This window comes from Bufo gargarizans, chromosome 5 (assembly GCF_014858855.1).
Source record: "Bufo gargarizans isolate SCDJY-AF-19 chromosome 5, ASM1485885v1, whole genome shotgun sequence".
NCBI classification, from domain to species: Eukaryota; Metazoa; Chordata; class Amphibia; order Anura; family Bufonidae; genus Bufo; species Bufo gargarizans.
The window spans coordinates 147,765,542-147,837,630 of NC_058084.1; the positions used below are offsets into that span (position 1 = coordinate 147,765,542).

A 72,089-nucleotide genomic window follows, 5' to 3' on the forward strand; every position below is an offset into this window, starting at 1 on the left:
GCCTTTTGCTCCCAGTTGGGGATTCATCTCTCTTTCTCATCGGCCTACCACCCTCAGTCCAATGGGGCCGCAGAACGATCCAATCAGGCCTTGGAGCAATTCCTTCGTTGCTATGTCTCCGATCACCAAGACAATTGGGTTGACCTCCTGCCTTGGGCTGAGTTTGCCAGGAACACGGCGGTGAACTCTTCCTCTGGGACGTCTCCCTTCATGGCCAATTATGGGTTCCAACCTGCCGTGTTACCGGAGGTATTCTCTCCCCAGGATATTCCGGCTGTGGAGGATCACCTTTCCGTCCTACGTGCTTCTTGGGTACAGATCCAGAGGTCCCTTGAGGTCTCTGCGCAGCGCCAGAGACTCCAGGCTGATCGCAGACGAGCGCCCGCTCCTTCCTACCAGGTCGGAGACCGCGTATGGTTGTCCACCCGCAACCTCAACCTTCGAGTGCCCACTCCCAAGCTGGCGCCTCGCTTTGTTGGTCCCTTCCGAGTGCTTCGCAGGGTAAACCCGGTAGCCTATGCCCTTGCGCTTCCTTCTGGAATGCGGATCTCCAACGTGTTTCATGTCTCCCTCTTGAAGCCACTGGTGTGTAATCGTTTCACTTCCTCGATTCCTCGGCCTCGTCCGGTCCAAGTGGGCAATCGTGAGGAGTATGAGGTGAGCAATATCCTGGACTCACGCCTGGTCCGCGGCCGGGTGCAGTTTTTGGTCCATTGGCGTGGTTATGGTCCAGAGGAGCGTTCCTGGGTTCCCTCCGCAGATGTCCATGCTCCTGCCTTGCTCCGAGCCTTCCACGCACGCTTCCCTCAGAAACCGTTCCTTACTCCGCGGAGGAGGGGCCCTTGAGGGGGAGGTACTGTCATGGTCTTACCTCCTTGCTGTTCTCCTTCGTTTGACATGTGCTGGCGGCCATCTTGGTTTCTGGGTTTCTTGTAGCCTCCCACCCTGCGGCTCCTCCTTCCCACTGGGAGGAGCTGGATGCCTAGCTCATATATATAGGAGGTCTGTGGCTTCAGTTCCCTGCTTGGTCCTCCTGTGCTCACATGCTTCTAAGACTGCTGCTGCTTCTGGTTCGTGATCCTGGCTTCGTCTGACTACCCTGCTGATTCCTGATCCTGGCTTCGTCTGACTACCCTGTTGGTTCCTGATCCTGGCTTTATCTGACTACCCTTCTGGTTCCTGATCTCTGGTTTCGCAAGACCCTGCTTCGGTTTAGCCATCCGTTTGGACTTTTGCCTTACAGCTTTATTTTCAATAAAGCCTTCTTATTTCCACTCATCTCTTGTTGTACGTCTGGTTCATGGTTCCATGACACCTAGACACTATTGTGTAAAACCAAACGAGGAGGAGGACTAGGCCTACCAAAGCTAGAAGACTAGTTGGCGACACAAGTTAACCTCCTCTTCAGTGGTCAACGGGAGCCTCCTCTGTCCCATGGATTCAAATAGAGTCCTTCCTGGCTCGTTCGAAGCATTTTAGATCACTCTTAATCGACTGTCTGAATTCTTCCCCAACCGAGCTGCCCAACCTTCCTTACCTTTTAGAAGGAGCCTTATACCATTGGCGTATATTTCACAATAAAAGTGCTCATACAACCATCAATGTATCATCCATGCCCCCCCTGCAATTATTAGAGCTGAAGCTCCCTGATACAAGATTCACATCTTGGAAGTCCCATGGTCTTCTTTGGCTATCACAGCTGTACAGCGGAGGTCAGGTTAAATCCTTTACAAGGCTCCAACAAGAATTTGGTCTACCTCACACTGACTTTTTTTTATAAATATTTACAAATACACCACCTAGTACAATCTCACAACCCCTGTATAATAGAGGCCAATAGGCAATTGTTTGAGCTATGGGGATCCCTAACAGCACCCATAAAAAACTTGGGCCTCAGAACTTTATACTTGAGCCTGGGAGACAAACCCACCTTTCAAAAATCAACTCCCTTTTTGGCCTGGGACAGGGAACTTAATAGACCGGTTCCTCTATCAAGATGGATATCGGCCCTAAGATTTATTTCAACTACCTTCTTAAAACTACCCTGTATGAAGCGGCTATAAAAACATGCTTGAGGTGGTACTTAACTCCTGATAGATTAAGTGAGATATTCCCTGGAGCTTCCAACTTATGCTGGCGCCAATGTGGAGCCAAAGGTACACCTTTGCACATTTTATGGTCTTGTCCCAAGATAACCAATTTATCGACTAGTGTATTTGATCTGGCCTCCAAATTTAGTGGACTAAGCCTTGATCCCTCGCCCTACTGGGCCCTCATGTTCATGGATATGCATGTCATTCCTAAGTCTCACAGGATTCCAATAGCTCACCTATTCATTGCCACTAAGCTTAATATCACGAGATATTGGAAATCAACAGATACCCCGTCCTTGTCAGTGACTATTGTCCGGGTGCAACAAAATTGTATCTTTGAAAAAATGATGGCCTATAAGGACCATAATCCTGGAAGATTCAACTCCCAGTGGCAAGCATGGCTTGAATTCATGCCTGTTACATCCTCAACATGTATTGCACTAAACCAAAACACTCCACGTGACTAGTGGTAATGTTATGACTGTTGAATGTTATGTTTATTACCTTTTATTTAAATATCCATAATTCTTTATTGATAAGAATAATGTACACAGCTGCAATGCTCAGATACATTTCTCTTGCAATTCTAATGCATATGTCGATTATGACGCCATACACCCTTGTCTTCTTCCATTGCTGGATTGTTTGCAACTGTGTTCTGTACTTGTTTCTATGCATGATTTATTTGCATAATCTCAATAAAAATGATTGAAAATAAAAATTTCAATCAGACATCATACAGTACATGACATCTCTTTCTAACAAAGCTAGAACCAGCCCTGCACCTCACATGGATCCAGAGATCTCCCCATTCATTGCTCTGCTAGATTTATATCAAGCCGACAGCTCAGGGGGAGTGTCTTTTCTGCTGCAGCTCAGGGGGCGTGTCCATGCTCTGCCTATCACAGCTCAGGGGGCGTGTCTCAGCTCTGCCTATCACAGCTCAGGAGTCAGTTGAAGGATGAAACTGAGCATGTGCGGCCTTCTCAGTGAACAGGTCAAAGAAACAAGAAAAAAAAAAAACAGCAAGTGACGCTGTAGATACATTGTATTGAATAACTCAGTGGCTATGCTAAATATTTCATTACATGTAATTACAAAAGTATTCAGATCCAGGTGCTGGTTTGAACACTGTAGAATATTTTTTGTGGGACAACCCCTTTAACTGAAGCAGGTCCCACTATGTGGCTACAATTTCCTGCAAGGAACCTTAAAGGGTTTTTTTGGAATTACTTTGAATTTTAACAGATATGCTCCTGTAGTTTCTTACGTCATGTACATCTTCCACATTCTTCTTTTTTTTTATTTGGACTCTCCTGTCCCATTTTCCCCATGTAAACAAATCACTCTGGCTTGTTTCCATCCTGTATGTAGCACTTCATATTACTGTATCCAACCAAACCCATGATGCACTTCTCCTTTCTCTGCCACAGCTCCAGCACCACCTCTAACAACACCCAGCTAGTTTATAGCTCCTCCCACCCAGCTAGTTACATAGACTACCCTGTTGTTGTTTTGACATGCTCAAGGACATAACGTCACAGGAAGTAAGAAAGAGCTGCATGGACACGGTCATGTGACCACAGCCCAGAAAGAAAGACATTACAAAATTACAGCCAGCTTCATAAATGATTATTTTAAAGGACGTTGATGCAAACTGGAAAACCGCTTTAAGAAGGGTTATGTGACCTCTGAGATCAGATTAGGACTACAGATGGGAATCACCTCCATTGCTGTGCAATAAAAGAGTTGTCTGAGATTTTCATATTGATGGCCTATACTCAGTATAGGTCATCAATATCAGATCGGCGTGGAGGCTATACAACAACCGACACTCCTGCCGATCGGCTGTTTAAAGAGATCACGGTGCTCCGGTGACCTCTATCTAGGCCAGTGATGTCACATTCATCGTTCACCTGGCCTACATGTAGAAAATCCCCACCAGCACAGAGGCCAAGGCGAAGGAATTCAAACACCTCAGAGGGGCACTTAAAACTTGTGGGTATCCAGATTGGGCCTGTGTCAAAACAGAAGGAAGGAGAAGAAAGAGCACCAAGACTACCAGTGAGGGCGAGAAGCATGACAGGCGCAAGAATATGGTTATCCCATATGTAGCTGGGGTGTCTGAGAAACTCAAAAGGATTTTTAATAAACATCACATCTCTGTCTGCTTTAAACCCAGCAACACACTGAGGCAACAACTGGTTCACCCAAAAGACCCAACGCCTAAACACAAGATGGACAACATTGTGTACGCAGTCCAGTGAATGCTCAGAACTGTATATCGGCGAAACAAAACAACAACTACATCAGCGTATGGCTCAGCATAGAAGAGCCAAAACCTCTGGTCAAGATTCAGCCGTGTACTTACATCTAAAAGGAACAGGTCACACCTTTGAAGACAGTCAAGTAAGTGTTTTGGATAAGGAGGCCGATTGGTACAAACAAGGCGTGAAGGAGGCCATCTACGTAAAAATGGAGAAGCCAAGCTTGAATCGAGGCAGGGGAGTTAGACATCTATTGTCTGCCACATACAATGCTGTCCTGACACCTTTTTCTGGGAGGTCATTATCACCTACTGACTCCAATTAGGATAATGGAATCAATACCTTTGACCCCATGCTGGGTATAATGACCTTTGACCCCATGCTGGGTATAATTATCAGATGTTGATTCAGTTACATATTTATTCCCAGATAATTCTTGTACAGTCACTCAGAATTGAGAAAGCTTCTTGGAAAAACGAGTGAAACATTTTCAAGAAATCTACAGTACGTCCAGTTGCCTTGATTTATTCTTTACAGATATACATGTAGCTCAGTCCTATTCAAGTGATGGGGCCCGAGCTGCAATACCGGGCACAGCCACTATCCAATGGATGCCATTGTGCCGTGGCCTCCTCAATTAGCAGGGATGCTGGGTGTCGGACCCCTGTTGATGTTTTTGATGACCTGTCCTGAGTAAAGGGACGGTTCAAAGAAGGTAGCACAGCAGCATATCCAGTGTGACTTTTATTGGGGACCAGAGTGCACACACAAATACAATGTTTCGGCTACGCAGTAGCCTTTCTCAAGTACTTGAGAAAGTGCACTCTGGTCCCCAATAAAAGTCACACTGGATATGCTGCTGTGCTACCTTCTTTGAACCGTCTATGTCCATGGGACGGCGTTGGATTGGCTGTCCCTCCACAGCTGGTGCATTCCATACAGGCCAGAAGGTCCATTATTATGCTGCTTTACAACTACTTTTATTACTGTCCTGAGGAAAGGTCATCGATATTAAACACCCATAAAACCCTTTTAAAGTATGTCACATGCACATAAGAGGTATTTATGGGCCACGGTGAGTAATCACAAGCTTATGTAGGGGTACACATGCCCAAAGTGGGCATCAGAGGCAGGCTCACCTGCAGGATGAAGAGCTAGGGGCAAGTGGGGTACTGTAATTGTTGATGTCACAGCTTTTTTGCCATACTATAGTCCAGGGTTGCCAAACGTCCATAAATTTACGGACAGTCTGCAAAAAACGAGTGTTTTCTCTGTCCATAATTTTGCGCCCTGCCTTTCTGAAGACTGCACTGTGTTCGAGCACGCAGAGTAAGGAGATGGAAGCTGCTGCACTCATAGCTGGAGACGAGCAGTGAGGGTGCGACTTTCCTGCGCTGCCCTTGTGTAGGCCGGTCAGAGTATATACTTCCAGTCAGAGGTAGAACAGCGGCCGGTCAGGAGGAGGAGCAAATTGCGGATCCGCATAACACAGACACCGCCAGTGTGCGCTCTGTAATGGAACGGCCAGCGCCTAGTAGGACAGTCCTATCCTTGTCAGTAAAATGGACTAGAATAGGACATGCTCTATTTTTTTGCGGAACAGCCATGCGGACACGGAATGCACAGATGCTAACGCGAAACACGTGTTGGGGTGTCCTGTGGAGGCACCTTTTTCCGGGTCTGGATACTGTGCAATATTGGCTTAGTGTGGATGTACCACAGTGCGGTTTTATCTGTTTAGGTTTACCTCTTATATTGTGTGACCATGGTTCTGGATATCAACACCATATATATATATATATATATATATATATTTATTTTTTTTTTTTAACTATATGTTATTCAATAAAGACCCGTTTTCGTTATGAACTTTTGGAGCAGTGTGCCCATTTTTGGTTTATCAGTGTTTGCTATTTTGGCACTGCACCTGCGGTTATCTGTGTGTGTATTGGGCCCTACTATAATAGGTGTCTCTTGGTTGCAAGAGGTACAGTCCGCCCCTGTACAAATGAAATCCTTTATAAAGCCTGTACAGTCCCTCCTTTAAATTCTATTTCTACTCCAAACTTGGGTTAAAAAGGCAGCACAGAAGACTAAACAACCTGCCATAAAACTATTTACAAGTGGCCGCACAAGGACCTCTCTACTCCCTGTAGACACCAGCTCTGTGGATGGCGGCGCGCCAACCACAACATGGCAGCCCCTACAGCTACGAGTGATTACTTGACTGTGAGGCGCACGCTGTCACGGAAAAAAGCCCTTTCATAAACTAGAGGCCGAAATGTACCAGATTCATCTGTCTCTCCTCCTAATGCGTCGCTGAACGCAGACGAGCTGCTTCTACCTTGGGTTAGCTGGTCTCCCGAAAAATGGAGAAATCACCACCAAATAGAGACACATGTGAGAGCTGGGTTTTTACTCTATCGATATCCTGTTGGAAGAACTTTGCGCTACGCCGCTTCCTGCCGAGTACTGAGTCCAGGAGGAAGAGGAAGAAAGGCTCATAGTGACAGAGCGAGGCGGAGGGGGAGGACACAGGTGAGAGATGTGTACGCTAGGCAGCAGGATTACCTGGAGTTTATGTATCCATCCGCCAGTGCTGTATGTGTGAATACTGGCTGACAGAGTATGTATAATATAGCTGTTATATATTGTGTATTACATGGGGAGTCGTAGGCGAGGAGGTCCTATTATCAGCCTGAAAAATGTCACCAGCCTTATTGACCAGTGGCCCTTATACATGATGTGGGCTATGGACCTGGCCCTCTGTGGCAGGCAGCAGCTGTCACTTCTTTAGAGTTGGGCTGGGCAGAGCACAGGAGCCTTTTAGCCAATGTGCCTAATGTTTACCTGGATCTCACCCTGTATCCATGGCAGGTTGTCCACCCTGGAGTAGTTACCAGTAAATGCTGATGGAGGATCTGGGGATCTTTATCAGGCGGAGACCTTCTTCTTGAGAAATGGTTTGATGACTGTATTTGCGGTGTAGACTGTATCTCTGTAGTGGAAACCTTCAGTCCTGGATTATGTGTCGCTCATGTAAAAAGTATACAAAGGTTTCTTGCAGTTCATGCTCCTATGCTCTCCTTTGCCCTGCGCTGAATCGCGCAGGGTAAAGGCATTTTCAGGAGATCCAGTGACGTCACCGCCGGTGATGGGCCGGCTTTAGCGCTGCCCTAGCCTGTAAAACAGCTAGGGCAGCGCTAAAGATAGCCCATCAGAGCCAGTGACGTCACCGAACGCAGTGTTATTGTAAATAAAAAAAAAGCCCTTGCCCTGCCCGATCCTGCGCAGGGCAAGGGAGAGCGTCGCAGCATCAGCTCTTAACCCGGACAACCCCTTTAAGCCACAGCTGGATAAATCCCTGAGAAATGTGCTGCTGGTGCTTAACTTTTTTTTTTTTTTTCCATTACCATGAATGGTCCTATTGTCTAACCACTAAATAAAGGGTAAAATGTCGCTAGTGTAGTAATGTAAATCCTAAAGGCTTTATAATATATTCAGTACCTGGAATCTTGGCAAAAACTAGAGCTTGAATTTTTTTTTTACTCTATGGGGTCATTCAGAATCCCTAATCAGTAGAAACACAGAAAATAGGAGCTCATAATGCCAAAAGTATAATACATTTTATTAAAGCATGATTAAAATGACATAGATGGAAACAATCAAGGGGTATGATGCCATAGACATGATAAAACAGAAGCGGAGGACAAAAAAGCAGAAAGCGCCATCCAGGGAGGAAAACACATGGAACAAAAAATGGTATAAATATTGTATATGTACAGCATGGGAATAAAGTACAGGATAAAAAATCTAAACCCATGCAAAAATAGAATATAATATATGGGTCCCAGGTGAGGTTCCCGTCAGCACATGTACCTCCGATGGGCAATAAATGGTGTGCAAATAATAATAGTAGCAATGAAAATATATTGCAGACCAGTCAATAGTAGACCAAGTGGGTAAGTAACAAGGTCAAATGGCCCACGGAGGGTGGTGGGGAGCAGGAACTCACCGGAGATGAACTGTGTGTGAAGAGACCCAGGGTGGCACTACCCCAACGCGCGTACCTTCGGCGTACATTCGTCAGGGGGTCAAATCCCTAATCAGTTTTTACCTTTTGCTGTTTAATATATGTTTGGCAAATATGTTCATGTTTTGTCTTGAGAAGGTTATTTTCACACACAGCATGTCCACGACTGAAAAACCCGTTCCATACAGTGTACGGCAACCCTTTAAGCTAAAAGGAACGGTCCCAAAAATGTCTGCAACAAATCTTCCCCATTTGAATAGTGTCTACTAGACATCACTGAGCAGACTGGTGGCATGTGTACTTTTATTATTTCTGACTACTTGTAGGTTACAGTGGAAGCAGATTCATGAAAAACATAAAGAAGTGATGTCTGTGTTATCAGTCTGTAAATATAAAACCACATCTTACATCTTTTTTTTTTTTTTTTTTTTTTTTTTTTTGTAAATATTTTTTGCTAGATGTGCTGGAGAAAAAAAAAAAAAAAAAGCAACCAAAGATTTAAAGGGTTTTTCTAGGTTTTTAGAAATACAGTAAATAACTATATGTATTTGAAATGCTCCCCAGAGGATGCATCTACAGCTCTGAAGTAGTTATTTTTCATGTTCACTGTCCTGCCCATCTCTGTGATGCACCTTTGTTTTGTTGCTGCTGGGGCTTTCTCTTGGTGGTATTACATATGTGAAGAACTACAGTTTCCATGATTCCTCTCCCCTTGTACAAAGTTTGCCACTATTACAGCTTCTACATGCTTGTTCCTCTATAAAGCACATTCACGCTGCAGATTTTGGCGCTGTCTAAAATCTGCCGCACATACTGCCAGTTTATGCTGGGGTCGTTCCTTAAATACCACTGACCTTCTGACTGCTTAGCTCCATTGAATGGAGTTAAGCTGTATGTAGACAGCCACTGCGACTTTAAGCGGTGGCTGTCCACACACCGCCCCCAAGAATGGACGTGTCTGTTCTTGATGTTTTCACGGCTTTAAACTGCCGGCCCACGAACATCAGTGCTGCGTCCCATTGGAAACAATGGGAGGCAGACACTGCACCAAAATTTCTCTAAGGGAGTGCTGTAATTATTTCCTGTCTGCTCTGCTATACTACTTTGACAGACTGACTCTGTATTATTTGCTGCCCAGCACGTGAAACACAATCCCCCCAGAGACAAAAGAAGTGACGGCCAGCGAGCAGGGGCAATAAGAGGCATGTGATGTGTATATCAGGGATGGGGAGAAGGTAGATGGGAGATAACAGGTTCATTATAAAGGGCATCACACGGTTATATGACAGTATGTGAGATGGGCTTACATGTCAACTACAAGCAGTACATTAATAACCGACAGATCTTACCGCGTGTAAGTGCGTACATTTTAAAGGCCAAATCCTTTCATTGGTTAATATTTGAAAGGCTTTATTTTTAACTAGAGCTGTGATATAATCATATCGAGCAATCGGGTTTAGTAAGTCAAAAGAAACCAGGCAGGACTGCTTTTACATGACTGTTGCACAACAATTTGTCATCCATTTATGAAACCTATCATCTTTTGCTGTGACCCATGTGAAGGGGAAGCATGGCTGCTGTACAGAGAAAGGGCATTAGGGGTGAAAAGCAAATAGATATATTGTTGTTAATTTACAGCCTCCATTTTAGGCCAGAGAAGCGTTCATAATTCAGTTTCCCCAGCTAAAACTGGGACTGGATCCAATAAAAGAAGAGAAATACAAATCTGCTGTATACCTTTGTTCTGTTCCACACCTTACCTGCGTCATTGAAACCAAGGCCTAATAGCAGCTTAGCTTACCTGCTGTGGATGTGTTTGGCAGTTGGTGAATATATACTTTTAAGTGGTTGTCCAGGATTTGGATATTGATGGCCTGTTTTGCACCTCTCAGTGACCAGTTGAGCCCACCAGGCAATGGATGGTGCTTAGTGTTGCTACATCTGATGTCGCTTTGTTCAAAACTTCAGATTAATACTGTATGGAGAGCTGTCTGCGTACAGTATTAGAATGTGTGGGCTCCAATGAGCCGGGGTAAGTTATTTGCGAAGTCGTACGTGACTTGATTGAATAACTTCAATAGTTGATTTTTAAAGTGGAAAACCACTTTAAAACTTGAAACCTAACTTTTGAGTTCAGACTAGTACCTAGGAATTTGGTTTCAAGTTTTAAAGTGGTTTTCCACTTTAAAAATCAACTATCGAGGTTATTTAACAAAGTCACGCGTTACTTCGAGAATAACTTACTCTGGCTCATTGGAGCCCGTACATTCTAATACTGTACGCAGATGGCTATTGAACTTATTCAACGCACGACTTCACAAATAACTTTGGCTCATCAGAGCCCATCTGTTTTAATACTGTATAGAGTACTCTATACAGTATTAATCCGATGTTTTGAACGAAGCGAATTCAGATGTAGCTTATGAAGCGAGCTTCCCTCAACACTAAGCACCATCCACTGTCTAGTGGGCTGAACTGGTTACTGCAGTGTTGCTCCCATTTACTTTACTGGGAGCAGCGCCGCAGTTACAAGCTCTGTCCATCACATAATGTGCGCAACTGAGTAGTACAAATGCTGGAGCTACAAGGTAACAGCTAATCAGCGGGATTTCAAACTCTTGCTGATCTGTTATCAATGGCTTATCAATTTTAAAATCCAGGACAACCCCTTTAAGGCTACTTTCACACTAGCGTTTTTTGCGGATCCGTCATGGATCTGCAAAAACTCTACCGTTACAATAATACGACCTCATGCATCCGTCATGAACGGATCCGGTTGTATTATGTCATCTTTAACCATGACGGATCTGTCTTGAACACCATTGAAAGTCAATGGGGGACGGATCAGTTTTCTATTGTGTCAGTGAAAACGAGTCCGTCCCCATTGACTTGCATCGTGTGCCAGGGCGGATCCGTTTGGCTCCGCTTCGTCAGGCGGACAGCAAAACGCTGAAGGCAGCCTCCACAGCGGAATGGGGACTGATCGGAGGAAAACTGATGCATTCTGAGCGGATCCTTTTCCATTCAGAATGCATTAGGGCAAAACTGATCCCTTGTGGACCGCTTGTGAGAGCCCTACACGGATCTCACAAACGGAAAGCCAAAACGCCAGTGTGAAAGTAGCCTTAGGTGTACGGTCACATGTGGCTTATCTCCTGGAATTTGCCAGCAGCCAGGTCCTTAAATAGTGAGAATTTGGTTGTCACAGAAATGCTGTGGATTTGCATCAAATTTCACCTTCTGCACAAATCTGCAACATAAATTGGCATGTGATGGATTTAGAATATTTATAGCATCTCAAGTTACGCATGGATTTTATTTTTTCATAGTATGAATGTGATTTGTTAAAATGTCATCCACTTTGCTGTCCGAGTCCATAGCCAACTGACTTGAATTTCCGTAAAAATCTGGGACAGTCCTGGACTGAAATGCGTGATGCTAATTTAAACACCACCCATAGGTGGGCATTCCTGGGTGGGTTTGGGACATTCTCGGGGCTGGGGCTTAGACGCCCTGATTTTACAAATGAAAACGTTGGTAAGTATAGGACTCGCAGGGAGACTGTTTGAGGATATTCTCCCCTGTTGTTTCTAGGAGCGAATGCCTCTGTAATGCAACTTTTGATGGATCTTGCCGTCATTTTTTCTCCTGTGGGATTTGTACATATGAAATTGGAGGAACGCTGACATACATAGGCCCCATGTGGCTTTGTAAGTAGTAGAACTAGAATTAGTCTGCATGCTTCTTTGAGCGTAGCGGCATGACGTGAGCACATGGGTGTGCCGCGATGCCTCCCTCACCCTCCTCGCCGATGTTCACCTCACGCTCATCACTACCTATCTCTGCATGGGAGGAAGGCTTAGGAGTTTTAGACTGAACCCTCACTGGATTAGCCTTGGGAAACCATAGGTAATGAGATCAGAGTTTTGGCATTCCAATGTTGGTTCTACCCATATTCACTTTGTATGGGATGCCTTGAAAGCGTTCCTGAGGGGATTATATTTGGATAAAATTAAGAAAACTAAACACATCTTTGCTAAGCTTGAGGATTGGGTAAGGGCTCTGGAGGGTGAGCTGATCAAAAATAAAAACATAGTAACTCAACAGCGATTAGCACAAGCAAAGGAGGAATATAAACATTATTTAACCAATAAAGCTCAGAAAAGAGTCTTTTTTGCTGGTTAGAAATATTTCTGCGAGTCGGTAAAACTGGTAGATTACTCGCATCTATTATTCAGAATCAAAAGGGTAATAATAAAATAAACTGCATCAGATTGAGAAATGGCAATGTAATAGACGGACCTGAAGATATCAAGCAGGAGTTCGTAGACTATTTCTGATCCTTAGGGCTCATTTACACGACCGTATGCCCTCCGAGACATACGGTCCGTGAGCGGGCTATATGTCCCAGAGCGGCATACATCGTGCGTACAGCGCCATAGGTTACTATGATGCTGTGTACATCGGGCCACCCGCGAGGCTATTGTCCTGCACTCGTAAGATCATATGAGTGCAGGACAATAGCCCGTGGGCGGCCCGGTGCGCACAGCATCATAGTAACCTATGATGCTGTGCGCTCCCGTGCGCACGATGTATGCCGCTCCAGGACATATGGCCCGCTCACGGACCATATGTCTCGGAGGGCATACGGTCGTGTACATGAGCCCTTATATAAATCTGATTTAGGGAATGAGGATGACATCGACCAGTTCCTCAATAATACTGTAATTCCTGCACTTTCGGATGAAGAAAGTGCCTAATTGAATATTCCAATCCAATTGAGTGAGCTATATGAGGGGATGAGATCTACTCATGGGAATTCTGTCCCCGGTTCTGATGGACTCCCATTTGAGAGCTACAGATGTTATAGAGAGACATTGCTCCCCTACTTATTACAAGTTGTTAATGAATCTTGGGATTCAGGTTGCTTGCCGTTATCACTATCTGAAGCAGGTTAACTTTAGTGCTAAAAAAGGGGTAAGGACGGTAACGAGATTGGCTCCTACTGGCCAATATCACTGTTAAATACCGATTTTCAAGATCTGCGCTAAAGTTCTTTAAAACCGACTTAAGAAAGTGATAGATAAATTGATTCATCCTGACCAAACCGGGTTTATCCCCTAGAGGCATGCTCAAATGAACATCCGAAGAGCATTGGTTAATACTCAAGTGGGGGAGAGTGTGAACCACTCCATTTTGTCTTTAGATGCTTCTAAAGCATTTGACAGGGTGGAGTGGAACCATCTTTGGAAGATATTGATTAAAATGAACCTGGGACATAATTTTATTAAATGGGTACAGTTATTATACTTTCCGTTAGGTGATTATATAAGTATCGATGGGGCATAGTCGGACTCCTTTAAATTCTTTTTTTTCCTCTAGAACCTTTTAGCCTGCAAAATAAGATCGGATAAAAGTATAATACGGTTTGGAGGAGGGAGGCCCTATGATAAAATAAGTCTATGAATATGAGATCATCTGAGTATAAAAGATGGATGGACATGGACCGCAATCCCTCGTGTAATGAACGTTATAAATGTATTTGGCTCTATCTCGGGTTTTGAAGTCAATTGGGCTAAATCGGTACTACTCCCTCTGAATCGTCCAGTCCCCAGTAAGAGTGCAAATATCAGGATATTGAATCCTACAGATAAGGCCCCATGCACACGGCCGTTGTTCACAGCCGTGTGCGGGCCGTGGAACCGCGGCCTGGATACCTCCTGAGAGCAGGAGCGCACGGCGTCACTGGTTGCTATGATGCCGTGCGCCCCCTGCTGCCGGCACAGTACAGTAATACACTGGTATAGATCGTACCAGTGTATTACTGTACTGTGCCGGCAGCAGGGGGCGCACGGCATCATAGCAACCAGTGACGCCGTGCGCTCCTGCTCTCAGGAGGGATCCAGGCCGCGGTTCCACGGCCCGCACACGGCTGTGAACAACGGCCGTGTGCATGGGGCCTAAGTTTGAATATTTAGGGATCAAGATTGGTGGTAGGTTACAGGATTTCGATAGATTGAGTTTGTTTCCGCTGATCGACAAACTTAAAGGTAAAATAAGAGTATGGCAGAAGCTTACGCTAAGTCAATCTGAGAGAATCTCCCGCAAATTCTATATATCTTAACTGCATGCCCAATCTGAATTAAAGACATTTTCTTCAACCTTATGGAACATCTAATAAATGACTTAAAGGGGTTGTCCAGGTTCAGAGCTGAACCTGGACATACCTCCATTTTCACCCAGGCAGCCCCCCTGACATGAGCATCAGAGCAGTTCATGCTCCGATGCTCTCCTTTGCCCTATGCCCTGCGGTGACGTACCGGGGCTCTCTATGGGGCTGACAGGAACCCCGGTGACGTCAGCGGCACTGATGGGCGGGACTTGGCTCTGCCCTAGCCAGTAAAACGGCTAGGGCAGAGCTAAAGCCCGCCCCTCAGAGCCGGTGACGTCACCGAACACACTGCTGGGCGGAAGTTACCGCCCGGCAGTGTGTTATTAAAAACAAAAGAGCCCGTGCCCTGCGCGATCTAGCGCAGGGCACTGGAGCGCATCGGAGCATGAGATGCTCCGATGCTAGGCTCAGGGGGGCTGCCGGGGTGAAAATAAGGGTATGTCCGGGTTCAGCTCTGAACCCGGACAACCCCTTTAATCTGGGGAAGAAAGAGTTCGGATGAAACTAAAATTCCTTTGGTTAGCAGAAGAAGGAAGGGGGTTTGTCCCTTCTATATGCAGGGTTATTTTCTGGCTGCTCAAATTCAATAGGGCATGGGGTGGGTAGCTCTGCTCAATACTTTATAAGAGAGTTTAGGGGTTCTCAGTGTGATCTATTCAGTGTATTGGAATCTGGATATTTGGGTACCCGTGGTAAACAAAGTCCTATAAGTAAAATGTTGCAAATGGTATGGAATAAAAGTAAAATGGTTCTTGAAATCTCAATGTTTTTAAAGGGAACCTGTCACCGGGATTTTGTGTATAGAGCTGAGGATATGGGCTGCTAGATGGCCACTAGCAGATCCGCAATACCCAGTCCCCATAGCTCTGTGTGCTTTTATTGTGAAAAAAAATGATTTGATACATATTCAAATAAACCTGAGATGAGGCCAGCATCGCCCGCATCCTCAGAATCTGCTCCTTGCTCCCCGACGTCAGACAGCTAGAGCGCCGTAATCTCGCAATACCGGAATGCATGACGGATCCGTCCTTCCGGTCTGCGCATGCGCAGACTGGTAAAAATGTGAAAAGATACAAGACGGATCCGTCTGTCTGCATGACAAGCGGAGAGATGGATCCGTTCTTGCAATGCATTTGTAAGACGGATCCGCATCCGGATGTGTCTCTCAAATGCTTTCAGTCACACCAAGATCGGTGGATCCGGCGGGCAGTTCTGACGACGGAACTGCCCGCCGGATCACACTGCCGCAAGTGTCAAAATAGCCTAATTTTCATTACTGAAATAAATGGACTTTTGCACGATATTCAAATTTTTTGGAGTTTCACCTGTACAAAAGAATTAAGACGGGTTTAAGTTTGGTCACAAAATTTTGGAGTGAGAGTACATGGCAAGTAGAGATTGGGAATTCAATTTCACTTAATTGGGGGGCTATTTATAAGAATATAAAATGGGCATCAATATCCAGTAACCATAGGCTTATTCAATTCAACGTAGTTCATCGTTTATATTATACTCCCCAGGTAGCAGGACTTCCCTAAAATATACGTTAGGAATAGAACTAACAATATTGGGACATCTTCCCTCTGACAGCATAGGCAAGAAGATAAATATTCTTTGGCTAAAAGAATTGGGGATCGGACAAAAATCCTGAATTTGAATTTGAAAAGATAAAGAGCTATGAAAGGGTTCTATATTATGGAAAACAATCGACTTCATAATGTGAGCTGATATGGGCAAACTGGACATAGATATTCTTACGTAGGGGTGGCTTTGTACTCTGGTGGATCACCCGGATCAGATGGACACTTTATTTACGTGTCCACAGTTATGTAGGATGGCTTCTGAGCAGGGTGGATTCGATTTAAATCACTAGTCAGTAAGGCTTGATTTAAATCATAGTTTTCTACATAAAGACAAATTCTTGCTGGTATAACTTATAATATGCAAGTAGATAAGAAGATAACAACTTTTCATATTAGTTAGTTGATACTGCATTGTAGAACTTAGGATTATGGTATTTTTCTCAACTCTGTTCATGTTATAAAATTTTTGCTGTGAAGAGGCATGTGATCTCTGCTGAGTCAAATTCAGTTTTGAGAACTGCAAAAGTAAACCAAGCATCTGTGATAATATCTTGTAGGCAGAGAAACTGCCCAATAATCTTACAAAGAGCATGACATTGTGAATGGATTAATGGAATTTATTTACCAAAAAAATTACACATATAGAAACATAGAATGTGCCGGCAGATAAGAACCATTTGGCCCATCTAGTCTGCCCAATATACTAAATACTATGGATAGCCCCTGGCCCTATCTTATATGAAGGATGGCCTTATGCCTATCCCATGCATGCTTAAACTCCTTCACTGTATTTGCAGCTACCACTTCTGCAGGAAGGCTATTCCATGCATCCACTACTCTCTCAGTAAAGTAATACTTCCTGATATTGCATTTAAACCTATGTCCTCTTGTAGCAGTTTTTCTTCTTTTAAATATTCTCTCCTCTTTTACCTTGTTGATTCCCTTATGTATTTAAAAGTTTCTATCATATCCCCTCTGTCTCGTATTGCTTTCAAGCTATACATGTTAAGGTCCTTTAATCTTTCCTGGTAAGTTTTATCCTGCAATCCATGTACTAGTTTAGTAGCTCTTCTCTGAACTCTCTCTGAAGTATCAATATCCTTCTGGAGATATTGTCTCCAGTACTGAGCACAATACTCCAAATGAGGTCTCACTAGTGCTCTGTAGAGCGGCATGAGCACCTCCCTCTTTCTACTAGTAATGCCTCTCCCTATACACGCAAGCATTCTGCTAGCCTCTCCTGCTGCTCTGTGACATTGTCTGCCTACCTTTAAGTCTTCTGAAATAATGACCCCTAAATCCCTTTCCTCAGATACTGAGGTTAGGACTGTATCACTGATTTTATATTCTGCTCTTGGGTTTTTACGTCCCAGGTGCATTATCTTGCACTTGTCAACATTAAATTTTAGTTGCCAGATTTTTGACCATTCCTCTAGTTTTCCTAAATCCTTTTCCATTTGGTGTATCCCTCCAGGAACATCAACCCTGTAACAAATCTTTGTGTCATCAGCAAAAAGACACACCTTACTATCAAGGCCTTCTGCAATTTGGCTGATAAAGATAATAAACAATATGGGTCCCAGAACAGATCCCTGAGGTACCCCACCGGTAACAAGACCATGGCCTGAATATACTCCATTGACTACAACCCTCTGTTGTCTGTCCCTCAGCCACTGCCTAATCCATTCAACAATATGGGAGTCAACGTACAGCCTTATTCTACATAATTAAAAAAACTAATCTTTATTTCATGATGTAATAACCTTTGGATGGTAATATATTTTCCTCCAAAAAGCATTTTATATAAAAAAAAATCTCCTGAGGTAATGTGGGATGGATAGGGGAACATATATGCATTGATTATAATAATATGATAAATGTGTATTGTAGCCCGGCACATGTCTGTTTTTTAGACAAGCTATTTGCAGGGGATCATGCAGGGAATTTAGTCGACATGTGCTGGCCTACTTGATGTAGTGTTTTTTTCTTTTTCTTTAATATGTTTGTAATGAATAATTTATTGAATAAAAAAAAAAGTTATTAGTCTGCATGAGGTTTCTATATTCACAAAAATAAAGCCACAGCCATACTGGAGCCCCTTGCTCAAACCATCAAAACGAAATAGCTCACTTTTATGGTATCACAGTTGAGAGTTGTGATGGAAAATTTCTTCTGCACTTTCTGCATTATGGGAACATAAGGGAAACGTCAAAATATTGCGTGGAGTAATGATTATTTATGTCTTATCTGTCGCAACTCAAGCCAAAGAAAGTGCTGGCATCTTTGTAGAGCTTCAAAGTCTACCTTGTAGTCAGATAAGATCTCGGTGTGGATTAAAAAGCAAGAAAAACACCAGACGTTCCTTTCGTTGGAGATCGTTGCTTGTAAAAATTCCTGAATTAACTGTGGCCTTTCATAAAGCCGTGATGCAAAGTACCTGCATCATTCCAGTTACAACAAAGCTACACCACATGTATGTAACAAAAAAATGAAAAGATCCAAAATATGTAAGGGCGAGAAAAAGCAAAAACCTATAAAAACACACGCACAGCAGAAAAAAAGCATGTTTTTGAATAGAAAGCGGAAAACTTCCTGTGTTCTCGGAAGAGCTCTATTCTTGTACCAGTCTAGTGAGCATGTATCCTAACAGTACCACTGGTCAGTTCTTCTGATCTTCAGTCTAGTGATAGATGAGTAAAATTGATGTGATGACATGGGATACCAATGTCTGTTTTAGGTATATGATTTTTGTTCTTTAAAAAAAAAAAAAAGTTGGATGTTTGCTTACTTGTTACACTGGGCTGGTCATAGTATCCCAGTTAATACAGATTTTGGCTTTGTCAAATATTCATATTCGATGTATGTAGATGAAGCTTGGGAACAGCTGATAGAGGCCTACAGCACTGGTTTACAATGGGGAAAGAATACATTTGACAGAGAAGAACCCAACTTATCAGGTCTATTCTAAATCAAGACCTTGGGTGAACAGTCTGCCAGCCATTATACATATCAGGGATTCTCAGCCTTTTCATCTAGGTGGTACTCCATTATTTTTTTTTTACCCCAACGTAAAGAATTTCTGTGTAGAAGCAGGCCAAGCATTTCATAATTCTTTTAGAATTGGTCATCAGTAATCCACGTTACAGTAAGCACCACCGTGTAACAGTCATGTGACGTAGGAGGTGGTTTTTGTAACAGGGATTAATAAAGTATGGAACTGGGTTTTTCACGTGTAAATTGATGTGTTGACCCGTTCTTTTCTCCTATATGGGAACGTGACAAGACAGGCAATTTCCTTGTGAGGAAACTGGTCCCTGGTATGCACTCCTTGATGTAATGTGAAGCAGCTACTAGAGCTTATTTGTAGGGTCCTCTCATGGGTTATAAAACAAATAGCCTTCACTTGAATGAATAGGAATGTTGATTCTAAAGCTACAATGGATCACTTTTGTGTTAATATATATATATTGTGTTTTTGTTCCTCATCTAGGTAAAATGGACAGGTAACAGAAAACCGGGCTCAGTTCCTACCGTAAGTTGTCATCAGCAGAATGACTGAGTGCTTTCTGCCTCCCACCAGTAGCCCCAGTGAACATCGGAGGGCTGAGCATGGCGCGGGACTGGCTCGTACACCTAGCTCAGAAGAAATCAGCCCTACAAAATTCCCTGGACTGTACCGTACTGGAGAGCCATCCCCTCCGCATGACATACTCCACGAGCCTCCTGATGTAGTGTCTGATGACGAGAAAGACCATGGCAAGAAGAAAGGGAAGTTTAAGAAGAAGGAGAAAAGAAGTAAGTATGCAGGAGATGTACACGTCCTGGATCTGGTGGTTCTTGAATTACTTAAAAAGATCATTTAGGAGGGACATAAGAGAACCAGCATTCAGTGATTAGTTGCTGAGGACGTGATGCCATCACGCATTGTGCAATGAAGGTGGAGTGACACAGGACAGCAGAGTTTTTGTGTAACCCGCAAAATCTATTTAGTAGTATAAAGGCTAGTTTCACACTGGTGTTAGAGCTCTCCGGCAGGCTGTTCCGGGAGAGATCTCTGGATCCGCATAACTGGATGTTATCTTGTGTCCGCTGGTCCCCTTTGCCTATAAAGAGATCCAGCCTCTACCTGGCAAATATGCTTGGATCCAGCCGGACTAAAAATGCTCTACGCAGCTCCAGAGAACAGCCTGCCGGAGAACTCTGTAACACGCCTGAAAGAGGCCTAAGGTGTTAATTTCTATTTCGATATATGTACTACGTATAATTTCTTCTTTCTCTCATAACAGAGGTCATGCTGATGGGGGGGGGGGGGGGACACACCAGTCCACCTTTCCACCTTTCTTGTTATCGATTGTGGTCCTACTGAACTGATTCTCATAAGTTTAACATTTAATCTTGGTGATGGGTAATAAATGCTTTTGGCTGGAGTTTAAAGGGGTTGTCCAGCCGTTAGAATTGATGACCTATCGTCGGGGTAGGTTATCAATATCTGATCAGCAGTGGTCCATACGCGGCACCCCTGCCGATCAGCTGTTTGAAGAGGAGTCAGTGCTCCATGTAAGGCTGCTTCCTCATCATTACGCAGCACGTCGTCTCCCCCGTAGCTGTGGTGTAGTATAATCACTAGTACTAGTTCCATTCAAGTGAATGAAGCGAGTACTTGTACTACACTGCACTTCCGAGACGATGGGCGGTGTAATGAAGTGGAAGTAAAACTCACATGGAGCATCACATCCTCTTTAAACAGCTGAATGGCGGGAGTACCGGGTGTTGGACCCCTGCCGATCAGATATTGATGACCTGTCCTGAGGATCGGTCATCAGTAGTGTTGAGCGAAGCAAGTTTTAGATGCTTTATCTGAAGTCGCTTTGTTCAAAACTTCGGAATAATACTGTATGGATGATTGATAATGCTCTGTGCCTCTCTGTGACCTCTACTACGAAATCACAGTGAGATAAAGTTGTCACTGTGATTTCGTAGTAAAGAGGTCACAGAGAGGCACGGAGCATTATCAGTCATGTTAATGCTCCGTGCTTCTGCTGTCCGCATCGGGTCTTGGCTGTCATTTACGGAGCGGATGTCACGCACGGCATCCGCTCGTGTGAAACAGCGCTAATACTGTACAGAGACTAATCTCCGTACAATGTTGTTCCAAAGTTTTAAATGAAGCGACATCGGATGAAGCATCAACACTAGTCATCAGTAAATACCTGCACAGCCCCTTTAATCCTGCAGCGTATCCAGCTGTAGGTTTCCATTTTGTCTACAGATATATTCTTTACTACATGCACGGCCTCCAGACTGTAGTAAAGTAGAATTCTAGTTGATGCCGTATTAGCAGAGCAGCAGCCAGGGTGTAGTCCAGGTTTAGCGGCTACCTGCTACTCGCTGTGAATGAGTCATTTCTTTAAGGATGTTTTGCACATACCTGAAGCTTACTAATTACATATGGAGGAGGGTGATGTTTTCTGCCTGACTTTCTTGTCGGTGTTGACCAACTTGTTTGATGACCAGATGCAACAGAGTTGAATCTTTTGAAACTTTTTAATCTTAACAAGAGCAGTAAAGTTGTTTTCTACTGGCTAAGGCTAGTCTCACACTATTGCTAGACATTGGCAGGTTGTTGTATATTTGAAGTTTATTAATGCACCTCTCCTGTTCACTTCTATTTTAAAGAATTTTCCAGAAGTTTAGTGAAAGTTAGTGAAATAACCTTAGTAATTCATCTCTGCTCCCATACTGCCACTATATCTATCTTGGGGTTCAGATGAAGCGTCTGCCCCATAGAAATGAATTGGAGTGGTGGTGCGCTCCCATTCACTTCTATAGGGAGAGCGCTCGGTGGTGGCCAGATCCACGGAAACCTGGATGAATTTTTTCCAGGAAACATTTAGGACATAAACCTGTGGAATTTAGCTAACACTTTGAATATTGCAGAATTCCTCAACAAACTAAAGGAGAGTTATTCATGGTCGATGCCTTCATTCAACTCCAGGCCCAATCATCAATGAGACCCATCTCCTCGTCCATTTTTCTTTTAATTGAAGGTTCTCCATAAGTAGCTTTTGTCTAAAATGTATTTTCGACAGAGCCCACCCATATTATTTATCATTGGCAAAAAGTGGTCTAATTTCTTCTAGCAAAAGAAAAGGTGGTTTCCTTCCAATCCTTCCTTTATCAATGCAGATTTCAATGGTAAATACCTTTTATCCTCATATTAATAGGGCTCCATATTCCTTTTGCAGTTGGGAAAAAGATACCACCACCCCCTGATAATCATACAATTGTATAAGCCACGTAACCCCACAACTTTTCCACTGCACACTTTCTTGGATTTTATATTGGGGGGGATCTAAATAATATATAATTAGACTTTTCTCTTCCTAAATTCCATTTCATTCATTCCTTTGCTGGCTTGGTTAATTTTTCCATTACATTATACACTGCTCGTTTCAAGGGGTTACGGCCACTATTGAAGCGCAGATACAAGGTGGCCGGGGTGGGAGCTGCTGCGTATGCGTGCTTATGTGCATTCCCGCAGTCCCGGCCACCAGAGAGGCTGGTTCTTTTTCCTATATGTGCAGGCACGGCCACTGCTGATGGATTGCAGAGAGATCGTAACTAGTGTTGAGCGAAGCGAGCTTCGGATGCTTTATCCGTAGTAGCTTCATTCAAAACTTCGGAATAATACTGTATGGAGATCCGTAAGTTACTCGCGAAGTTGCGCGTGACTTCGTTGAATAACTTCGGTAGTTGAAAACCAAAGTGGAAAACCTAATTTATTTAACGAAGTCATGCGCGACTTCGTAAATGGCTTACTTCGGCTCATCGGAGCCCGTACATTCTAATAATGTACGGAGACGAATCTCCGTACAGCATTAATCCGAAGTTTTGAACGAAATGACTTCGGATGAAGCATCCGAAGCTTGCTTCGCTCAACACTAGTCGTCGTAACCCCTCCAAACATGATTAAAAAATGAGTCCGCAAATACATTAGTAGGTGCCTTGTATTAACTTTCTACATGATAAATGCCACTCGCTGGAGTGAGACAACCCCTTTACGTGAATGATTTGTCAGTTTCAGGTATGATCTGCACTCACGGCTGCGGCTCATGTCACTCTTAGGCCTCATGCACACGACCGTTGTTTCATTCTGTGTCCGTTGTTCAGTTTTTCGTGATTTTCTGTGGACCCATTGACTTTCAATGGGTCAGTTGAAAACTCTGTTAATGCTCCGTTTGTCATCTGTGATCTGTGGTTTCAGTCCGTCCAAAAAAGATAATCTGTCCTATTTATTAATTTTTTTCCTGGAAAACTGTTCGCGGACCAATTCAAGTCAATGGGACCGTGAAAAAACGCGGAGGCACAAAAGATTGTCGTCCGTGTCTGTCTGTTTTTTTCCTATCATTTGCATGGCAAACTTGACTTAGATTTTTTTTTTACCTTCCTTCATGTCTGGAGATCCTCCAAAAATAAAGGAAGTCACACGGAAACAAAAACGGACACTGATAACGGAACCCCATTTTGCGGACTGAGAAAAACAACTTTTTTTTCTGGTTAAATGTTAGACGCACTCCCTCAAAAATGTGTATTCCCTGACCTGTTAGAAAGGTACATGATGTAAAGTGTAGAAAGCACCTAATACATCCAATGTATGAAGCGTTAGATGGGGATCAAACCTTTCTTGTTTCCTCATTTGTACGGAATGTAACGCCCCCACAACGTATGCCACTGTGTACCATATGTCGCCTATAGGATCTTCTGCAGACTAAATGTTCACCCTTTCGTTGCGGGGTGCCTCTGCACAGGGTATTGTAGTAGACTACGCTTTTCAGGACAGTTTTTCTTTTACACATTTTTGATTCATGACGCTCAGTGTGTTTGGTCATGCATTGTATTCATAGCATATTCATTCATGGGGCATCCTGATCACCCACCACCACCGATGGAAACGTCTTACTGGTCAGTGTGACCTAATGCTTTAATTTATTACATGTACAGGGCTCAAACTTTTTTTGCAATCCAAATTTCAGCCATTTATTAATATAGCTTATCTGGTATATGTCATATAGGTGTTCTCAAAAATGGACATAGCGATCCCCAGGAAGGACCAGAGAGCCAGTATAGTAGGAACTCATGTCTAAAGATCACAGAATGTTCTAATTTTAATAAAACATCCAACTATAAAATAATAAAAGGTATAGTGACCAAATCTATACAAGGCTATAACTTCAAACTTTCTTCCCCAGCCGAAGGCTATGCTGCCTTCCAAGAGGACAGTTCCGGTGATGAAGCAGAGAGCCCGTCCAAGATGAAGAGGTCCAAGGGAATCCATGTATTCAAGAAGCCCAGTTTTTCTAAGAAGAAGGAGAAAGATTTTAAAATAAAGGAGAAACCTAAAGAAGAGAAGCACAAAGAAGACAAGCACAAAGACAAGAAGTCCAAGGATTTAACTGCTGCAGATGTAGTCAAGCAATGGAAAGAGAAAAAGAAAAAAAAGAAGCCCACCCCAGAGCCAGAGCCACCACCTGTAGATGTGCCCAGGCTGAGGCCAGTATTCGGGATCCCGCTGGCTGCAGCTGCAGAGAGAACCATGATGTGTGATGGGATCCGGCTGCCAGCAGTATTCCGGGAATGCATTGATTTCATTGAGCTGCATGGCATGAAATGTGAAGGCATCTACAGAGTGTCAGGTAAAACTGGTCGGATCACTAGGATTTCATTGCTGTTTGCTTTTAGCGATTTATAAGGATATGACTTTTATTGATTTGCCCAAATGCACTGGGATACATTCTGACAAGAAAAACAAGTTTCTCTATCGTAACTCTCAACACATTTCGTTACTAACAAAAATACTAGCAGAAAAATATAGAAAAATGTCTTGGTGTACATAAAAAATTGGAATTGGATTTTTTTTATGTATTCTGTGCTAAATCCATTAAAGAGGACCTTTCATCAGTTTTGACATAGGCTATTTATGGTATTACCTTTGTAGGGCGGCCCCCACTGATGCCATGGGTGTTTTCTTTAATTCAAAAGCAGCACCCCCCCCCACCCCCGATGATTTGGCATGCTGTATTATAATGAGCAGTAAACTCGCAATGGGAAGGAGAGGCAGTCTTCTGCTGTGGGCGTCTCCTTCTCACTGGCTGTGAGCGAGATCCAATCAGAGCGGACCGCTCACAGCCAGGGAGAAGGAGACTCCCACAGCAGAAGACTGCCTCTCCTTCCCATTGCGAGTTTACTGCTCATTATAATACAGCACGCCAAACGATCGGGGGGCCACAGCGGAATAAAAGGGGGGCTTTTGAAAAAAATACAAATAAAACACCCATGGCATCAGTGGGGGCTGCCCTACAAGGTAATACCCTAATTAGCCTATGTCAAAACTGATGAAAGGTCCTCTTTAAGGTAGCTGAGTGAGTGATTACATTTCCTGTTCTTCTCAGGGGTTTTCTGGGAGTCTGACTCCTGGCAACCCTGCAGATAAACTGTCTGAGGAGGTCCAGGCACTCTAGGAAGTGATGCTTCCTCTTCACTATTTACTTGCACGCCATCTAACTTGTAGCACTGCACCGCCACTCCAAGCTAGACGGCGTGCAGTAAACCGTGAAGGGGAAGCATCACACACAAGCAACTGGTACCAGGAGTCAGACCCCCACCAATCTGATATTGATGATCTATCCTGAGATTGGATCATCACTATACCAACACTGCACAGAGGTCACATAGCGTGTGAGGGCCACATGACTGACGCCATACTTAGTTTTATTCAGTTCTTTTATGGATTCATTTTTTTATAGGGCAAAAACGGAGGGTGATTATTGTGGCTCGATTTCTTGTCCACATCACACTGTCGTTGGCACTTTATGGGAGGCACATTCGTTTCCGAATTGTAACATTTCTTTGCCATCAATAATTTTTTTTTTCATCAGGAATCAAGTCAAAGGTGGATGAGCTGAAAGCAGCGTATGACCGTGAAGAGTCTCCAAACCTTGATGACTATGAGCCTTACACAGTTGCCAGCCTACTGAAGCAATACTTGCGTGAGCTACCTGAGAACGTCCTCACCAAAGAATTAATGCCTAAATTTGAAGATGCCTGTGGCAAGGGCACCGAGGCCGAGAGGCTGCAGGAATGTCAGCGTCTTTTAAAGGAGCTGCCAGACTGCAACCTTTACTTGATATCATGGCTGATTGTGCACATGGACCATGTCATAGAGAAAGAACTTGAAACTAAAATGAACATACAGAATATTTCGATCGTGCTGAGCCCAACCGTTCAGGTACATTTAACCGATTTACTAGAGGTTGACATTGTTTGGACAGAGGGATTACCGATTTTTCTCAAACGCCATTTCAGCTGGTACAGTTCATGATCAGGACACAGCTCCATAGTATTGATGAAACAGGTTAGACTTGTGTATCCTGCAGAAGTGGTAGCTGCAAATACAGTGAAGGAGTTTAAGCATGCATGGGATAGGCATAAGGCTATCCTTCATATAAGATAGGGCCAAGGGCTATTCATAGTATTCAGTATATTGGGCAGACTAGATGGGCCAAATGGTTATCTGCCGACACATTCTATGTTTCTATGTATCGAGGAAGTTGATGATAATCCTTGGGTCTCTTTTCAGTTCATCTAGTGTTCTGTTGTTGACTAGTTGCCCCGTGGCGCATTCTTCTGGCACAGGAAGACATGACCAGCCACACCTTTCCCTTGCAGTCACAATACCGGTGGATTGAGTCTGCCACAATAAGAGCTGCTCATACAATGCAACTCTTGGTTCTGGCCCATAAAGTAGAGTCCTGGGTGGGAGTAGATAAGATGCACTGAGTGGCTAGAGCCTGCCCTTGGTTTCTTTTAAATGCCTCAACAGATTAGGGGAAGAAAGGTACGGTTTTAATTAGCTAGAGCAGCCCTATCTGGTGTGATGGGGTTGATCCTGCTGACAGATGTTCTTTAACCCTTTCCCTGCCAAGGACATTTCACACGTCCCTGCAGGGTGGCAATTCGGTAGTCAAAGACGTTCCTTGTATGTCCTTGCTATTGATGGCTACATCTCAGGCTGTGTAACATCTCAGCTTTAAAACAAGACCAAGACCGAAGATCTAGCAGCGATAAATCACCGTTATAGCCCTTAAAAAAATGTCTCTGTGAAAATTGCGTATACCTGCAGCTTTCATTCCCAGCCCTAGCTGTTACACAGCCCAAGATATACCAGTAGAAAGCAGCCCACCCCTTCAGCCAGCCTGGAGGAGGAGAGGGAGGCCAGTGGGGGGACGTGCTTACAGCTGCACAGAGAAGATAGATTCTGTCTCTGTGACTGTACATGGCCCAGGGGGAAGATAACAACATAGATTTCTCTGTATGTTATTAACCCTCTTACCCTTGAATCAGAGAGCATATTTACTCTCGGATTGTCACATATGAGTTTTATTTTTTATTTTTTTTCGAACACTCTTGCTCATCTGACCACCCCTATGACTAAATAGGCCATTAATTGACACCATGGCCCTGACTATTATTGGTGTCTGGATCGCAGCGTCCAATAAGTTGCACCAAACACACAAACATAAATGACGTTAACATTTTACACTGTCCCTAACCTGTCCACACCCAATCTGTAGAGTAAAATATACAGACTGCTGCTCTAGCATTACCCGTTACACTCTGCAGTAGGACAGGACAGATGGAAAAAAAATTCATCAGTCAAAAAAAGATTTTCGTTCTTTGAATAAACAATAAAAAAAAATACTGTATCCAGCCGTTTGTCAGACAGATGTAATACAGGGGCTTGTTTGTGCCCATATTGTGGATACAACACCCAGACCTCCCATAGTTCATCAGAAAGGTATAGTACTCTAAAGTCCCTACTACACTGCATGATTTCAGGACAGTTATCGGGAATATGTACTCTCATTCCTGATGATCAGGGCTGTGTTGCCAATAATGAATGGAACACAATGAGGGAGGAACGACTTCGGTAGCAATCATTCCTCTAACATTCATCACATTGGTGATGGATCATGTGACGGACTATGAGATGAGCGCAGTGACGTCACCACAGGTCCTTTTCCCGTGCACAGCAAAGATGAAGACAGAAAAGAAGCCAGGCTGCGCGAACAAGTGAATTAAGGTGAGTTAAATTATTTATTTTTTTAACCCCTCCAGCCCTATTGTACTAAGCATTCTGTATTAGGAATGCTATTATTTTCCCTTTATAACCATGTTATAAGGGAAAATTAATGATCGGGTCCCCATCCCGATCGTCTCCTAGCAACCGTGTGTGAAAATTGCACCGCATCCGCACTTGCTTGCGGATGCTTGCAATTTTCACGCAGCCCCATTCACTTCTATGGGGCCTGCGTTGCGTGGAAAACGCACAAAGAGGAGCATGCTGCAATTTTCACGCAATGCACAAGTGATGCATGAAAATCACCGCTCATGTGCACAGCCCCATAGAAATGAACGGGTCCGGATTCAGTGCGGGTGCAATGCGTTTACGTCACGCTTTGCACCCGCGCGGAAATCTCGCCCGTGTGAAAGGGGCCTAAGAGTCTCTTATACAGTTACACTTTTTTAATCCAGCGTTCCTTGGACCTTGAAAGGCACATCTGCCTACCTATGGCACTATTCTGGAGCGAGAAAGTTTTATTTAGTTAGACTAAAGTGTTACCTAGCTTTCCTGGGACCCTGAATAACAAATATGTCTAGCTATGCTACATGATGGAGGATGTTATGGGGATTCCTACTCTGCTTTTTCAGTCTCCTGCCTAGCAACTGTCACTGTGTAACTGAGCAGGTTATGTATTCAGCTGTATATTATACTAGAGCTTGTACACTTCGCATCATGCCTGGCAGTTACCAAATCTATTTTGTACTATTAGTAACTAGGAGGTTCCTTCCAACAAAATAGTCACTCTTGGGGTCCATTTACATGACTGTATTTCTGGGTCCACATCCGTATTGCAATTTTGAGAAACAAGTGCGGACCCAGGGGTATAGGGAGAAGTGATAGTTGCAGCCTGAGAGAACAGTGCACTGCTTTTTTTATTGTATTTTTCATGGTCTGGAATTGTTATATCTAACGAAATGAGCAAATAACAAAGGTTGTTCTTTTTTGTGTGTGTTTTTGGATTCTGGCATTAGTGACCCTTTAACAAGCTGGGAATTGAGACAGGCCTTGAGAACACTGTGCAATAGCCGGAAGCATTAGAATTGTGGTAGTGCTTACTTTATGTAATTATAAGCTGACTAAATACAAATCTGGACCCAAATAAACTGTTCTACGGTACTGCTTGGCATTGCATTGCTTAACCTTTTTATGAGAGCTGGTTCTAATACACACAACCTCTTTCATGCAGCTTTGCAGCAAACGGTGAGCATAAGCAAAAATTGGACAAAAATTCAAATTTGCGACTGTGTACTCCTTATGCAAATAAAATATAGACTGAGAAAAAACGTGTTAGATATGAGGCGTTCATAAATGCCACACGTGTCTACTTTCAATGCTGCGTGTGTTTTAGGAATGCACTAACCAACTTTTGCATGCAATTTCTGGGAATACTAGCAGACATCAGTACCGGGAGGGGGACTGTAACAGAAAATGCACAGAGTTCTTGTTCCATAACAACGACTGCAATCTGCATATAGAAATATCCTTGCTCATGAAAATCAATTAGTGGAATTCGGAATAATAGTCGTAATGCAAATGCATCAGCTATTTTGAATATACAAAATACCCAGGACAAACCAACGTGGAGCTCCACTGGCCTACTTTCGTAGACGCTGGTGGAACTTATTGTAAGCCGCCGCAGTGCATGTAATTAAAATATTTCCCGATGAACAACATTGCGGGTATACTTTATCACTGCTCACATTGTACATTCCCATGCAGTGATTTGATGTGGGCACTGAATGCAGCAGGAACGGTTGGCCAGAAGAATCTGAGCCAAACCAGCAGCTTAGTGTAGTGGGATGTGCTCTGCTACACTGCGGAGTACAGGGCCCAGCTTTCTCCTCTACTAACCCCCCTCCCCTTGGTACCGCCAACATCACGCTGTATTTTCCTGTACAGCGATTTGATGTGGGCGCTGACTGTGTGTACAGGACCTGCCCTCTGCAACACTGGTGAGTGGGTGGCGTGGCATCGTTCCCTCAATCCCCACACCCCAGCTGGTGAGTGTGGACCACACTGTCCTCTACAGTAACAATTGGCTGTCAAGTTTCCCTCTATTGGCCCACGTATATAAATGTCTTGGTCATCCAACCACATGGTGGCAGTACTTCAGTTACAAACTGAAACTGGACTCGCAAAGACATATATTATAGATAATTTTCCATCCTATACAAACTGTAATCCTAATTAATGATAAATTGCTAAACCTAATATATTGCTTTAACTAAGGGCTCATGCACACGAACGTATTTTCTGACCGCTTCTGTACCATTTTTTTTTTATAGATTGCGGACCGTATGCGGAACCATTCACTTTAATAGGTCCGCAAAAACAACGGAAGGTACTATGTGTGCATTCAGTTTCTGTATTTCTGTTCTGCAAAAACGTAGTGCATGTCCTATTATTGTCCGCAAATCACGGTCTGAGGCCCCATTCAAGTCAATAGGTCTGCAAAAAATACGGAATGCACACGGAACACATCCGTATGTCCATCAGTATTTTATCTGTATTTTGTGGATCCATACTGTAGAATTGCAATGCCCAGCTCATATTGCTAATGTGTTTGGTGATAAGTTACTGTTTCCGTTTCCGATCCGCAAAAACGGATCACATACGGATATGTTTTGTGGAGAATCGGAACAGAAGAGGACTTAAATCGGAGAAAAAAAAAACTCAGATACTGAACAACGGATCCGTGAAAAATTGACCGCAAAACAACGGCCGTGTGCATGAGCCCTAAGGCCGCTTTCACATCGGTATAATATGGGTGCTTGTTGAACTGCAGGAGGCTTGTGTGTTGAGTCCTTAATATGTTCACAAAAAGCCTCTTAAACCCTGCACGCTTTTTTTTTTTTTTTTAAGATTAATTGAAAAAACTATTATTTCTGGTGACAGTGAGTGAAAATGTCTTTTCTGTCCCATGAAAATCTTCTGTCAGAACTATGTTAGACGCCTCTTGTGATGATCGTTATCGCTGTTACCGCTAGAGACGTTTGCATATTTTGCTCTTCACATCGGGTATGGAGAGGATAGGGACAATGTGAAATGTAAACTTTATTGAAGTTTGTGTATTTGGCGCACAATGTTTTTGGCACTGTAACATAGTTTATAAGGCCGAAAAAAGACATCTGTCGATCCAGTTCGGCCTGTTATCCTGAAAGTTGATCCAGAGGAAGGCAAAAAAAAAACAAAAAACTGAGGTAGAAGACAATTTTCAGCACTGAAAGGGGAAAAAATAAATTCCATTCCCAACACCAATCAGAATAACTCCCTGGATCAACGACCCCTCTCTAGTAGCTATAGCCTGTAATATTATTACACTCCAGAAATACATCCAGGCCCCTCTTGAATTCCTTTATTGTACTCACCATCACCACCTCCTCAGGCAGAGAGTTCCATAGCCTCACTGCTCTTACCGTAAAGAATCCTCTTCTATGTTTGTGTACAAACCTTCTTTCCTCCAGACGCAGAGGATGTCCCCTCGTCACAGTCCTGGGTATAAATAGATGATGGGAGAGATCTCTGTACTGACCCCTGATATATTTATACATGGTTATTAGATCTCCCCTCAGTCGTCCTTTTTTCTAAAGTGATTAACACTAATTTTGATCATCTTTCTGGGTACTGTAGTCCACCAATTCTAGTTTACTTGCCCTCCTTTTGAACCCTCTCCAGCTGTGCTACATATGCCTTGTACACAGTACTCCTTGTGTGGTCTGACTAGTGATTTGTAAAGTGGTAGGACTATGTTCTCATCACGGGCATCTATGCCCATTTGGATGCAACCCATTGTCTTATTAGCCTTGGCAGCAGCTGCCTGACACTGGTTTTTACAGCTTAGTTTGCTGTTCACTAAAATTCCTAAGTCCTTTTCCATGTTAGTGTTACCCAGTGTTTTACCATTTGGTATGTATGGGTGACTTGCATTATTCCTTCCCATGTGCATAACCTTACATTTGTCAGTGTTAAACCTCATCTGCCACTTCTCTGCTCAAGCCTCCAATCTATCCAGATCCCTCTGTAACAGTATACTGTACTCTTCCGTGTTGATTACTTTACAAAGTTTAGTGTCATCTGCGAAAATTTATATTTTACTATGCAAGCCTTCTACAAGATCATTAATAAATATATTGAAGAGAATAGGGCCCAATACTGACCCCTTAGGTACTCCACTGGTGACAGTGACCCAATCTGAGTATGTACCGTTAATAACCACCCTCTGTTTTCTATCATTGAGCCAGTTACTTACCCACATACAGACATTTTCTCCCAGTCCGAGCATTCTCATTTTATATACTAACCTTTTATGTGGTGCAGTGTCAAATGCTTTGGAGAAGTCCAGATATACGACATCCATTGATTCGCCACTGTCAAGTCTAGAACTTACCTCCTCATAGAAACTGATTAAAGGGCTTCTGTCAGCCCACTAAACCTTTTTTTTTTTTTTTTTTGGGTTAATATTAATCCCTACACTGTGAGCTCCCTATACATAAGCTAAATATTCATTTTGGTTCTGTAGATTTTGTTAAAAAGCAAGTTTTATAATATGTAAATTACCTTGCTACCAGCAAGTAGGGCGACTACTTGCTGGTAGCAGCCGCATCCTCCGCTGCTAATGACGCCCCCTCCGCTGTGTGATTGACAGGGCCAGGGAACGGGATCGTTCTCTGCTGGCCCTGTTTGAATTCAAAATATCGCGCCTGCGCCGTACCTGTCTTTAATCGGCGCAGGCGCACTGAGAGGCGGCCGCTCCATCCTCAATGCGCCTGCGCCGGGTGTAGATGTGACGTCATCGGCGCAGGCGCATTGAGGATAGAGCGGCCGCCTCTCAGTGCGCCTGCGCCGATGACGTCACATCTACACCCGGCGCAGGCGCATTGAGGATGGAGCGGCCGCCTCTCAGTGCGCCTGCGCCGATTAAAGACAGGTACGGCGCAGGCGCGATATTTTGAATTCAATCACACAGCGGAGGGGGCGTCATTAGCAGCGGAGGATGCGGCTGCTACCAGCAAGTAGCCGCCCTACTTGCTGGTAGCAAGGTAATTTACATATTATAAAACTTGCTTTTTAACAAAATCTACAGAACCAAAATGAATATTTAGCTTATGTATAGGGAGCTCACAGTGTAGGGATTAATATTAACCAAAAAAAAAAAAAAAACGGTTTAGGCTACTTTCACACTAGCGTTTCACGGATCCGCTTGAACGGCATTTCAAACGGATCCGTCAATAACGGAGCCAAACAGAAGCAATTCAGACGGATCCGTTTGTACGGATCCGTCTGTATTACGGATCCGTTTGTCACGTTGGTTTCCGTTTTGTCATCCGTTTAGCGGATCCGTTTTGAAAGGAAAAGCATCTCTAGGTTCCATCTTCATGTATTGAGATCTATAGGGTTGTAATGCTCCTATATTTCTCCATGGCTATCTTGTTGAAGTTCCAAAGCTGGTCCGACTTTGATAATGGACCACACCTTTCGGACTCTTGTACACGACTACATGCACTTATAAAGATGTATAGTGTTCGTTAGCGGGCCATATGTCCCTGATCGTCGTACAGGAGTATTACAGAGCATCATGATGCTGACCATGTTGTGCCGCAAACTGGGCTATTGTCCTGCACTCATATGATCTATTAGTGCAAGACTATATCCCCGCGGGCAGCTCAACTAGCACAGGATGATTGTACACTATGATGCTGTGTACTCTCGTGTGCACGATCAATGCCACTACGGGACATATGGCCTGCTCACGGACCGTATGTCTCTTGGGGCATACAGTCGTGTGCAAGAGGCCTTAAAGGGGTTTTCTCATCTCATACAATGGGGGCATACCACTTTAAGATATACCTACATTGTCTTATAGGTGCGGGTCCCACGGCTGGGACCCTCACATATATTGAGAACGAAGCCAAGAAAGTAGATGAGGTTGCACTGTGCTGCCGCCCTCCATTCAGTTCTATGGGAGAGGCGGGGATTAGCGCTTGGTGGTGGACATACCATGGGAAATGTGTCCTACAGCAACAGTGCTCCCCGCTCCGTTCTCGATATAGGTGCGGGTCCTACCAATGTTACCACACCTATCAGACAATGGGGGCATATTCAAGTGAAATCCCCCCATTGTCTATGTGAATACCCCTTTAAAAACTCTATGTCCCTTGCGTGTCCCTTGTGGTAATCACACTAGTTATTTTAGCGTCATCGGGAAATCATTAAACGTTAAAATCACAATTAATGAATTCCTGATGATGCTGACAGACCGTGACTCCCACAAGGGCTCATATGAAAGGGCACAAGATTGAACAATGAACAAGCATTTGCTTGTTCATGTTCCAATCATAGGTTCTACGATCAATAAAGAGCCAAAATTTAGCTCATTATTGATGGGCAGGTGTTAATGGATCTTACGACATTGGCACTAATGCTGTTTTGATATAAAAACTACCAAGGGTGTTGTAATAAACGCACAGTAGTGAGACTAGGGTAGTTTTTATTTCAACACAGCTAGAGTGCCAATGTTCCCTGTACAGGACAATAAAAAGACAGACACAGTGCAGTAAAGTATAATTTTTTTTTATTTTTTTTTTATGTCAATCAATAAATAAATAAATAAACAAAATATAAACTTTTTTTATTTTTTTCACAACTGTTCATAACTGGTAGGGGAGGTGGACTGTCGTGGACTTGCGCTGGGGCTGGCAATGGTAGCCCCCCTGTCCTGGCGAGCCACTGAGGATAAACTACGGGCCATAGGAAAGGATGCAGGGCGTAATTGAGGGGTGTGGAGAAAGGAAGGGTCTGAGGAGGAGGAGGGGACCCGAGCATGTGTAGAGGTGGAGGGAGTTTGAAAAGAAGTAGGAGGAAAAGGGGCAGGAGAAGAAAAAGAAGAAGAAGGAAACACATGCTCGGGGGGGTGGGAAGGGAAAGGTTGGCGGTACTGGCCACTGCTGTGGGATGGGGGGTAGGTGTGGGATGGGGGGTAGGTGTGGGATGGGGGGTAGGTGTGGGATGGGGGTGGGGGTGGGGGTTGGGGGCGGTGCATGATTTCCCATGACCCGTTCTCTACCATGATCTTAAACTGATGCAACTGCTCGGGCGTCATTGAGTCCATCAAACCGATCATGTTTAGCCCATAATGGTAGTTTGGGCTGCGTTGATGCGCCGACTCCGCCCCTTGCCAGCGGCGAATCAAGTCAGCACCAAACTCCATTTGATGTCGGGCAAAACCTTCTAGAGCGTCGGAAACGACCTCTACAAGGTTTGCATAATCGGCTCGACTTGGCCTACCAGATCTCTGCCCGCTCACCAGGGCTCTTAAATTTTGACGGAAACCTAAGAGCCTCTGTTGAGCGGAGGGACCCGGTAGGGGACCCGGATTATCCTGAGCCGATGCATCAGGGACAGGAGGGCTGGCGCTGGCGATCTGTTCCGGTTCCGCCTCAGGAGGTTGGTCAGGCTCCCGAGTGAGGCTGGCACTTCTGTAGGAAAAAAAAAAGGAAAGTTAGGAATTGTTCTTTAAATAATAAAACATCTATGTTCTATGCTATGTCTACCGTATAGCATAGGGGGCTGTCCAAAACAGGGGAGCCAAACGCTCCACTGTCTCAGACAGCCCCTTACACTCAGACGGAGAGAACAGTTGTCCATCTGACTGTGGGGGGCTGTCCAAAACAGGGGAGCCAAACGCTACCCTGTCTCAGACAGCCCCTTACACTCAGACGGAGAGAACAGTGGTCCATCTGACTGTGGGGGGCTGTCTAAAACAGGGGAGCCAAACGCTACCCTGTCTCAGACAGCCCCTTACACTCAGACGGAGAGAACAGTTGTCCATCTGACTGTGGGGGGCTGTCTAAAACAGGGGAGCCAAACGCTACCCTGTCTCGGACAGCCCCTTTACAATTTATTTTTTAAACAGTTGTTATAAATATTTACCTTTTTGGTGCCATGGCCTTTCGTAGGAACCCCAGGGCCGCCGTATGGATGTATGTGGCCCCTGAGGTTCCTCCGGAGCCACTCGGGGCCTGACCCTCCTTGTTATAATCCCTCCTGAAGCGGTCCCGGATAGATCGCCAACGCGTTATAACCAGTTTGACTATGGAAAAAAACAATAAAAACTAAAATCAGCATGATGAAAGGAAAACAAGAATATTTTAATTTATTAAAATGCATATTGTTTTACTTACCATATTTCTCCTGAGCCGCCGCATCTAGATCCCCCCAGGTCTCTAAAAGTTCTGCAGAGATGTCCCTCCAGAGCCGCTGGGTATGGCGATAATCGGCGTGGTGGCGGTCGGCGTGGTCCCATAACGCTGGACGCGCCTCCACCAGTCGGATGAGGAGCAGGTTATTGATGCTCGGAAACCCGAACTCCTCATCCTCCCTGGTGGAGCCTAGGGAACCCTGAAAAAAAAGGAAATACAAAATTTAATGTAAATCCTAATACAAAATGCTAAATAAACTACTAAATTCAATACTTACACGTCTACGACCGCCACGCTCATTCCCGCGGACTCTGGAGGCGACTGGGGGATCCTCGCTGGCGGCTCTAGGTGCAGATTGCTAATACAAATAAAAAAATTTTTAGAAGACCGTACTTAAACCAATTTTTAAGAAATCTATATATATATATATATATACTTACTTCTTGACAGCCCCGGTCCGGGCTTGGTCCACCTCCCCTGGATGCTGGTGAGCTGGCCCCGGCAGCACCGCCCACTTCGGGAGAGCCCTCCTCTGAAGATGATGAAGAAATCTATAATAAGAGCACATACTGATTAATGCAACAAATCAAACAGTAAAAAGTCCAAGTGTTGATTTTATACTTACGGGCCACTGGATATGGCGGCGCCTTCTGGGTGGGTTACGCCAGTCGATTGATGATGTCTTCTTAGATGACATCTGTACGCAACAAAATACCAGACAAAATGCAGATACCGTTAAAGGAACTTGTAGAGCACTATTTCCTCATATATCAACATTTTTTTAGTTTTTTTTAATACTTACTTTTTAAAATATCGATATTGGCTTCCCCACCGCAGATCTCTTTTTTTCTTTTTTTGTACGACCCTAATAATAAAATAATTAAAAAAATTAATCCGACAGAAGCCATAATCCCCCCAAGTTACATAAACACCGCGAGAGACAGCAGCCCTGCATAGTGCCAGCAGCCCCCCACAATGACATCAGGCTCCCAGTTCCAAACAACTCTCCCACAGTGCCCAGAGCCCCCCCCAATGCCAGCAGCCCCCACCCACAGTTCCAGCCACAAACACCCCCGCACTGCCAGAAGCACCGCACAGTTCCAGCCTCAAAAAACCCTGCAGTTCCATCCAGAAGCACCGCACAGTTCCAGCCACAAACACCCCCGCAGTGCCAGCAAACCGCACAGTTCCAGCCACAAACACCCCCGCACTGCCAGAAGCACCGCACAGTTCCAGCCACAAAAAACCCTGCAGTTCCATCCAGAAGCACCGCACAGTTCCAGCCACAAACACCCCCGCAGTGCCAGCAAACCGCACAGTTCCAGCCACAAACACCCCCGCACTGCCAGAAGCACCGCACAGTTCCAGCCACAAAAAACCCTGCAGTTCCATCCAGAAGCACCGCACAGTTCCAGCCACAAACACCCCCGCAGTGCCAGCAAACCGCACTGTTCCAGCCACAAACACCCCCGCAGTGCCAGCAGCAACCACAGTTCCAGCCACACGCGCCCTCCCCCCCGGTGCCAGAAGCCCCCCCATAAAGGCAGCCCACACCACCAGTGGCAGCGGCTCCCATTGTTCCAGACACACACACCCCTTCCCAAGTGCCAGCAGCCCCCCCACCCTAGAAATAGAGAGAGAGATAGATAGATAGATGGATAGATAGTAAAAAAAGAGAGATAGACAAACAGACAAAACTTCATACACTTACCAGTCTCAGCAAGTCGGTTCTCCAAAATGGCCGACGATGAGGGGAGGGACAGATGAGGGGGAGGGACAGGAAGTTACTGGGCATGCGCAGAAACATGAACGGTTTCGAACGGATCCGTGTCAAAGCGGAGCCATGACAGACGGATCCGTCCCCATTGACTTGCATTGTAAGTCAGGACGGATCCGTACGCCTCCGCACGGCCAGGCGGACACCAAAACGCTGCAAGCTGCGTTCGGGTGTCCGCCTGCTGAGCGGAACGGAGGCCAAACGCTGCCAGACTGATGCATTCTGAGCGGATCCGCATCCATTCAGAATGCATTGGGGCCGTATGGATCCGTTCGTGGCCGCTTGGAAGAGCCTTCAAACGGATCCTTCAAGCGGACAACCGAACGCTAGTGTGAAAGTAGCCTTAGTGGGCTGACAGAAGCCCTTTAAATTAGTTTGACATGACTGATCCCCATGAAGCCATGCTGATATGGTGTTATTTGCTTATTTTCCGTGAGGTAGCATCTTATAGTAAACCTTCACAGTTTACCTACGACAGATGTTAAACTTACCGGCCTATAGTTTCTGGGCTCTTTTTTTGGACCCTTTTTGAATATTGGCACCATATTTGTGATCTAGACACTGGTAAACATCCGGGTCATGGCCTCAATAAAGGGCCTAATTAGGCACAAAGAAGTTATTGGATGAGTAAGCACTCATCATACCCATCATATGTGGTAATCAAAGAACAAATATGCTTTCATATTGCTGGGGGGGGGGAATTGAACTTGAACAGAAGTCCTTGTTTCCCTCCTCATCATTCTATGTACATTAAGGCTTGGAGAGAGGAGAACATCAGTATGTCCCTCACCCTCCTCCACCATATTGGCTGAGAGCACTGCTGGCTGAAGGGGCGGAAAGCTGATATAACCTGGGATATCTCACGCTGAGTGGCACCTAGAGATGTCAGCCTGGTTTCTTTAAAAGCTCTTTAAAACAATACCAGGATTGCAGTGCTAGCTGCTCAACATTGGGAGATACAGCCTTTAAAAAATCATGTTGGAAGTGAGAGCTGCACGTGTATGCTGTTCTCACTGCGACACTTTTCCAAGGGCTGTCACTCATGAGCAGCTAGCACTGCAATTCTGGGGTTCTTGTTTCAGAGCTTAGATTGTCAGCTTTAAAACAAGACCTGACTGATATCTCTAGGTGCTACAAAGGCTGCATTCACACGCACTCCTGCACTCTGAAGAAATCCAGGCTGGTATCACACGGACGTGTGAATGCAGCCAAAGCCTGAGATCCAGCCAGCAATAGATGAGGCTGATTTCATATGTTCTTAGCTACTGAAATGCCACCATGCAAGGACGTATGAGAGAAATCCCTGAGGGTTAAGGTGAGGTCATTGTATAGATTTTTTTTTTTTTTTTTTTTTTTTAGGGGGGATTTTGAGCTGAAATAACAATGGATCAGATACTGCACTTGTTTGGAGGCCAGAACTAGGCTGTCCTCACAATAGCGCATACGTTGCCATAATTTACATATTTTTTTTGTCTTCCAGATCAGCAACAGAGTCCTGTATGTGTTCTTTACACACGTGCAGGAGCTGTTTGGTGGTGCGGTTATCAAGAAGGTGATAAAACCTCTCCGCTGGTCTAACATGGCCACCATGCCGGCCCTTCCTGAAACCCAAGAAACTATTAAAGAGGAAATCAGGCGGCAGGTTTGTTGTGATAGTATTTATACCTGTAAGGGCTGTCATAATTCTGTGGACTTCTTTTTGTATTTTTATTTTTTTTCTTGCATCATGTGGATGAGATTTCTTAGAATATCGAATTTGCTGTTACTGTGCAACGCTGCGTGTTTGCCACACACAGGTACACATTGTATCTGATGTGGACATAGCCTTAAAGCGAACCTGTCACCGGGATTTTGTGTATAGAGCTGAGGACAGGGGTTGCTAGATGGCCAATAGCACATCCGCAATACCCAGTCCCCATAGCTCTGTGTGCTTTTATGGTGTAAAAAAAAAAAGATTTGATACATATGCAAATTAACCAGAGACGAGTCCTGTCCCTGACTCATCTCACGTACAGGACTCATCTCAGGTTAATTTGCATATGTATCAAATCATTTTTTTGACACAAAAAAAACACAGAGGGCTATGGGGACTGGGTATTGAGGATGTGCTAGCAGCCATCTAGCAACCCATGTCCTCAGCACTATACACAAAATCCTGGTGACAGGTTCCCTTTAAATGGGTTATCCCATCAATGTAAAAAAAATATGAAAATCAGACATCATATAGTACATTAGTCTCTTCATAAAGCCTCGTTCACACGTCCATGTCCGTGCTCAAATCTGTGAGCAGGTGGTCAGTGATGCATCCATGAAACTGTCTGTGAAGGGTCCGTGTGTCCGTCTTTTGCTGTCCATGTTGCATCCATGTTTCACTGATGCTAAACAGCTGAAAAATAATTTTCAAAGCATCTCTTCCTAATGCTCTGTGAAACACAGATGGCATCTGTGTTGCATCCGTGGTTTTCAGGGACCCATAGACTATAATAGACGTGATGGATCCGTGTGCTGTCTGTGGAGAACACGTACTGCACACTGACGTGTGAATGAGGCTTAACAAAACTAGAACCAGCCCTTTACCATGTCTGGATCCAGAGATCTCCCTCTTCATTGTTCCAATTAGTCTGCTAGGTTGATTTAGTAAAAGGCCACTTGGGCTCTGCCCTTTGTACTGCACCTCTGTTACAGCTCAGGGGCGTCCATTCTGCTGCAGCTGTCTCTCTGTTTATTTGAATTTATTTATAGCATTTTGGTAAAATTTCCTAGAGATCTCCTTTACGGGTTAAACATTTGCATGTGCCATACATCAATGTGGGTGTTTAAATAGGTAGAATGGCTCTGTGGATCTGTACTTTTCATGATGCCATTGGGCTTAATAGTTTTATATTTTGATAGTAAGGGCGTTTTCGCATGTGGCGATACCCATGATGTGTATTTTATTTTTTTTTTTACATTTTTTATTCTCATTTTAGGGAAAGGGGTGTATTTTGAATCCATATCTTTTTAAGTTTGTTTATTTATAGGGAACTATAACAATCGATCATTAGATTGCTATAGTCATGGAGCACTAGCGTACCATCTTTAAAGACCCGACATGTGACGCAGTAGTACGTCACACGTCAGGAAATGGCTAAAACTGGCCATACATTTTGGATAGTTGTCAGCCAAATGCTTGTTCAGCTGACTGTTCTCCCATACGTATGTGTTGTGAATAAGGATAGGGGAGTCGAGCGGTCCCACCAGACCATCAATATACCGTTTCTTTTCTCACAATCTCTCAGATCCTACCTTATAGACATCCTGATCCACAGATGGGTTGACTAATGTTTCTGTTTTTTTTTTTTTTTTTTTATATATAGGAATTTCTCTTAAACTGTTTGCACCGAGATCTGCAGGCTGGCATAAAAGATCTGTCGAAGGAAGAACGGCTGTGGGAGGTGCAGAGAATTCTAACTGCGCTTAAAAGGAAGTTGCGAGAAGCTAAAAGGCAGGTGTGTGGTATGGCATGGAGGACAAGGCTTCCCCTTGTATGGTTCTTGGCGAGGACCCAGTGTGCGGATTTAGTGCATCATGTGACTTGGTTGGACTGTCCCATGTCCAGCACAGCTGCACACATTTAGCACACTGTCCACCTCTTCCCTGGATTTTCTCTTATCTAGTCGCTTCTATCTTGTGCGGCTCTTTGATTTTTTTTTTCCTTCTGCAGATGATTAACCCCTTCCCAATTTTCTCTGCTGCAGCTGCTGATTAACCCCTTCTTGATTTCTGCACCTTCCCGATTTCTCTGATGCAGCTTATTAACTCCTTCCTGTACCGTGACATCATAGTATGTGAAGGTGCTCATAGTCATCTCACTTTGACATATTATTAAAGGGGTTTTCCAGGCTCCTCGGGATAGATCACTAATATCTGGTCGGTAAGGCTCTGACACCCCCGCACACCCATTGATCACCTCTTCCTTACAGACTCTAGTGCTGGAACTAGCACTTTCAACCTGAGCTGTGCTTCCTGTTCCATCCAAAATGTAGTGGCCATGTCGGTTTCATGCAACTCTGCTGCCATTCTCTTCAGTGACAACTGAGCTGCAGTACCCAGCACGGCCACTACACTTCCTGTTCCATTCAAAGTGCTAGCTCCAGCATTGGAGGCTTACAGGGAAGAGCTGATCAGTGGTGGTGCAGAGTGTCAACCTGTCACTGATCGGATAATAATGATCTATCCAGAGGATAGGTGCGTAGCAGGAGCCTGGAAAACCCCTCTAAGTCAAGGCACCATCACTGTGCCCTGCGATTACCAGCAGGTGGATAGCTGTAATACACAGTCACACTCCTGCTGCAACTGCTTGGATTAGAGAAAAGATGGTGGAATGGGGTTTGCTTCTATTTACCCCAGAATGGTACTTGTAGAAACTTCATCTTGTCCTGCAACATAACAAGCCCCCATATTGCTGCATGGAGATGAAAAATCCAAAAATGTTATTTTATACCTGCCATGTATTTATTTACTTTCCACATTTTGTGTATTTCATCATTTTGGTGGCTCTGATGCAGACTCATTCACTTCAATGGGGCGCAAAAGATGCTGTCCACATCCGTTGCTCCGTTCCATGGACCGCAAAATAAATATAACATGTCCTATTCTTGTCCATGCTTTTCAGACAAGACTAGGCATTATATTGAAGGCTGTCCGTGCCGTTCCACAAATTGCGGAACGCGCAGGGACGCCATCCATGTTTTGCGGATTCGCGATTTGCTGACCGCAAAACACACCACAGTCGTGTGCATGAGGCCTTAATTTGTTAAAAAAAAAATGTGTGTCTTTTAAAGAGAAACGCACATTTAGCTGTATATCTGCACAAGCAGTGTGCTGTACATGTCAGTGGGACTGGACAGAATACAATGTAGAGACCTCGTTGTACAGCATGTACATTATATTGCAGACTATCAGCAATTGTATCACTCTGCTACAAATCCTAATCCTGATGGGCTCCATTCTGATTGCTTTCTGTTAGTGATACTTGACATGACATTAGTCTGACAGAAAAAGAACAATTGGCAGTTATTTGATCCCAGTTGCTCTTGACAGGACTGTGAAACCAAGATTGCCCAAGAAATTGCCAGCCTTTCAAAGGAAGATGTTTCCAAAGAAGAAATGACAGAAAATGAAGAAGAGGTGCTCAATATACTGCTGGCACAGGTATGTCTAATGACCGATATGCACATTTATAGCCCCCTGACCAATTTCTGAGCCTTTTCCAAGTTAGTGCTTAGCCCTGCATAGATTTACAACTTCCCTTACTGTGGAAATGACTAGTGCATATGTACTGTATGACCTTAGGGACTCCTTTTACTAACTTGGCAACTTTTAACTTTTTACAGCATTTAAAGGGGTGGTATTAGACCAGGGAAAAAGTCTGCCCCCCAGTGGTAATAGAGTATGTCTGCATGACTACACATTATTTCAAGCCTATTACTAATGTTTGTATGTTATGTTAGGAAAATGAGATCCTCACAGAGCAAGAAGAACTGGTGGCGATGGAGCAATTCCTGCGACGACAGATTGCTACAGAGAAAGAAGAAATAGATCGCCTGCGAGCAGAAATCTCAGAGATACAGAGGTGGGGAGATTGTGGTGTTCTCCTATAAATTCTTGTGGCTTCCCCACGCCCGATGCCAGATTGGGCAGATAAATGGTGCTGCTGCATGTCTGCCCGGGACATTTGCCAAGGCAAACATATAATGCCCAGCAGATATCTTGCACACATCCTATTAAATAGAATAGGGCATGTGCATGATGCCTACTGGGTGTCAGACAATAGCCTTGTCAGCAGCTCTTCTGTTTCTCCATGTCGGGTAGGGTGGAAGAGAGATTTCTGGGTTTTCTTACCTGTTAGGCCTCTTTCACACTTGCGTTGTCCGGATCCGTTGTGTACTCCATTTGCCGGAATTACATGCCGGATCCAGAAAAACGCAAGTGAACTGAAAGCATTTGAAGACGGATCCGTCTTTAAAATGCGTTCAGTGTTACTATGGCAGCCAGGACACTATTAAAGTCCTGGTTGCCATAGTAGTAGTGGGGAGCGGGGGAGCAGTATACTTACCGTCCGTACGGCTCCCGGGGCGCTCCAGAATGACGTCAGAGCGCCCTATGCGCATGGATGACGTGTCCATGCTATTACGTCATCCATGCGCATGGGGCGCCCTGACGTCACTCTGAAGCGCCCCGGGAGCCGCACGGATGGTAAGTATACTGCTCCACACTACACTTTACCATGGCTGCCAGGACTTTAGCTTTTTCTGAATGGTTACCATGTCTGCCAGGACGCTAAACATCGGATCCGGTAATGCGCCAAAACAACGTTTAGCTTAAGGCAGGATCCGGATTAATGCCTTTCACTGGGCATTAATTCCGGATCCGGCCTTGCAGCAAGTGTTCAGGATTTTTGGCCGGAGCAAAAAGCGCAGCATGCTGCGGTATTTCCTCCGGCCAAAAAACGTTCCGGTCCTGAACTGAAGACATCCTGATGCATCCTGAACGGATTTCTCTCCATTCAGAATGCATTGGGATAATCCTGATCAGAATTCTTCAGGCATAGAGCCCCTACGACAGAACTCTATGCCGGAACAGAAGACGCAAGTGTGAAAGAGCCCTTAGTTGTGCCGAGGTCGCATGACACTTTCTTCAGAACATTGATGATGTTCCAGACTGAACAGATGGGAAGAAGCAAGCATTGCTCATTGAACCCAAGAATTTTGGGAACCCAAAATTCATCCAAAAAAAAACATTTATGCGTCTATTGTACTTTGTACCTGTATTATAGATTATTCCATATTCCTTTGGTAGCCATATCAGTCTAGCAACAGGATTACAGCATTGTTCAGTAGTGACACTGGATGAGTTTACTGTTTGGGGAAATATGTAAATTCTACGTTTACCGTATAAGCCCATGTTGCGGACTGCAAATAGCGGTCCATAATATACAGGCACTGGCCACGTTGACTCCGCAAGATATGGCTAAAGATAAAACATGTTAATGCCGATTGGCTGATCATTGTAGCCCAGAATGGAGCTGTGTAAAAGGATCCTTACAGGGTTTCCTGGAAATAATATGGATGGCGTACCATTTAATATGCTGTTGATGTCTAATCGTTAGGAGGTCCATACTGGATTACCAACTGATTTTGAAAACGGGGGTCATTATGTTTTGCAATTATGCTGATGCAAACCCTTATTCCTAAGCACATACAGAGATTGGATGCTTGTCTTTTAGCGAATTTCAAATGTGACTTGTTTCATTGTAGTCGCCAGCAACATGGCCGGAGTGAGACAGAGGAATATTCATCAGAAAGTGAGAGTGAAAGTGAGGATGAGGAAGAGCTGCAGATTATTCTGGAAGATCTTCAACGGCAGAATGAAGAGCTAGAGGTGAATCATTGCTCACAGCATAGAATTCCATTCATTGGCATTTATCGCCTTTGTCCGGATATCAATATTAATTTACAAAAAATACATCTGACCTTTTCCAAGCTAACTTCTGATCGTCTGTTTAGGGTCACATCACACAGTACGATGGTGGGCCAATAGTGAATTCTTATCGCTCCATAGTCGTTTAAAGGGCCTTTAATATGGGTCTGATGGGGGATGAACAGTCATTATGATTCCTTCCTCACCCCCTGCCTTCAGTTTGCATGCTATTAGCAGCACATACAATGTTTACACAGGAACGTGTTGCCAACAAAGAATGATTTTAGGTGCTGCATTAAAGGTGCAATTACCCAAAAATCTAGCACTGTGCTTGTTTGTCAGGTGATCAGGAGCACCTTTACATGGGCCCATTATCAGGAACAAGCGTTTATGGATTCGTATGAACATCCCTTCCTGATAATTCAAGCGATCCTTGACCTGTGTAAAAAGGCTCTTGCTATCTTGTCTTTCTCACTTTTTCCTCCTGTTTTGATTTTGGGGATGAGTGATAAGCGAATCGATTCATAAGAGTCAAATTTGTACAAAAATCTGTCTCCTTCAGCTGTGAAGGACTTGGCCCTGTCAATCTTGCATCTGCCCTGTTGCTCCGAGTAGTGGCGCAAGCTCAGAGGATCTGCTGCTGCTATTTGAGCAGCACGGAATCTGTCTGCGCATTCGCTGCGGCGCATGCACAGTCGGCTTCTGAGCTGCTCAAGTAGCAGCACCAGATCCTCTGCATGTGCACCGCTACTCAGAGCAGTGGCACAAGCGTGCAGTTGACAGGGCCAGAGAAGATGTCTGGCTTTTTTAATCAAGGGCTCGGGGGACTCTCTTGAGCAGTGGGACCAACACTTTTCTGCTCAAATAGGCAGATTTTTTATTTTTATTTTAAACAAATTTGATTTAAAAGAATCAATTTGCTCATCACTATTCAGGATCATATGTCTGTGTGATTTGTGTTCTCAGAATACTTATTTGTTGAGTTAACTTGGGTGTTTTTTTCCAAGCTTACAATTATTTATTTTTTTGCCAGATTAAAAACAACCATTTGAACCAAGCCATTCACGAGGAGAGAGAAGCGATCATTGAGTTGCGTGTGCAGCTCCGGCTGTTACAGATGCAGCGTATTAAATCCGACCACCTGCAAGATGAAGAAGAGCCAGGGAAAGCGGGCAGCAGATCCCAGCTGCCGAGGGATGCTGCCTCCGAGACAAAGACGAAGGAGCAAGTGAGACCCTCGCCAATTAAAGACTGGAAGGAAACACTGATTTGAGAAGGAGAGAATCGCATGTAAAGTGCTCATTAACCCTTACAGGCCATTGCTGTGGTTTTTATTTGACACAGGCACTCCCCTTCTGAGGAAAACTGTCCTTTTATGTACCAGTCTGTTCTTTGGGTTCTAGCTTTTCTGGGGTTACTTATATAAAATTATTTTGTACACAGAATTTTGGTGAGAAAAGAATGTTGTGTTCTGATTGACAGGACTTGTGGCAAGTGTTTCAGAAATGTGGCTCTGAATTTTTTTAACACTTATTTTTAGGTGATTTTATGATGCAGATGTTACCAGGCACACCAGTCTATATTATTTATTCATAAGTATCTTGGCATCAGAGCAGCTTTACCATGTAGGTTTTTTTGTATTGCCTAAGCCAGGGATTTTGCAGCTGTGAATGCACCTGTTTGAGACTACTACAAATAACATTTTTATTCTATTGGTGTACATGGTTCTCTATGATCTGATCAGCTCTCCAGTGTTGCTGGCTTGCTGCTGTTACTGCTTTCTCTTATGGCCATGGGTCATGCAGCAGTGCTGTAGAATCATTTTGCAGTATGACTTTGTCCTGGAGACTTTCACCATGTATCTAAGTAGTATGGCTTTCCATAGGGTGAGGAACCAGGACTAGCCTTCTATATTTCCTTACTGTCGCAGCAATATAAATTGGCATGTGACCACATCTCTATGTATATATTCTGTTGTGGTCATCAAATGACAAAGTACATGCACAGAAGACAATAGATGGTACTATGTCAACCCCAGAGAAAGCTTAAAGGGGTTTTCCTTGAGTAAAGTATTTATGACCTTTGCTCAGGGTTGAGGATCAGTCTCAATCTGGGTAGGGGTTCGGCGAATCCCAGCACCCGCGTGTTTGAATAGTCCTCAGCACTCCCGTTAGAACATCAAGTTCATTGTCCCTTGGCATGTGTACAGGGCTGCAATATCAAGCACAGCCGCTGTACAGTGTACAACACGCTGCTTGGTTTGCTTTGAGGAGTCCTCAGCACTTACCGGAGCGCCACAGCTGATCTGAGGGGATGCTGGGTGTCAGACCCCCACTGAGGATCATATCATGAGGATAGGTCATCAGTGTTTTAATCCTGGAAAACCCCTTTACTATGTACATTGCTGCAGTGGGTTGGAGATCGAGTAAAGGTTTAAAAAAATAAATAAAAAAATTAACACTGAAAACAGTGAAATAAATACACTGCAAAACTACAAGCCTTTTAAAATGTGTTGTAAATCAGAAGATCTCCAGCCACTAGTGGTCTACCTTTTATGTACCCCTTACTCAAACAAATTACAATAAAGTACACCCATGTTAATGATTTATATACTGTACCACAATGTCAGTAACCCCTAGCGATATGCCTTGTATAACTTTGGGGTACACTTACCACAGATTGAGAACTTAAGTAGCCCATACTCCTTCCATAGCTGTCAACTGAGCCTTTTGCCGACAGCTATCTTGTGACTCCACCACACACATATATTGCTTGGAAGAGCATTTATGTCATTTCAATTGGGAGAGAGAAGGCGGCCCATGCCTGACACCTCCCAGGAAAACAAAAGGATCGGCCTGGAAATTCATGCTCTTCATAGACATTGAATTGTCAGATTCAGCCTCCAATAGTGTAATGTGTATGGGCCTTCAGGTTACTCAGCTCTTCAGTTCAAGGATCAGTTGCCAATGAACTGATGCCAGAAGTGGGGAAACATTTGGCCAGACCTAACCCTTACTGTCCCTATTTTTACGGGACATCTTGGGTAGATTTTGCACCATTACTACAAATAATGGTTGCTCGTTCCAGTTCCACTGAAGAGCATCAGTTACAGTTATAAGTCCTTCACATCTGTTGTGAAGATCAAGAATGTATCGAGAGGGATCTTAAGATTTGAACTAGAAGAATATTGACAGATGTAGGCACATTGATTTCACATATATTCACTTTTAGATTGCTTACCTGCTGCCCCTTAGAACGTAATGAGCTTTACCGTTCAGCCCTTCACTTACCTTTTTGTGCCTTTTATGCTTCATGTGAAAGCTACTTGTTGGTTATCTTATTATACTATCTTTCTTTGTTGGCTGTGCAGGCAGAAATAAATGTTAGGCTAATCAGTTTTTTGAGAAATCTTATCTTTCTGGTGAAGACAGAAAGCTGAATTGTCATCAGTTGTCCTTGTAATGTGCTGTATTCTCTCATGGCAATCAGTCTACGGATATGACAAATGCCTCAGTCCCTCTTGCAATTCTCTTTCAATCCGAGTGATGTACTGGAGTCAGATACTTGAGATAAGGGCAGCTGATATTTGCCATAGAATTACTGTAGGGTTGGGTTTCTTCTGTGACATTGCTATATAGGCTCAAATGACTTTGAAGCCTGTGAATGGGTCTTCCTTTTTTTTGGTATTATAGGTTTAAGCCACATATGCTAGTTTACCGGTGATTTATATTCAGGTATCACGCATGGTTGAATGAATCGCTTCATGGTTCCATGCGAAGGTGATCCTGAAAGCCAACACAATAAAGAGAAGTGTTGAGAATAAAGTCCATTGCTCTTTTTGGCACGTCAATCGTGTACAGAATTCTTGGACATTAGCTTGGACCTGTCCTTAAGTGACCTGGTCACATTCAATGCTTGTCTCTTGTTGTGTCTGGCATCAGAGCTGTGAAACGGTATTATATAATCATTGTGCATGTTTATGAAGTCCCAGCAATACTTATGGGCTGGATAAAAAATTTCTTGGAGCCATTTAAAAAAAAAAGCACATTCCAGTCCCATTTTTGGAGATACAGGGTTCCTTGGTGCTTAGATGTATACGATGGATTTGTAGTGTGACAGTGGTCTCTGGTACTTAACAGGTACCATCACTGTCTGAAACGTTCTGGCAGTGTGATCCTATGCGTAAAATAGCATTGTACCTCTCACTGCTGGTGGACGACCATTTCCTATTCCCAGTGCGAATGACCATTTAACTGGAATGAACAACCCTACAAATTCTACACGTTCCATTCAATGTGTACACAGGTAGAGTGCAGCTTTGCTCTTTTGTCATTTTCATGTTGTTTTAAATGACTAAAAGTGTTAATATTTCCTTCTGTCTGTTACAAATACATTTTGTATTTACTGATGTTGGTCCATTTTTAAAGCAATGAGTTCCCATTAATATTGTCACCAGTATTTTTATTTCTCCCAACTTTATGTAAGTCTCTTAGCTAATGTTTCTTATCCTGACATCATGCAAACAGAGCAAATAAAGAATCAATTTAAACCTGCATATTGTGTCAAAAATTTATGGAAGTTCCTTGAGACGCCATCGATATTGTGTTGGCACCCATGAAAATGCAGATAAGATGGGCAAGAATTACCTTCCCACCAAAGTGGTGAAAATGGGGGGGGAAAGGGGGTGTGCCCAAGCTTGCCTCATGGGTGCAGGCCAGCTGCCTAAATATCTGATGCTCTTGGCATTAAGTAATTCAGGAGCATCAGGTGTATTTAGACTACTAACCGGCAGCACTGTTATTTGGTTCTGCTGAGGCAGTATTTTTTGCTGCGCTGGGGTATTTGGTTCCACTGGGTCGTATTTTGTGCTGCTATATGGTCTTGCCGGCCCAGCCTAATTGTATTGGCATGCATTCTGTCAGTTTGGACCTGCCTACAACACGGGGCACTTTTAGGTTCCCAGTCCAACCCTGAAGGGAAATACCCATCATAAAACTTGGGACAAAGACCCTGCTTCTAGTGTAGGGGCACTAGAGTCTTCATAATCATGCACAGCTTTATTCCTATATTTGTACAGAGAGAAAGCTACCAATCAAAATGGGTGGAGTGGTCAGCTGGGAGCTCATGAATACACATCCGTGTGTTTTGCGGATCCGCAAAACACGGACATCGGCAATGTGCGTTCCGCATTTTGCGGACCGCCCATCACCGGCACTTAATAGAAAATGCCTAATCTTATCCGAAATTGCGGACAAGAATAGGACATGTTCTATATTTTTCGGGATCGGAATTGCGGACCCGGAAGTGCGGATCCACAATTCAGGATCTAGGCAGCACATTGTGCTGCCCCATAGGAATGAATGGGTCCGCAATTCCTGCGGAACGAAATTGCGGACATGTGAATGGAGCCTTATGTTGCCCTATCTGAGGGCAGCCTACACTGGTGACAGAGGCCCTGAATTGACCCTGTTATTTTGCTAAAAATCAGTATTGAGCAGCACCACAGTGAGCCGAGCACTACAGTCCACTCGATACACTGCACAAACTCAAGAGTCCTCATGTTCACGTGCCACTGACTGACAGCTCTCTTCCTATGTTGTGTTTCTTTTACCAGTTTATGTTGGGGGCCAGGGTGGACTGGGAATGTAAAGCAGTCCTATAAAAAAAAAAAAATACAGAAACAAAATGGCCAAAGATCACAATACGCGTTAGACTTTTTCCTGCCAGTCATAAGTGCAAGGGGCGCTGTGAGCAGCACTGACAGCCCAGCGATGCGGCTGATGCCTGAAATAACCAATAACAAAGCTCCATACAGCAATGAGCTTTGTTTCTGGTCGGTTTGGGTGGGCTGCTGGACAATTCAGCACACTGCTCTGAAACTGAGGATGGAGGCTCATGCAGCAGTCTGGTGGGGTAGGCAGCCTCTTGGGCAGTGGGCTTTAGTTTTTGAAACTTGTTAAATCATACGGACGTATCAAAAATGTTGATTGGCCCCCACTGATCTCTAGAATGAGGAGTCTGAAGCGCTCAGCAGATCAATGCTTCTCACTGCTGAGCACTGTAGTGAAGATGGTCTCATAGACTTTCTATTGAGACTGTCCTTACCATTGTGCTCAGCAGCGAGGAGAAGCAGTGCCTTCAGACTCCTCATTCTAGAGATTAGTGTAGTCTCAACGCTGGGACCCCCGCCGATCAACACGTTTAATATGCCCCTATAACATCAAAAGTAAAAAAATAAAATAAAAAATTGGTTAATTTTTTATGTTGGACAGGGGGGAGTCTGGAGTGAATGCAGGCTATTATAGCCAAGCGATAAAGTACAGGGAAGATGCACTATATTGAACTTTACTTTATTACCCTTGGCTATAATAGTCTGTGGTGCTTTCAGTCCAGACCCGCCTGCCCCCCCCCCCCCCCAGGGGCTTATTAACCCTATATGTTGGAGGGAGGGGAGCAATGTTATTTGCATTGGACTGTATGTTGGAGAAGCTTATAGGAGGGCATGTTCACACCATCGCTATTTATTTCGGTTGTTGTGCTCTGTTAGATGAGCAGAACAATGAAAATAATGGTTTACTATGCATTCTGTATTCAGAATGCTATTATTTTCCCTTATAACCATGTTATAAGGGAAAATAATAATGATTGGGTCTCCATCCCGATCGTCTCCTAGCAAGGCATCCGTACTTGCTTGCGGATGCCATCCGATTTTCACACACCACATTCACTTCTATGGGGCCTGCGTCACGTCAAAATCTGACAATATAGAGCATGCTGCGATTTCAACTGAACGCACAAGTGATGCATTAAAAACAACGCTCATGTGCACAGCCCCATAGAAATGAATGGGTCAGGATTTAGTGCAGGTGCCATACGTTCGCTGCACGGATCGCACCCGCACGGAAAACTCGCCCGTGTGAAAGGGGCCTAAGCGTGATTTGAGGCTAGGACCCCAAACACACTGCTAAAGCAACACTTGAGTGGTTTAAGGGGAAACATGTAAATGTGTTAGAATGGCCTAGTCCAGGGATACTCAACCTGCGGCCCTCCAGCTGTTGTAAAACTACAACTCCCACCATGCCCTGCTGTAGGCAGTTCAGGGCATGCTGGGAGTTATAGTTTTGCAACAGCTGAAGGGCCGCAGGTTCGGCATCCCTGGCCTAGTCAAAGCCCGGATATCAATCCAATAGAAAATCTGTGGTCAGACTTAAAGATTGCTGTTCACAAGCGCAAACCATCCAACTTGAAGGAGCTGGAGCAGTTTTGCAAGGAGGAATGGGCAACAATCCCAGTGGTAAGATGTGGCAAGCTCATAGAGACTTATCCAAAGCGACTTGGAGCTGTGATTGCCGCAGAAGGTGGCTCTACAAAGTATTGACTTTAGGGGGGTGAATAGTGTAACGGATCTCCTGGCACCCCGACCGGGTACCTCCGTCGATGGATGCTCCTAGTGCTTTCCGAGGACTCCAAGCACTCCACTTGACACTGTACGCACTGCAGACCCCACGAACCACCGAAGCTTGGTTGAGGTCTCACTATCTCCTACCCACCCTGGACGTACGACAAGGCTCCAGTGGGTGAACCTCTCCTAAAACCAGAGAGCAGGAACAGCTCTTACAAGAGCTAGTAGCTATGCCAGGGGAGTATAGCAAATCTTCAGCATATAGCAATCCCCCAGTTTTGATCAGTTATCCAAACACCAGTCTCAACATGATGAAGGATAAAACAGGAACACTTTATTGAGGGCTACTCGCCCGTATTTATGCAGGTCCCCTAGGGGACCAGAAGGGAGACTGTGAAACAGGACAGATATGCAGCAATTCAGGATACACAGACATAACACATCCCCACAATGCATCATGGTTTCCTCCTCTCTGCCCTGGAGACACCCGAGGAGCAATTCAATTATCTCTCAGGACAAAGGGAAATCGCCAATACACATGTGGAGACAACAGGACAGAAATCACCATTTAAACACAATGGGACAATAGAAACACACCCAGCATATTCCTCCCCTCTGTCTAGGAGATAATGGAGTCAATTTCTGTATCTGCTCAACTATCTCCTACGCTGAAAAGTTACACTTCTTATAAATTGTTACTACTTTGTGAGTTTACATTGTACAAACATATAACTTATATAAATTTAACCAGTATAACTTGGGGACAAACCTATCCAAAATTCACTTGAATAGGTTAAGGGGTTTAAAAGTTAGTAAAAGTATTTAAAGGGCCGTAATCCTGAGGCAAGAGGCTGGTAAACAGGCCTCTCCAAAACCCAGTGGCGAGGTTGGTTTCGCCACACATCTCCCCCTCCCAGAGAAGACTGACCAGATAGCTGACCTCACGGTCAGTACCTGAGTTAGTTTGGCAGTCCAACCACAACCCAATACTGGACCTGTTGAATCTTGGGGCCTGGATCTGTTCTGTATGTCCCCAGCTGTTGAGTGGGCATCTGCTACTCCTTGCTTCCTTGTGGTTCTCCAGCTTGGAGCTGTAGGTACTTGGTGGGCAGAGGCTGACTGCGCTCTGCCCAGATGCCAGCTCTTCCGCTGGGGTAGCCTGTGTGAAGTCCCGCTCTGAAGAAGAGGATAGAGGAGGGCAGAGGCCGACTGCGCTCTGCCCAGATGCCAGCGCTTCCGCTGGGGTAGCCTGTGGAAAGTCAGCCTCTGGAGAAGAGGATAGGGGAGGGCAGAGGCTGACTGCGCTCTGCCCAGATGCCAGCTCTTCTGCTGGGATGTCGTCAGGGAATCCTATCCCCAGGACCTTGTTGCAGATCGGCTGTGGAGAGGAGAAATCGCTTACCACCTCCTCCTGGCATTCCTGCAGGGTTGGTGGGGGATCTGAACCGGCCGTCCAGCATCCCGGTAGGCCTGGTGCAGAGACTAGGGTCCCATCTGCACCATCGAAGTTAGGGGTGCTGACCCCCTGTGTTTGGGGATAGAGACCGGTTGTCTCTTCTCTCTTTACAACACCCTGCTGCAGGGGAGTCAGACCGACTGTCTCAACTCTCTGTAACGCTGCCTGGTGCTGGGTAGTGGGTGCGACCATCTCCACTCCTAGTAATGCTGGTTGCTGCAGGGACGGGGGACTGACAATCTCCTCTCCCTGTGATCCTGTCTGCCGCTGGGGAGAGAGACCGGTTGTCATCTCTCCCTGTAAGTTAAGCTGCCGAAGTGGGGAGTCAGACCGACTGTCTGGACTCCGGGTAACGCTGGCTGTAATTGGGGATCTGGGCCGGCTACCCAGCATCCCTGTAGGGCCGGTGGAGAGACTTCGGTCCCATCTCTACCTGCCGTCGGGAGGTCTTCCCAGAACCAGTCGATGAAGTTCCCTACTTTGGGAGTTGGTAGGGAAGCAGGGGGTATCGCCGGCAAGTCTTCCCAGTTGTAGGAGGGCAGATCTGGCTCTGCTTGTCGAGTAGATTGGGGATGAACAGAGCTGAGCAGGTGTTGGTAGGTCTGCTCCAGCTCCCACTCCCTTGTTACCAGGTGGGTCATGTCTTTGCTCACCTCCCTTCCGTCAGCATAAGCATGCATGCCCATCCGGTAGTCGTAGATGTCCCAAAACCTAGACTCCTCCGTTCTGCCAAGATCAATGTCCTCCTCCAAGGCATCCCATAGTAACCTCGGTCCATCATAATCCTCACCCTCGGCTCTGTCGTGCTCAGCCATCCAGGGGGAATGTTGAATGACATGCCACCTTAGGGCCTGGTAAGCGTCCTCTAGCCAAAGCTCCTTACATATCAGGATCTGGAGCTCTGTTACCCAGTCATCCAGGGGCTGCTCTCCCAAGAGACCCATCCGCATCACCACACGCTTCTGTAGCCGCTGCTCATAACTGGGGAGACTCTCACCTCGCCGCCGCTCGGCATTTTCCAGGGCATCATACCAGACTTCCTTTCTGTCTGCATCCCTGTAGTCTGCGGCTGCCTCCTCCTCATCATAGAACGCTGTCCCAAGACTAGCCGATTCCATCTTGCTGTAGCCAGGGGCGCTGTATGGATACTAGCGTTGCCCTCAATATACTCCACGAACGGTGTCTCCGAGCTGCTTCTCCTCACACTAGGACGCCATCCCACTGCTTGCCACCAAATGTAACGGATCTCCTGGCACCCGACCGGGTACCTCCGTCGATAGATGCTCCTAGTGCTTTCCGAGGACTCCAAGCACTCCACTTGACACCGTATGCACTGCAGACCCCACGAACCGCCGAAGCTTGGTTGAGGTCTCGCCGTCTCCTACCCACCCTGGACCTACGACAAGGCTCCAGGCTCCAGTGGGTGAACCTCTCCTAAAACCAGAGAGCAGGAACAGCTCTTACAAGAGCTAGTAGTTATGCCAGGGGAGTATAGCAAATCTTCAGCATATAGCAATCCCCCAGTTTTGATCAGTTATCCAAACACCAGTCTCAACATGATGAAGGATAAAACAGGAACACTTTATTGAGGGCTACTCGCCTGTATTTATGCAGGTCTCCATCTGGTGGACACGCCCCTAGGGGACCAGAAGGGAGACTGTGAAACAGGACAGATATGCAGCAATTCAGGATACACAGACAACACATCCCCACAATGCATCATGGTTTCCTCCTCTCTGCCCTGGAGACACCCGAGGAGCAATTCAATTATCTTTCAGGACAAAGGGAAATCGCCAATACACATGTGGAGACAACAGGACAGAAATCACCATTTAAACACACAATGGGACAATGGCACAATGGGACAATAGAAACACACCCAGCATATTCCTCCCCTCTGTCTAGGAGATAATTAGGAATGAGCGAACCCGAACTTTGGAGTGTTCGTGACATGGACCCGAACCCGAACATTTTCGTAAAAGTCCGGGTTCGGGTTCGGGGTTCGGCGCTTTCTTGGCGCTTTTTAAAAGGCTGCAAAGCAGCCAATCAACAAGCGTCATACTACTTGCCCCAAGAGGCCATCACAGTCATGCCTACTATTGGCCAGTGCAGCATGTGATTGGCCAGTGCAGCATGTGACCCAGCTTCTATTTAAGCTGCAGTCACGTAGCGCCGCACGTCACTCTGCTCTGATCAGTGTAGGGATAAGATGCAGCTGCTGCTGTTAGGGCGAGATTAGGCAGGAATTTACTCTTCCAAAACACTTAATGAAGTGATCGATCTACAGCTGTGAATCATTCAACCTCTGCTATTTAAATGCTCACTGTTTTTAGGCTGCCCAGAGCGTTTTTCTGTCACTTTTTTCTGGGGTGATCGGCGGACATTTTGTGTCTTGTGGTGCGCCAGCACAAGCTGCCACCAAGTACATTTAACCAATGGTGGTTATTTTTTTTGCTATATCCTATATCAGGGGCTTGGCTGTGCTTACTATTTTATTGAGGGGTGAAATACAATTGCCAAAATAGCAGTACCCTAAATCTGGTGTTTCAGCTGTGGCTAGCCAATTGTAATACTGTCTGCTGTCTGGCAAAGGATATATTTTTTCTGGGTTGAAATAAAATTCCCAAATTAGCAATTCCCTAAATCAGTGGTTTCTGCTGTATCAGGCCAAGTTTAAATCTATCCATAAAAGGGCATATTAGATTGAAGGTGCGGATAGGGTCATCCTCAATAACTTCACACGCTACCGTGCATTTCCAAGTCTAATTCTGTCCGAAAAAGGGATACCTGTCACCCAGGGCCTAAATACTAGGCCTACAATTTATATTCAGCTAAATCTGTGGTTACTGCTGTGCCTGTATTAGTGTAATACGGTACCTAAATAGATAGCCAGATAGTGTTAGGTGCCTGTAAAAAAAGGCCTGAATTTGAATTCAATACGTTGGGCCAAATAATATTTTTCTTATTGTTGTGAACGGTAACAATGAGGAAAACATCTAGTAAGGGACGCGGACATGGTCGTGGTGTTGTTAGTGGACCCTCTGGTTCTGGGAGAGGACATGGCCGTTCTGCCACAGCCACACGTCCTAGTGTACCAACTACCTCAGGTCCCAGTAGACGCCAGAATTTACAGCGATATTTGGTGGGGCCCAATGCCGTTCTAAGGATGGTAAGGCCTGAGCAGGTACAGGCATTAGTCAATTGGGTGGCCGACAGTGGATCCCACCCAGTCTTCTGCAGAAAGCTCATAGATGGCGCCTGAAAACCAAGCCCATCAGTCTGTGACATCACCCCCATGCATATCAGGGAAACTGTCTGAGCCTCAAGTTATGCAGCAGTCTCTTATGCTGTTTGAAGACTCTGCTGGCAGGGTTTCCCAAGGGCATCCATCTAGCCCTTCCCCAGCGGTGGAAGACATAGAATGCACTGACGCACAACCACTTATGTTTCCTGATGATGAGGACATGGGAATACCACCTCAGCACGTCTCTGATGATGAAACACAGGTGCCAACTGCTGCGTCTTTCTGCAGTGTGCAGACTGAACAGGAGGTCAGGGAGGAAGGCTGGGTGGAAGACGATGCAGGGGACGATGAGGTCCTAGACCCCACATGGAATGAAGGTCGTGCCACTGACTTTCAGAGTTCGGAGGAAGAGGCAGTGGTGAGACCGAGCCAACAGCGTAGCAAAAGAGGGAGCAGTGGGCAAAAGCAGAACACCCGCCGCCAAGAGACTCCGCCTGCTACTGACCGCCGCTATCTGGGACCAAGCACCCCAAAGGCAGCTTCAAGGAGTTCCCTGGCATGGCAGTTCTTCAAACAATGTGCTGATGACAAGACCCGAGTGGTTTGTACGCTGTGCCATCAGAGCCTGAAGCGAGGCATTAACGTTCTGAACCTTAGCACAACCTGCATGACCAGGCACCTGCATGCAAAGCATGAACTACAGTGGAATACAAATATGACAAAGAGGTCAGTCCTGTGTCCCAACACGGACAATTACTTGCGCTGCTGCTGGTCCCGGGATAGTGTGGTAGGTTTCACACTGGCAAAAGTCAAATCAATAGGTTTTGGAACCGCGCTGCTGGACACTATGTGTTCCGGTTACAGGTGGGTGATGCAAGGGTGTCCACCCCTCTCCTCAATGCCAAGGAATACGATCCCCACAGATCTCCTCCTCTACAGGATTTAAGGTGATACGAAGAATAGTGAAGCACCCTTGAGAATCTTATCTTAAAAGGTTTTATTCTACTTACAACAGATCAGTAGACAAAAGGCATAAAATACAGAGTGATCGTCACATTCCTGCCCGACCCGGGTTTCGCTGCCTCGCTCCTTTTTGTTTTGGGGCTTATTCTTCCTTTTTCCCCGTCTTCCTCTGTCAGACCTCTTTTTTGTGGTGTCCTCATTATCTGTTCTCTTATTTCCCCTTCCCTCTGCACTCCTTTTATACTCTGATGGGGAAAATTTTGTTCACCTTGCTGTTTGGAATTTGGTCTACTCCCCTCACAATTATCTCCACAATTATGGAGGTAATAGTTATGGAGAAGAACTAAAAAGGGATAATTGTGAGGGGAGTAGACCAAATTCCAAACAGCAAGGTGAACAAAATTTTCCCCATCAGAGTATAAAAGGAGTGCAGAGGGAAGGGGAAATAAGAGAACAGATAATGAGGACACCACAAAAAAGAGGTCTGACAGAGGAAGACGGGGAAAAAGGAAGAATAAGCCCCAAAACAAAAAGGAGCAAGGAGATTTGAAAGGAATCTTTAATTTGAGTAGTCACATCTTAACAGAAGGGGAAATGAACGTCCTAAGTAAGGGTTTGAAATATGCCCCCAGCCAAAAAATTAATAAATTCGAGGCATTCCTGGACATACATAAATTTATCCGGAAATTAAATATGGCCAAATATTGGCTCAATAATCCCGCACCGCAAAGTGTGAACCATGTGGGGGGAACTATTAAACCAGATGAGAATAAAGAAATCATTTTACATACACAAATGAAAGAGAAATCTAAGTTTTTTCCAAAAAACCCTAATAACGAATGTATAGAGGCATTTAAAACTGGATTGTTAAAAGAACTGGAAGAGATGAATATGGAGAAGGTAACATATAATCTCACCTATAAAGAGAGAAAAGCCCTCAAAGATCTGGAAAAAAATCCGGATATAATTGTAAGACCGGCAGATAAAGGGGGAGGGGTGGTGGTAATGAACAAAGTGAAATATGAGGCCGAAATGGCAAGATTGGTATCTGATACCACAACCTATAGGAAATTGAAGAACAACCCTACCCAGGAATACAAACGAATTCTTGATGGTATATTAACAGGGGGCCTCAAAAAAGGAATACTTAATAAAAAAGAGTTTAACTATCTCACCATCCCTTTTCCCTTGGTGCCAGTAATATATCATCTGCCCAAGGTCCACAAAAATCCAGTAGACCCCCCGGGGAGACCGATAATTTCGGGGCTCAACTCACTGACGTACAGAGTCACGGAGTATGCTGACTTTTTCCTACAAGGATATGTTCTGCAAAATCCCTCCCACTTGAAAGACACTGGGTCTGTACTGGAGCTCATTAAAGATCTAAATCCCCCCACTGTGAATACATGGATGGCCACTATTGATGTGGCATCCCTGTATACAGTGATTCCAAAGAAATTAGGAATGGATGCAGTGGAGAACAGAATAAAAAATGATGTAAAAATGGGGAATCAACAGGGTAATTTTATCTTGGAATGCCTCAGCTACTGCCTTGATTACAATTATTTTTGGTTCAAAGACGCATATTTCGTACAGTGTATTGGCACGGCGATGGGGGCGAAATTTCGCCCCCAGTTTTGCTAATATCTTCATGGGGGCGTGGGAGGAAAACTTCATCCTTCCCACACTAGGAGCAGACACTCCAGGGGGGAAATTGACCTTCTGGAGGAGGTATATTGATGACTGTCTCCTAGTGTGGGAGGGAGGGAGGGAGGGAGAGACTCAAGTCCTTCATTGCAGAATTGAACCAGAATGATTGGAATCTACGATTCGTGGGAGAAATCAGTAATACAAGTATTAATTTTCTGGACCTATGCATCCGGATAGAAAAGGGGCGTTTTCTCACCAGCTCCTATTTCAAAGAAACAGACGTGAACTCCTACATTGATATGAAGAGTTGTCACTATGGTCCATGGCTGAAGAACATTCCGAAAGGGCAGTTCTAAAGGATGGCCCGAAATTGTACAGAAGTGAGTGACTATAGAACACAATGTGGGGTGTTAAAAAACAGATTTGTGGAGAGAGGATACGATGAGACCAATTTAGATATATGCATACAAAATGTAGAGGGGGAAACAAAAATAAAAAAAGAATATACAAAAGGAATAGTGGAAAAGGAAGATAAGGACTACAGATTTTCGTTTGTGACCAAATTTTGCTCCATGTCAGACAACATCAAAAAAATGGTGAAAAAGAACTGGGGGGTGTTAAAAAATGATCCAACATTAGGTAAAATAATACCTGCGAACCCATCCTTTATCTTTAAAAAAGCGACCAACATCAGAGAAAAACTCGTACACAGTGCCATACCCCCAACAAACCTAAAAAAGAAAAAAGAAGGTAAATTTACCTGGTGTGGCTTCTGTGCAGGCTGTAAAAATCGGAACTCCAAAGAACGCCAAATAAATATCAAACATATAGTGTCCAAAAAGAATGGGGTCGAATTTCGGATAAAGAGCAATTGCTCATGTGAAAATGAAGGCATTATCTACGTACTGGAATGCCCGTGCGGGCTCCAGTACGTAGGACGGACAATTAGGAAGTTAAAGGTTAGGATACAAGAACACCTACGGAACATCAAAAAAGGTCTAATGACCCATAGTGTATCAGCACACTTTAAATGAATACACGGAAAGAACCCTTATGGGCTAAAGTTTGCTGGAGTTGAAATTGTTGGGCCACACTGGCGTGGAGGGGACTCGCTGACACAAATCAATAAAAAAGAGGTGGAGTGGATTTATCAGCTAGGGACCCTCCAACCCAGTGGTCTCAATATTGAGTTTGACTTAAAACCGTGCTTACTGTAAAATGAAACTGATGGTGACGCCGTCTGACTGTTCTCTACCTGGCCTCCTAAGGACCTTTGAGTGACGTCAGGGCTCTGGCTGTTACATTGGTCAATGACGACTCGTGATAGGAGCGTCAGAGGTGGAGGCTGGGTCGAGAGCACTTGAATGACGCTACCGAAGTAGATGGTGCCCGAGAGCACCTGAATGACGCTACCGAAGTAGGTGGTGCCCGCCCTAGTGATGCTCCAAAAATGGGAGGAGACCAATTGAGTGACGCTTCAGATACGAACGGACACTCCGAAAGTGGGCGGTAGGCATCGACGGGGTATTCTGGGAGCAGACGGAGATTACTTGTTGAATACTCTAAGACGGGACATAATATATAGGAAGATAGAACTATAATAGTTAAAGTTGGAATAATTTTAAGATAAGAGAAAAGTGTCTGGAGAAATGATCCCTATAAGAAGGCTGATTATATATTGAATGCGGATACTAGCGGAAATTAGTTTGACTTGATAATAGGGAGTAAGAAGTTGCTCTCGTGTGTGGCTATATTTTACGTTATTTTTATTTATAGTATAAAGGTGATTGCACCTAATGAATTGCTGATTGTAATTGTATGATATATAATTTAAAACTTGTAATTTGATATTATATTGATCGGAATCACACCCACTTGCATAATGAAACAGCTGGGCTATTTAAAGGGCTCGATGGTGAGCATGCTCAGTCATTGCCCCTGAGGAAGCGAGGCAGCGAAACCCGGGTCGGGCAGGAATGTGACGATCACTCTGTATTTTATGCCTTTTGTCTACTGATCTGTTGTAAGTAGAATAAAACCTTTTAAGATAAGATTCTTAAGGGTGCTTCACTATTCTTCGTATCACTTTAAATCCTGTAGAGGAGGAGATCTGGGAGGATCGTATTCCTTGGCATTGAGGAGAGGGGTGGACACCCTTGCATCACCCACCTGTAACCGGAACACATAGTGTCCAGCAGCGCGGTTCCAAAACCTACTGATGAACTACAGTGGAGTAAACACCTTAAAAACAAGGAACTCACTCAGACTCCCCCTGCTACCTCTTCTGCTGCTGCCGCCTCGGCCTCTTCCTCCGCCTCTGGAGGGACGTTGGCACCTGCCGCCCAGCAAACAGAGGATGTACCACCAACACCACCACCTCTGTCACCAAGCATCTCAACCATGTCACACGGCAGCGTTCAGCTCTCCATCTCACAAACATTTGATAGAAAGCGTAAATTCCCACCTAGCCACCCTCGATCCCTGGCCCTGAATGCCAGCATTTCTAAACTACTGGCCTATGAAATGCTGTCATTCAGGCTGGTGGATACAGACAGCTTCAAACAGCTCATGTCGCTTGCTGTCCCACAGTATGTTGTTCCCAGCCGCCACTACTTTTCCAAGAGAGCCGTGCCTTCCCTGCACAACCAAGTATCCGATAAAATCAAGTGTGCACTGCGCAACGCCATCTGTGGCAAGGTCCACCTAACCACAGATACGTGGACCAGTAAGCACGGCCAGGGACGCTATATCTCCCTAACTGCACACTGGGTAAATGTAGTGGCGGCTGGGCCCCAGGCGGAGAGCTGTTTGGCGCACGTCCTTCCGCCGCCAAGGATCGCAGGGCAAAATTCTTTGCCTCCTGTAGCCTCCTCCTCCTACTCGGCTTCCTCCTCCTCTTCTTCCACCTGCTCATCCAGTGAGCCACACACCTTCACCACCAACTTCAGCACAGCCCGGGGTAAACGTCAGCAGGCCATTCTGAAACTCATGTTTGGGGGACAGGTCCCACACCGCACAGGAGTTGTGGCGGGGTATTGAACAACAGACCGACGAGTGGTTGCTGCCGGTGAGCCTCAAGCCCAGCCTGGTGGTGTGCGATAATGGGCAAAATCTCGTTGCAGCTCTGGGACTAGCCGGTTTGATGCACATCCCTTGCCTGGCGCATGTGCTGAATTTGGTGGTGCAGAAGTTCATTCACAACTACCCCGACATGTCAGAGCTGCTGCATAAAGTGCGGGCCGTCTGTGCGCGCTTCCGGCGTTCACATGCTGCCTCTGCCCGCCTGTCTGCGCTACAGCGTAACTTCGGCCTTCCCGCTCACCGCCTCATATGCGATGTGCCCACCAGGTGGAACTCCACCTTGCACATGCTGGACAGACTGTGCGAGCAGCAGCAGGCCATAGTGGAGTTTCAGCTGCAGCACGCACGGGTTAGTCGCACTGCGGAACAGCACCACTTCACCACCAATGACTGGGCCTCCATGCGAGACCTGTGTGCCCTGTTGCGCTGTTTCGAGTACTCCACCAACATGGCCAGTGGCGATGACGCCGTTATCAGCGTTACAATACCACTTCTATGTCTCCTTGAGAAAACACTTAGGGCGATGATGGAAGAGGAGGTGGCCCAGGAGGAGGAGGAGGAGGAGGAAGAGGAAGAGGGGTCATTTTTAGCACTTTCAGGCCAGTCTCTTAGAAGTGACTCAGAGGGAGGTTTTTTGCAACAGCAGAGGCCAGGTACAAATGTGGCCAGCCAGGGCCCACTACTGGAGGACGAGGATGAGGAGGTGGAAGAGGATGAAAATGAAGCATGGTCACAGCGGGGTGGCACCCAACGCAGCTCGGGCCCATCACTGGTGCGTCGGTGGGGGGGAAACGCAGGATGATGACGATATGCCTCCCACAGAGGACAGCTTGTCCTTACCTCTGGGCAGCCTGGCACACATGAGCGACTACATGCTGCAGTGCCTGCGCAACGACAGCAGAGTTGCCCACATTTTAACGTGTGCGGACTACTGGGTTGCCACCCTGCTGGATCCCCGGTACAAAGACAATGTGCCCACCTTACTTCCTGCACTGGAGCGTGATAGGAAGATGCGCGAGTACAAGCGCACGTTGGTAGACGCGCTACTGAGAGCATTACCAAATGTCACAGGGGGAACAAGTGGAAGCCAACGCAGCTGTGTCACGGCCAGCTCCTCTGAGGGCAGGGTTATCATGGCAGAGATGTGGAAAAGTTTTGTCACCATGCCACAGCTAACTGCACCACCACCTGATACGGAACGTGTTAGCAGGAGGCAACATTTCACTAACATGGTGGAACAGTACGTGTGCACACCCCTCCACGTACTGACTGATGGTTCGGCCCCATTCAACTTCTGGGTCTCCAAATTGTCCACGTGGCCAGAGCTAGCCTTTTATGCCTTGGAGGTGCTGGCCTGCCCAGCGGCCAGCGTTTTGTCTGAACGTGTATTCAGCACGGCAGGGGTCGTCATTACAGACAAACGCAGCCGCCTGTCTACAGCCAATGTGGACAAGCTGACGTTCATAAAAATGAACCAAGCATGGATCCCACAGGACCTGTCCATCCCTTGTGCAGATTAGACATTTATAACTACCTCCCCTTAACCATATATTATTGTACTCCAGGGCACTTCCTCATTCAATCCTTTTTTTATTTTCATTTTACCATTATATTGCGGGGCAACCCAAAGTTGAATGAACCTCTCCTCTGTCTGGGTGCCGGGGCCTAAAAATATCTGACAGTGGCCTGTTCCAGAGGTGGGTGACATGAAGCCTGATTCTCTGCTATGACATGAAGCCTTAATCTCTGCTATGGGACCTCTCTCCTCTGTCTGGGTGCCGGGGCCTGAAAATATCTGACAATGGCCTGTTCCAGTGTTGGGTGACATGAAGCCTGATTCTCTGCTATGACATGAAGCCTGAATCTCTGCTATGGGACCTCTCTCCTCTGTCTGGGTGCCGGGGCCTAAATATCTGACAGTGGCCTGTTCTAGTGGTGGGTGACATAAAGCCTGATTCTCTGCCATGAGACCTCTCTCCAATTAATATTAGTTAATTTTAATTTATTTTATTTTTATTTTAATTCATTTCCCTATCCACATTCGTTTGCAGGGGATTTGCCTACATTTTGCTGCCTTTGCAGCCCTCCAGCCCTTTCCTGGGCTATTTTACAGCCTTTTTAGTGCCGAAAAGTTCGGGTCCCCATTGACTTCAATGGGGTTCGGGGCGAAGTTCGGATCCCGAACCCGAACATTTCCGGGAAGTTCGGCCAAACTTCTCGAACCTGAACATCCAGGTGTTCGCTCAACTCTAGAGATAATGGAGTCAATTTCTGTATCTGCTCAACTATCTCCTACGCTGAAAAGTTACACTTCTTATAAATTGTTACAACTTTGTGAGTTTACATTGTACATACATATAACTTATATCAATTTAACCAGTATAACTTGGGGACAAACCTATCCAAAATTGACTTGAATAGGTTAAGGGGTTTAAAAGTTAGTAAAAGTATCTTAAAGGGCCGTAATCCTGAGGCAAGAGGCTGGTAAACAGGCCTCTCCAAAACCCAGTGGCGAGGTTGGTTTCGCCACACAGTTATGCACATTGACTTTTTCTGTTATTTTGTCCTATTTGTTGTTTGCTTCACAAAAAAAAAAAATATAAAATCTTCAAAGTTGTGGGCCTGTTCTGTTAATTAATTAAATGATGCAAATCCTCAAACAATTCATGTTAATTCTAGGTTGTGAGGCACCAAAACACGAAAAAAGGCAAGGGAGGTGAATACTTTTGCAAGGCACTGTAGTCCTGCCACTTTACAAATCACTAGTTAGACCACATATGGAGTACTGTGTACAGTTCTGGGCTTCTGTCACAAGGCAGACATAGCATAGCTGAAGAGGGTTCAGAGGAGGGCAAGTAAACTAGAATTGGTGGACTACAGTACCCAGAAAGATTATCAAAATTAGGGTTATTCAGTTTAGGAAAAGTACGACTGAGGAGAGATGTAATAACTATGTATAAATATATCAGGGGGTAGTAATAATAAAATGTATTTATATAGCGCCACCATATTCCGCAGCGCTTTACAAATTCATAGGGTTCATGTACAAAACAAAAGTAACTGGCTAATATGCAACTGAAACACTAGGAGTCAGGGCCCTGCTCGCAAGAGCTTACACTCTATAAGGAATTGGGGGGTGGCACATAAGGTAGTTGATTGTGATAAGTAGGATTTGAGCCATATTGAACTGACAGGAGTGGTGCCGGCCGATCTGCTTCGGGTTTGGGACTACTAGAGGATTGAGTTTAGGCCATAGGAGTTGGTGGGGGAGAGGTTTTGTCTGGGAAAAGTCATTTTAGGTAGCTTGATAAGCCTGCCTGAAATATGTGATTACACTTACCGGTAATCGTTTTTCCTTGAGCCTATGACAGCACCCATGGATAGCATCCGCCCCTCTCTTCAGGACAGGAAACAGGAAGCACAGCCTCTTTAAAAGGGAAGTACTACCCCCATCATGCCAGTCCTATTCCAAGATCCAAGGAAACAGAAAAGACTACACCACAGGACACAATATATCTATAATAAATTAAACACATTTTTTTGTATTACTCTAATCATAAAAAAAAGAGTATTTATACTATATCTATACTAGGATCAAAAATCCTCTTTTTTTTTTTTTACATTTTGGGAGGGTCCTAGGCGGGTGCTGTCATAGGCTCAAGGAAAAACGATTACCGGTAAGTGTAATCACATATTTCCCCCCTCGTCTATGACAGCACCCATGGGTATCTAGGCAAGATCATCTAGGGTGGGACAACTGCTTAGAGGACTTTACGCCCAAACTCTAAACCCTCCTGTGAAGGAAGCTGCAGTCTATAGTGCTTAAAAAAGGTATGCGAAGAACTCCACGTAGCAGCTCTGCAAATCTGGTCAATAGAAGCAGAAGCTCTTTCTGCCCAGGATGTAGACACCGCTCTAGTTGAGTGTGCTCCAAACCCGGCAGGAGGAGGAACCCCTTTAGAGGAATATGCAAGGTAAATGGCCTGTTTAATATATCTGGCAATAGATTGTGAGGAAGCAGGGGAACCCTTCTTCTGTCCCTGAAAGGAAACCACAAGCTTAGAAGATGACCTCCAGTCCTGAGTGGCAGAAAGGTACCGAATTAGGCACCTCCTAACATCAAGGCAATGGAATTCCCTTTCCTTCTGATTCTTTGGTGAAGGGCAAAAGGAAGGTAAAACTACATCCTGTGATCGGTAAAAAGATGACGAAACCTTTGGAAGGAAGGCAGGGTCAGGAGATAAAATAACCCTATCCTCTAGAATGCTAAGATACGGTCTTTCAATTGAGAAGGCCGATATCTCGCTCACTCTTCTAGCAGATGTAATAGCTAGCAAAAAAGACAATTTATAGGTTAAGATTTTTATTGGGATATCTTCAATGGGCTCAAAGGGATCCCCAGTTAAGGCAGACAAAACTAGATTTAAATCCCAGGGAGGAACTCGCAATGACAAATCTTTTTATCCAGGGGTGGTCTGCTAATTTATGCTCAAAGAGAGCGCTTAAGGCAGAGATATGGACCTTTAAAGTACTAGGTCTAAGTTCTTTATTCTAACCCTCCTGGAGAAAGCTAAGAACCAGTGGCGTAACTATAGGGGTCGCAGCGGTCGCAGTTGCGACCGGGCCCCTAAGCCAGGGGGGCCCAGAGGGCCCCCCTTGCAAGTCCTAATGATCGCGCTCTCCACAGCCCCGCACGCAAGTGATTAACATTTTTTAATCTTACTTTAATAATGGCCAGTCAGGTCATGCCTGACCGGCGGCACAGCGATGCGCTCTGACAGTGAATTACATCCGGCCCCGGCCCCGCCTCCACCAATCCGGCGCTGCCTCCACCAATCGCTGCTTTCTTGCTGTAATCTCGCGGGATCCCTTGGGCCCGCGGCGCACGCCGGATGACGGGAGTGGAGAAGTCTCCTCAGAGAAGGTGTGTAAATGTGCACACACCGCTGGCTTCATAACTCACAGAGGGGCACCTGGCAGCATGGCACAGTGGTAATACACAGGGGACTGGCATGGCAGCAAATCCTTCATAGGGGCCCAGCCTGGGGGACAAAATAATGACATATATAGGGGCAAAGTGAAAAAAATTGAAATATATACAGAGCGGGCAAAAAATGTAATATATACACAGGGGACAAATGTAATATATACAGAGGGGGCAAAATGGATTTATATAAAGGCAGGGGCGTAACGATCGCAGGCGCAGAGGGTATATATATACATTTTGCCCCCTCTGTATATATTACATTTGTCTCCTGTGTATATATTACATTTGTCTCCTGTGTATATATTACATTTTTTGCCCGCTCTGTATATATTTCATGATTTTGCCCCCGAGGCCGGGCCTCTATGAAGGATTTGATGCCATGCCAGTCCCCTGTGTATGACTGGAGGGGGGGGGGGGGGCCCAATTCAAAGTTTGCCCCGGGGCCCATAGAACTCTAGCTACGCCTCTGCTAAGAACTACTGGTAATTCCGGGGGTTCTAGGACATTAACAGGCTTATTTGCAAACCTAAGGAAGGCCCTCCAAACCCTTAAATAAATTTTTGAAGTAACAGCCTTTTTTCTGGACAAAAGGGTGTTTATTACCTCCCCAGAAAGACCCTTCATTTCTAGGATTTGCCTCTCAACAGCCAGGCTGTCAAGTGCAGGCTCTCTAATTGTGGATGAAGTACCAGACCCTGCACTAGTAGCCCCGGGAAGACAGGAAGTACCCAGGGATCTGCCACCGACATCCTCCTTAGCCAGGAAAACCAGACCCTCCTGGGCCAAAAGGGGGCTATGGTAATTACTAGAGCCTTCTCCTCCCGAATCTTCATCAGGACTCTCGGGAGTAGTTTTATAGGAGGGAAGGCGTACAGGAGGCCTACTCTCCATGATTGGGCCAATGCGTCCACTGCTGTGGGCTGCTCCGATGGAAATAGGGAGAAGAATTTCTTTACTCTTCTGTTTTCCCTTGTGGCAAAGAGATCTACCCCCGGGTGACCCCATAGAGCCACAATGTCGTCGAAGATCTGCTGATTTAGGGACCATTCCCCCTGCCGAACACGATGTCTGCTCAGAAAGTCTGCTGTTACATTCTCCGTCCCTTTTAAGTGTACTGCCCTGATCGATGGGAGGACATTTTCTGCCAGCTCGAAAAAAAATTTGGTCAGAGACATCAGGTCTGGGGATCTGGTCCCCCCTGAAGATTGATGTGAGCCACTGCCGTCATGTTGTCTGAATAGATCAAGATATTTCTGCCTTTTAAGAGGTGGAGGCTCCTCTTCAAGGCCATGAGAATAGCTAGAAGTTCTTTGAAGTTGTGAGACTTGGAGACTATTTCCTGATTCCATTGTCCCTGCAGAAATAGTGAATCTGTGTGGGCTCCCCAACCCCAAGGACTTGCATCTGTAGTCAGAGTTAGGGGATCCTTCCTTGACCAAGGGACTCCATTTTGAAGGTTGGAAGGCACCGTCTTTTAAAGTCTTTTAACGTTTGAGGTGAAAGGAAAAAGAGAGAATCCAAGGATTGGGGATCTTTGTCCAAAACCTCCAGGATCTGCAACTGTAGTGACCTTGAGTGGAAGTGGGCCCATTCTACTCCCGGGATTGCGGCTGTCGTCAGGCCTAGAACTGACATCGCTTCTCTTAAAGAGATGGAGTGGCGAGCTAAAATGTCTTGAACCCTGGAGACTAGCAGAGATATTTTTTGTGGTGGAAGAAAACACATTTGTTTCTGGGAGTCCAGGAGTAGCCCCAGAAAGGTGCATAACTGGTTTGGCACAAGACTGGATTTCTGGAGATTTAATTCCCAACCCAGTTTTTCTAGAACCTCCCTGAACCAGGAAATCTGACTGATTAACTGGTCTGGTTCCTGAGAGAGAAGGAGAAAATCGTCTAGATAGGGAATGACAACCAAATCCTTCTCTCTCAGATGAGCCATCATTTCCGCTATTATTTTTGTGAAAAGTCTGGGTGCCTGGGATAACCCAAACGGCAGGGCCTGAAACTGTACATGTAGGAGTCTGTCTGGAAACTAGTATTTCTGGTGATTGGGATGGATTGGTACATGGTAGTAAGCATCCCTGAGATCCAGGGTTGCCATGCAGCAGTCTGGGAATAGATTTGGAATGATAGAACTGATGGTCTCCATACGAAATTTCTTGTACACCAGGTATTTGTTGAGCAGTTTCAGGTTTATTATAGTACGGTAGGTGCCGTTTGGCTTTTTTACAAGAAAAAGCGTTGAGTAAAAGCCCCTCCCCCTCTCTTGAGCTGGAACCTCCCGCAGGACCTTCTTTTTTAACAAATCCGAAATCTCCAGACGCAACGCTTCCAGCTTCTCTGGGCTGGAGCGATAGTCCGTCAAGACAAACCTTTCTGGAGGAGTTTTCAGGAAGTTTAAGCAATAGCCTTCTGAAATAATTGAAAGAATCCAGGGGCTGTTCGAGATCTTCTGCCATTGCTCTGCGAAGAGGGAGAGCCGACCTCCTACCGGGGATCTGGCGTCATTGTTGAGGCTTTTTTGAGGCCTCTCCACCTGAAAAAAGAAATCCCTTGTTTCTTCTAGCCGCATTACCAGGCTGTCTGGAAGGTTATCTTCTCTTAAAATTGAATCTGGTCGTCTGAGAGCGAAAAGGTTTCTTAGGGGGCTGCTGATATGTAGAAGGAAACCCCTTTTTTTCTGTCAGAAGCTTTCTCCAGTAAATCATCTAATGTTTGCCCAAAGAGGAATTCACCCCGACAGGGAATGGCACATAACTTCGCTTTAGAAACCGAATCTCCTCTCCAATCCTTAAGCCAAATAGCCCTCCGGGCAGAATTTGAAAGAGCAGCGGCTCTCGCCGATAGCTTCAGAGAATCTACTGAGGCATCTGCTAGAAAATCGATGGCACTATAAAGGGTTGGAAATGAGGCAAGCAACTGCTCCACAGGTGCCCCTTTCTTTATCTGCTCCTCCAATTCGTTCATCCAGACTCTTAATGATCTGGCCACTGAGGTGGCGGCTATGGCGGGTCTGAATGAGCCCGCCGTCGCTTCCCAATTCTTTTTCAAATACACCTCGGCCCTTCTGTCCATCGGATCCTTAAGTGTTCCTGAATCTTCGAACGGAAGGGCTGCCTTTTTAGAGATTTTTGCTACTGGGGCGTCCAGCTTTGGAGCTTTATCCCAATCCGCTGAAGCCGTAACTTTAAAGGGATACTTCCGCTTTAGGGCAGATGGTACAAAAAACTTTCATTTTTAATTACAGAAGTTATATTCTCGTGAACATCAAAACACTTCAACTTCCTAGGACCCAGGCCCTCAAACATAGTATCCCTCATAGACTGAGGTTCTGACTGGTCATCAAGTCCCATGGTCTCCCTGACGATCCTGACTAGGGAATTAATGTTTTCTGATAGGAACAGAGGTCTCCCCGTCATTTGCTCATCCTGGGAGTGATCCGAGGACGGTAACTCTCCCTCCTCCTCTAACCCCGATAACAACTCTTGATCGCTTGAAAGGGGAATGGAGGCAGCAGCAGCAGAAGTGCTGGGGCGATTTTC

The 72,089-nt window shown here is 45.1% G+C and overlaps 1 protein-coding gene and 1 long non-coding RNA gene across 3 annotated transcripts; one reads left to right on the forward strand and one right to left on the reverse strand.

The window, feature by feature from the left end:
- Window positions 1–6,829: 6,829 nt before the first annotated feature.
- On the forward strand, window positions 6,830–50,318 carry RALBP1 (ralA binding protein 1). 2 transcript variants are annotated; one of them, XM_044293026.1, is made up of 10 exons: window positions 6,830–6,898; window positions 19,639–19,943; window positions 24,398–24,841; window positions 26,084–26,433; window positions 39,785–39,946; window positions 41,661–41,792; window positions 43,387–43,497; window positions 43,797–43,918; window positions 45,603–45,726; window positions 46,799–50,318. In XM_044293026.1, the coding sequence occupies exons 2-10, from the start codon at window positions 19,700–19,702 to the stop codon at window positions 47,036–47,038; spliced, it is 1,929 nt and encodes a 642-aa protein (XP_044148961.1). In that variant the 5' UTR covers window positions 6,830–6,898; window positions 19,639–19,699; the 3' UTR covers window positions 47,039–50,318. The 2 variants fall into 2 exon arrangements, with proteins under 2 accessions (XP_044148961.1, XP_044148962.1); XM_044293027.1 differs by having other exon boundaries at window positions 6,875–6,986.
- Window positions 36,551–37,146, reverse strand: LOC122937875. Its single transcript, XR_006389937.1, has 3 exons — window positions 36,968–37,146; window positions 36,805–36,885; window positions 36,551–36,726 (listed from the first exon to the last, which is right to left on the reverse strand). It is a non-coding gene; the product is annotated as an uncharacterized LOC122937875 (long non-coding RNA).
- Window positions 50,319–72,089: the final 21,771 nt, after the last annotated feature.

Bases quoted from the DNA above. Each gene is read 5' to 3' on its own strand.
- RALBP1 (XM_044293026.1), top strand. From the start codon at position 19,700: ATGACTGAGTGCTTTCTGCCTCCCACCAGTAGCCCCAGTGAACATCGG. The intron at 39,947-41,660 runs GTTTGTTGTGAT...TTTTATATATAG, and splicing joins AAGAGGAAATCAGGCGGCAG to GAATTTCTCTTAAACTGTTT. The intron at 45,727-46,798 runs GTGAATCATTGC...TTTTTTTGCCAG, and splicing joins GGCAGAATGAAGAGCTAGAG to ATTAAAAACAACCATTTGAA.